The following is a 71,386-nucleotide window of genomic DNA, read 5'->3' as shown; positions in this document are numbered from 1 at the left end:
CCGTGTGGGAGGGTTTCTCACCACTCGGTAGGATTTTTCAAACTTAGGCGAGTGCTAGACTGCAGCTAAGCCCCCGAGTGGGAGGGTTTCTCACCACTCGGTAGGATTTTTTCAAACTTAGGCGAGTACTGGACTGCAGCTAAGCCCCCGAGTGAGAGACTTGCTCACCACTCGGTAGGATTTTTTCACACTTAGGCGAGTACTGGACTGCAGCTAAGCCCCCGAGTGAGAGGCTTGCTCACCACTCGGTAGGATTTTTCAAAGTTAGGCGAGTACTAGACTGGAGCTAAGGCCCCGAGTGGTAGGGTTGCTCACCACTCTGTAGGATTTTTCAAACTTAGGCGAGTACTGGAATGCAGCTAAGCCCACAAGTGAGAGGCTTGCTCACCACTCGGTTGGATTTTTTCACACTTAGGCGAGTACTGGACTGCAGCTAAGCCCCCGAGTGGGAGGGTTTCTCACCACTCGGTAGGATTTTTCAAACTTAGGCGAGTGCTAGAATATAGCTAAGCCCCCGAGTGGGAGGGTTGCTCACCACTCGGTAGGATTTTTTCACACTTAGGCGAGTACTGCACTGCAGCTAAGCCCCCGAGTGAGAGACTTGCTCACCACTCGGTAGGATTTTTTCACACTTAGCCGAGTACGGGACTGCAGCTAAGCCCCCGAGTGAGAGGCTTGCTCACCACTCGGTAGGATTTTTTAAACTTAGGCGAGTACTGGACTGCAGCTAAGCCCACGAGTGAGAGGCTTGCTCACCACTCGGTAGGATTTTTGAAACGTAGGCGAGTACTGGACTGCAGCTAAGCCCCCGTGTGGGAGGGTTGCTCACCACTCGGTAGGATTTTTCAAACTTAGGCGAGTGCTAGACTGCAGCTAAGCCCCCGAGTGGGAGGGTTTCTCACCACTCGGTAGGATTTTTTCAAACTTAGGCGAGTACTGGACTGCAGCTAAGCCCCCGAGTGAGAGACTTGCTCACCACTCGGTAGGATTTTTTCACACTTAGGCGAGTACTAGACTGCAGCTAAGCCCCCGAGTGAGAGGCTTGCTCACCACTCGGTAGGATTTTTCAAACTTAGGCGAGTACTGGACTGCAGGTAAGCCCCCGAGTCGGAGGGATCGGTACGATTTTTCAAACTTAGGCGAGTACTGCACTGCAGCTAAGCCCCCGAGTGAGAGGCTTGCTCACCACTCGGTAGGATTTTTCAAACTTAGGCGAGGACTGGACTGCAGCTAAGCCACCGAGTGGGAGGGTTTCTCACCACTCGGTAGGATTTTTCAAACTTAGGCGAGTGCTAGACTGTAGCTAAGCCCCCGAGTGGGAGGGTTGCTCACCACTCGGTAGGATTTTTTCACACTTCGGCGAGTACTGGACTACAACTAAGCCCCCGAGTGAGAGACTTGCTCACCACTCGGTAGGATTTTTTCACACATAGCCAAGTACTGGACTGCAGCTAAGCCCCCGAGTGAGAGGCTTGCTCACCACTCGGTAGGATTTTTCAAACTTAGGCGACTACTGGACTGCAGCTAAGCCCCCGAGCGGGAGGGTTGCTCACCACTCGGTAGGATTTTTCAAACTTAGGCGAGTACTGGACTGCAGCTAAGCCCACGAGTGAGAGGCTTGCTCACCACTCGGTAGGATTTTTTCACACTTAGGCGAGTACTGGACTGCAGCTAAGCCCCCGAGTGGGAGGGTTGCTCATCACTTGGTAGGATTTTTCAAACATAGGCGAGTACTGGACTGCAGCTAAGCCTCCGAGTGGGAGGGTTGCTCACCACTCGGTAGGATTTTTCAAACTTAGGCGAGTACTGGACTGCAGCTAAGCCCCCGAGTGGGAGGGTTGCTCACCACTTGGTAGGATTTCAAACATAGGCGAGTACTTGACTGCAGCTAAGCCCCCGAGTGGGAGGGTTGCTCACCACTCGGTAGGATTTTTCAAACTTAGGCGAGTGCTGGACTGCAGCTAAGCCCCCGAGTGGGATGGCTGCTCACCACTCGGTAGGATTTTCCAAACATAGGCGAGTACTGGACTCCAGCTAATCCCCCGAGTGGGAGGGTTGCTCACCACTCGGTAGGATTTTTCAAACTTAGGCGAGTACTGGACTGCAGCTGAGCCCCCGAGTGGGAGGGTTGCTCACCACTCGGTAGGATTTTTCAAACTTAGGCGAGTACTGGACTGCAGCTAAGCCCCCGAGTGGAGGGTTGCTCACCACTCGGTAAGATTTTTTCACACTTAGGCGAGTACTGGACTGCAGCTAAGCCCCCGAGTGGGAGGGTTGCTCATCACTCGGTAGGATTTTTCAAACATAGGCGAGTACTGGACTGCAGCTAAGCCCACGAGTGAGAGGCTTGCTCACCACTCGGTAGGATTTTTGAAACGTAGGCGAGTACTGGACTGCAGCTAAGCCCCCGTGTGGGAGGGTTGCTCACCACTCGGTAGGATTTTTCAAACTTAGGCGAGTGCTAGACTGCAGCTAAGCCCCCGAGTGGGAGGGTTTCTCACCACTCGGTAGGATTTTTTCAAACTTAGGCGAGTACTGGACTGCAGCTAAGCCCCCGAGTGAGAGACTTGCTCACCACTCGGTAGGATTTTTTCACACTTAGGCGAGTACTAGACTGCAGCTAAGCCCCCGAGTGAGAGGCTTGCTCACCACTCGGTAGGATTTTTCAAACTTAGGCGAGTACTGGACTGCAGGTAAGCCCCCGAGTCGGAGGGATCGGTACGATTTTTCAAACTTAGGCGAGTACTGCACTGCAGCTAAGCCCCCGAGTGAGAGGCTTGCTCACCACTCGGTAGGATTTTTCAAACTTAGGCGAGGACTGGACTGCAGCTAAGCCACCGAGTGGGAGGGTTTCTCACCACTCGGTAGGATTTTTCAAACTTAGGCGAGTGCTAGACTGTAGCTAAGCCCCCGAGTGGGAGGGTTGCTCACCACTCGGTAGGATTTTTTCACACTTCGGCGAGTACTGGACTACAACTAAGCCCCCGAGTGAGAGACTTGCTCACCACTCGGTAGGATTTTTTCACACATAGCCAAGTACTGGACTGCAGCTAAGCCCCCGAGTGAGAGGCTTGCTCACCACTCGGTAGGATTTTTCAAACTTAGGCGACTACTGGACTGCAGCTAAGCCCCCGAGCGGGAGGGTTGCTCACCACTCGGTAGGATTTTTCAAACTTAGGCGAGTACTGGACTGCAGCTAAGCCCACGAGTGAGAGGCTTGCTCACCACTCGGTAGGATTTTTTCACACTTAGGCGAGTACTGGACTGCAGCTAAGCCCCCGAGTGGGAGGGTTGCTCATCACTTGGTAGGATTTTTCAAACATAGGCGAGTACTGGACTGCAGCTAAGCCTCCGAGTGGGAGGGTTGCTCACCACTCGGTAGGATTTTTCAAACTTAGGCGAGTACTGGACTGCAGCTAAGCCCCCGAGTGGGAGGGTTGCTCACCACTTGGTAGGATTTCAAACATAGGCGAGTACTTGACTGCAGCTAAGCCCCCGAGTGGGAGGGTTGCTCACCACTCGGTAGGATTTTTCAAACTTAGGCGAGTGCTGGACTGCAGCTAAGCCCCCGAGTGGGATGGCTGCTCACCACTCGGTAGGATTTTCCAAACATAGGCGAGTACTGGACTCCAGCTAATCCCCCGAGTGGGAGGGTTGCTCACCACTCGGTAGGATTTTTCAAACTTAGGCGAGTACTGGACTGCAGCTGAGCCCCCGAGTGGGAGGGTTGCTCACCACTCGGTAGGATTTTTCAAACTTAGGCGAGTACTGGACTGCAGCTAAGCCCCCGAGTGGAGGGTTGCTCACCACTCGGTAAGATTTTTTCACACTTAGGCGAGTACTGGACTGCAGCTAAGCCACCGAGTGGGAGGGTTGCTCATCACTCGGTAGGATTTTTCAAACATAGGCGAGTACTGGACTGCAGCTAAGCCTCCGAGTGGGAGGGTTGCTCACCACTCGGTAGGATTTTTCAAACTTAGGCGAGTACTGGACTGCAGCTAAGCCCCCGAGCGGGAGGGTTGCTCACCACTCGGTAGGATTTTTCAAACTTAGGCGACTACTGGACTGCAGCTAAGCCCCCGAGCGGGAGGGTTGCTCACCACTCGGTAGGATTTTTCAAACTTAGGCGAGTACTGGACTGCAGCTAAGCCCACGAGTGAGAGGCTTGCTCACCACTCGGTAGGATTTTTTCACACTTAGGCGAGTACTGGACTGCAGCTAAGCCCCCGAGTGGGAGGGTTGCTCATCACTTGGTAGGATTTTTCAAACATAGGCGAGTACTGGACTGCAGCTAAGCCTCCGAGTGGGAGGGTTGCTCACCACTCGGTAGGATTTTTCAAACTTAGGCGAGTGCTGGACTGCAGCTAAGCCCCTGAGTGGGATGGCTGCTCAACACTCGGTAGGATTTTCCAAACATAGGCGAGTACTGGACTGCAGCTAAGCCCCCGAGTGGGAGGGTTGCTCACCACTCGGTAGGATTTTTCAAACTTAGGCGAGTACTGGACTGCAGCTAAGCCCCCGAGTGGGAGGGTTGCTCATCACTCGGTAGGATTTTTCAAACATAGGCGAGTACTGGACTGCAGCTAAGCCTCCGAGTGGGAGGGTTGCTCACCACTCGGTAGGATTTTTCAAACTTACGCGAGTACTGGACTGCAGCTAAGCCCCCGAGTGGGAGGGTTGCTCACCACTCGGTAGGATTTTTCAAACTTAGGCGAGTACTGGACTGCAGCTAAGCCCCCGAGTGAGAGACTTGCTCACCACTCGGTAGGATTTTTTCACACTTAGGCGAGTACTGGACTGCAGCTAAGCCCCCGAGTGAGAGGCTTGCTCACCACTCGGTAGGATTTTTTAAAGTTAGGTGAGTACTGGACTGGAGCTAAGCCCCCGAGTGGTAGGGTTGCTCACCACTCGGTAGGATTTTTGAAACTTAGGCGAGTACTGGAATGCAGCTAAGCCCACGAGTGAGAGGCTTGCTCACCACTCGGTTGGATTTTTTTCACACTTAGGCGAGTACTGGACTGCAGCTAAGCCCCCGAGTGGGAGGGTTTCTCACCACTCGGTAGGATTTTTCAAACTTTGGCGAGTGCTAGACTGTAGCTAAGCCCCCGAGTGGGAGGGTTGCTCAGCACTCGGTAGGATTTTTTCACACTTAGGGGAGTACTGGACTGCAGCTAAGCCCCTGAGTGGGAGGGTTGCTCACCACTCGGTAGGATTTTTCAAACTTAGGCGAGTACTGGACTGCAGCTAAGCCCACGAGTGAGAGGCTTGCTCACCACTCGGTAGGATTTTTTCACACTTAGGCGAGTACTGGACTGCAGCTAAGCCCCCGAGTGGGATGGCTGCTCACCACTCGGTAGGATTTTCCAAACATAGGCGAGTATTGGACTCCAGCTAAGCCCCCGAGTGGGAGGGTTGCTCACCACTCGGTAGGATTTTTCAAACTTAGGCGAGTACTGGACTGCAGCTGAGCCCCCGAGTGGGAGGGTTGCTCACCACTCGGTAGGATTTTTCAAACTTAGGCGAGTACTGGACTGCAGCTAAGCCCCCGAGTGGAGGGTTGCTCACCACTCGGTAGGATTTTTTCACACTTAGGCGAGTACTGGACTGCAGCTAAGCCCCCGAGTGGGAGGGTTGCTCATCACTCGGTAGGATTTTTCAAACATAGGCGAGTACTGGACTGCAGCTAAGCCTCCGAGTGGGAGGGTTGCTCACCACTCGGTAGGATTTTTCAAACTTAGGCGAGTACTGGACTGCAGCTAAGCCCCCGAGTGGGAGGGTTGCTCACCACTCGGTAGGATTTTTCAAACATAGGCGAGTACTTGACTGCAGCTAAGCCCCCGAGTGGGAGGGTTTCTCACCACTCGGTAGGATTTTTCAAACTTAGGCGAGTGCTGGACTGCAGCTAAGCCCCTGAGTGGCATGGCTGCTCACCACTCGGTAGGATTTTCCAAACATAGGCGAGTACTGGACTGCAGCTAAGCCCCCGAGTGGGAGGGTTGCTCACCACTCGGTAGGATTTTTCAAACTTAGGCGAGTACTGGACTGCAGCTAAGCCCCCGAGTGGGAGGGTTGCTCATCACTCGGTAGGATTTTTCAAACATAGGCGAGTACTGGACTGCAGCTAAGCCTCCGAGTGGGAGGGTTGCTCACCAGTCGGTAGGATTTTTCAAACTTAGGCGAGTACTGGACTGCAGCTAAGCCCCCGAGTGGGAGGGTTGCTCACCACTCGGTAGGATTTTTCAAACTTAGGCGAGTACTGGACTGCAGCTAAGCCCCCGAGTGAGAGACTTGCTCACCACTCGGTAGGATTTTTTCACACTTAGGCGAGTACTGGACTGCAGCTAAGCCCCCGAGTGAGAGGCTTGCTCACCACTCGGTAGGATTTTTCAAAGTTAGGTGAGTACTGGACTGGAGCTAAGCCCCCGAGTGGTAGGGTTGCTCACCACTCGGTAGGATTTTTGAAACTTAGGCGAGTACTGGAATGCAGCTAAGCCCACGAGTGAGAGGCTTGCTCACCACTCGGTTGGATTTTTTTCACACTTAGGCGAGTACTGGACTGCAGCTAAGCCCCCGAGTGGGAGGGTTTCTCACCACTCGGTAGGATTTTTCAAACTTTGGCGAGTGCTAGACTATAGCTAAGCCCACGAGTGGGAGGGTTGCTCAGCACTCGGTAGGATTTTTTCACACTTAGGGGAGTACTGGACTGCAGCTAAGCCCCTGAGTGGGAGGGTTGCTCACCACTCGGTAGGATTTTTCAAACTTAGGCGAGTACTGGACTGCAGCTAAGCCCACGAGTGAGAGGCTTGCTCACCACTCGGTAGGATTTTTTCACACTTAGGCGAGTACTGGACTGCAGCTAAGCCCCCGAGTGGGATGGCTGCTCACCACTCGGTAGGATTTTCCAAACATAGGCGAGTACTGGACTCCAGCTAAGCCCCCGAGTGGGAGGGTTGCTCACCACTCGGTAGGATTTTTCAAACTTAGGCGAGTACTGGACTGCAGCTGAGCCCCCGAGTGGGAGGGTTGCTCACCACTCGGTAGGATTTTTCAAACTTAGGCGAGCACTGGACTGCAGCTAAGCCCCCGAGTGGAGGGTTGCTCACCACTCGGTAGGATTTTTTCACACTTAGGCGAGTACTGGACTGCAGCTAAGCCCCCGAGTGGGAGGGTTGCTCATCACTCGGTAGGATTTTTCAAACATAGGCGAGTACTGGACTGCAGCTAAGCCTCCGAGTGGGAGGGTTGCTCACCACTCGGTAGGATTTTTCAAACTTAGGCGAGTACTGGACTGCAGCTAAGCCCCCGAGTGGGAGGGTTGCTCACCACTCGGTAGGATTTTTCAAACATAGGCGAGTACTTGACTGCAGCTAAGCCCCCGAGTGGGAGGGTTGCTCACCACTCGGTAGGATTTTTCAAACTTAGGCGAGTGCTGGACTGCAGCTAAGCCCCTGAGTGGGATGGCTGCTCACCACTCGGTAGGATTTTCCAAACATAGGCGAGTACTGGACTGCAGCTAAGCCCCCGAGTGGGAGGGTTGCTCACCACTCGGTAGGATTTTTCAAACTTAGGCGAGTACTGGACTGCAGCTAAGCCCCCGAGTGGGAGGGTTGCTCATCACTCGGTAGAATTTTTCAAACATAGGCGAGTACTGGACTGCAGCTAAGCCTCCGAGTGGGAGGGTTGCTCACCACTCGGTAGGATTTTTCAAACTTAGGCGAGTACTGGACTGCAGCTAAGCCCCCGAGTGGGAGGGTTGCTCACCACTCGGTAGGATTTTTCAAACTTAGGCGAGTACTGGACTGCAGCTAAGCCCCCGAGTGAGAGACTTGCTCACCACTCGGTAGGATTTTTTCACACTTAGGCGAGTACTGGACTGCAGCTAAGCCCCCGAGTGAGAGGCTTGCTCACCACTCGGTAGGATTTTTCAAAGTTAGGTGAGTACTGGACTGGAGCTAAGCCCCCGAGTGGTAGGGTTGCTCACCACTCGGTAGGATTTTTGAAACTTAGGCGAGTACTGGAATGCAGCTAAGCCCACGAGTGAGAGGCTTGCTCACCACTCGGTTGGATTTTTTTCACACTTAGGCGAGTACTGGACTGCAGCTAAGCCCCCGAGTGGGAGGGTTTCTCACCACTCGGTAGGATTTTTCAAACTTTGGCGAGTGCTAGACTGTAGCTAAGCCCCCGAGTGGGAGGGTTGCTCACCACTCGGTAGGATTTTTTCACACTTAGGGGAGTACTGGACTGCAGCTAAGCCCCTGAGTGGGAGGGTTGCTCACCACTCGGTAGGATTTTTCAAACTTAGGCGAGTACTGGACTGCAGCTAAGCCCACGAGTGAGAGGCTTGCTCACCACTCGGTAGGATTTTTTCACACTTAGGCGAGTACTGGACTGCAGCTAAGCCCCCGAGTGGGAGCCTTGCTCATCACTCGGTAGGATTTTTCAAACATAGGCGAGTACTGTACTGCAGCTAAGCCTCCGAGTGGGAGGGTTGCTCACCACTCGGTAGGTTTTTTCAAACTTAGGCGAGTACTGGACTGCAGCTAAGCCCCCGAGTTGGAGGGTTGCTCACCACTCGGTAGGATTTTTCAAACATAGGCGAGTGCTTGACTGCAGCTAAGCCCCCGAGTGGGAGGGTTGCTCAGCACTCGGTAGGATTTTTCACACTTAGGGGAGTACTGGACTGCAGCTAAGCCCCCGAGTGAGAGGCTTGCTCACCACTCGGTAGGATTTTTCAAACTTAGCCGAGTACTGGACTGCAGCTAAGCCCCCGAGTGGGAGGGTTTCTCACAACTCGGTAGGATTTTTCAAACTTAGGCGAGTGCTAGACTGTAGCTAAGCCCCCGAGTGGGAGGGTTGCTCACCACTCGGTAGGATATTTTCACACTTCGGCGAGTACTGGACTGCAGCTAAGCCCCCGAGTGAGAGACTTGCTCACCACTCGGTAGGATTATTTCACACTTAGCCGAGTACGGGATTGCAGCTAAGCCCCCGAGTGAGAGGCTTGCTCACCACTCGGTAGGATTTTTCAAACCTAGGAGAGTACTGGACTGCAGCTAAGCCCCCGAGTGGGAGGGTTGCTCACCACTCGGTAGGATTTTTCAAACTTAGGCGAGTGCTGGACTGCAGGTAAGCCCCCGACTGGGAGGGTTCCTCACCACTCGGTAGGATTTTTCAAACTTAGGCGAGTACTGGACTGCAGCTAAGCCTCCGAGTGGGAGGGTTGCTCACCACTCGGTAGGATTTTTCAAACTTAGGCGAGTACTGGACTGCAGCTATGCCCCCGAATGGGAGGGTTTCACACCACTCGATAGGATTTTTCAAACTTAGGAGAGTACTGGACTGCAGCTAAGCCCCCGAGTGGGAGGGTTGCTCACCACTCGGTAGGATTTTTTCACACTTAGGCGAGTACTGGACTGCAGCTAAGCCCCCGAGTGAGAAGCTTGCTCACCACTCGGTAGGATTTTTCAAACTTAGGCGAGTACTGGACTGCAGGTAAGCCCCCGAGTGGGAGGGATTGGTAGGATTTTTCAAACTTAGGCGAGTACTGGACTGCAGCTAAGCCCCCGAGTGAGAGGCTTGCTCAACACTCGGTAGGATTTTTCAAACTTAGGCGAGTACTGGACTGCAGCTAAGCCCCCGAGTGGGAGGGTTTCTCACCACTCGGTAGGATTTTTCAAACTTAGGCGAGTGCTAGACTGTAGCTAAGCCCCCGAGTGGGAGGGTTGCTCACCACTCGGTAGGATTTTTTCACACTTAGGCGAGTACTGGACTACAGCTATGCCCCCGAGTGAGAGACTTGCTCACCACTCGGTAGGATTTTTTCACACATAGCCAAGTACTGGACTGCAGCTAAGCCCCCGAGTGAGAGGCTTGCTCACCACTCGGTAGGATTTTTCAAACTTAGGCGACTACTGGACTGCAGCTAAGCCCCCGAGTGGGAGGGTTGCTCACCACTCGGTAGGATTTTTCAAACTTAGGCGAGTACTGGACTGCAGCTAAGCCCACGAGTGAGAGGCTTGCTCACCACTCGGTAGGATTTTTTCACACTTAGGCGAGTACTGGACTGCAGCTAAGCCCCCGAGTGGGAGGGTTGCTCATCACTTGGTAGGATTTTTCAAACATAGGCGAGTACTGGACTGCAGCTAAGCCTCCGAGTGGGAGGGTTTCTCACCACTCGGTAGGTTTTTTCAAACTTAGGCGAGTACTGGACTGCAGCTAAGCCCCCGAGTGGGAGGGTTGCTCACCACTCGGTAGGATTTTTCAAACATAGGCGAGTGCTTGACTGCAGCTAAGCCCCCGAGTGGGAGGGTTGCTCAGCACTCGGTAGGATTTTTCACACTTAGGCGAGTACTGGACTGCAGCTAAGCCCCCGAGTGAGAAGCTTGCTCACCACTCGGTAGGATTTTTCAAACTTAGCCGAGTACTGGACTGCAGCTAAGCCCCCGAGTGGGAGGGTTTCTCACCACTCGGTAGGATTTTTCAAACTTTGGCGAGTGCTAGACTGTAGCTAAGCCCCCGAGTGGAGGGTTGCTCACCACTCGGTAGGATTTTTTCACACTTAGGGGAGTACTGGACTGCAGCTAAGCCCCTGAGTGGGAGGGTTGCTCACCACTCGGTAGGATTTTTCAAACTTAGGCGAGTACTGGACTGCAGCTAAGCCCACGAGTGAGAGGCTTGCTCACCACTCGGTAGGATTTTTTCACACTTAGGCGAGTACTGGACTGCAGCTAAGCCCCCGAGTGGGAGCCTTGCTCATCACTCGGTAGGATTTTTCAAACATAGGCGAGTACTGGACTGCAGCTAAGCCTCCGAGTGGGAGGGTTGCTCACCACTCGGTAGGTTTTTTCAAACTTAGGCGAGTACTGGACTGCAGCTAAGCCCCCGAGTGGGAGGGTTGCTCACCACTCGGTAGGATTTTTCAAACTTAGGCGAGTACTGGACTGCAGCTAAGCCCACGAGTGAGAGGCTTGCTCACCACTCGGTAGGATTTTTTCACACTTAGGCGAGTACTGGACTGCAGCTAAGCCCCCGAGTGGGAGCCTTGTTCATCACTCGGTAGGATTTTTCAAACATAGGCGAGTACTGGACTGCAGCTAAGCCTCCGAGTGGGAGGGTTGCTCACCACTCGGTAGGTTTTTTCAAACTTAGGCGAGTACTGGACTGCAGCTAAGCCCCCGAGTGGGAGGGTTGCTCACCACTCGGTAGGATTTTTCAAACATAGGCGAGTGCTTGACTGCAGCTAAGCCCCCGAGTGGGAGGGTTGCTCAGCACTCGGTAGGATTTTTCACACTTAGGCGAGTCCTGGACTGCAGCTAAGCCCCCGAGTGAGAGGCTTGCTCACCACTCGGTAGGATTTTTCAAACTTAGCCGAGTACTGGACTGCAGCTAAGCCCCCGAGTGGGAGGGTTTCTCACCACTCGGTAGGATTTTTCAAACTTAGGCGAGTGCTAGACTGTAGCTAAGCCCCCGAGTGGGAGTGTTGCTCACCACTCGGTAGGATTTTTTCACACTTAGGCGAGTACTGGACTGCAGCTAAGCCCCCGAGTGAGAGACTTGCTCACCACTCGGTAGGATTATTTCACACTTAGCCGTGTACGGGATTGCAGCTAAGCCCCCGAGTGAGAGGCTTGCTCACCACTCGGTAGGATTTTTCAAACTTAGGAGAGTACTGGACTGCAGCTAAGCCCCCGAGTGGGAGGGTTGCTCACCACTCGGTAGGATTTTTCAAACTTAGGCGAGTGCTGGACTGCAGGTAAGCCCCCGACTGGGAGGGTTCCTCACCACTCGGTAGGATTTTTCAAACTTAGGCGAGTACTGGACTGCAGCTAAGCCTCCGAGTGGGAGGGTTGCTCACCACTCGGTAGGATTTTTCAAACTTAGGCGAGTACTGGACTGCAGCTATGCCCCCGAATGGGAGGGTTTCACACCACTCGATAGGATTTTTCAAACTTAGGAGAGTACTGGACTGCAGCTAAGCCCCCGAGTGGGAGGGTTGCTCACCACTCGGTAGGATTTTTTCACACTTAGGCGAGTACTGGACTGCAGCTAAGCCCCCGAGTGAGAAGCTTGCTCACCACTCGGTAGGATTTTTCAAACTTAGGCGAGTACTGGACTGCAGGTAAGCCCCCGAGTGGGAGGGTTGCTCACCACTCGGTAGGATTTTTCAAACATAGGCGAGTGCTGGACTGCAGCTAAGCCCCTGAGTGGGATGGCTGCTCACCACTCGGTAGGATTTTCCAAACATAGGCGAGTACTGGACTGCAGCTAAGCCCCCGAGTGGGAGGGTTGCTCACCACTCGGTAGGATTTTTCAACCTTAGGCGAGTACTGGACTGCAGCTAAGCCCCCGAGTGGGAGGGTTGCTCACCACTCGGTAGGATTTTTCAAACTTAGGCGAGTACTGGACTGCAGCTAAGCCCCCGAGTAGGAGGGTTGCTCACCACTCGGTAGGATTTTTTCACACTTAGGCGAGTACTGGACTGCAGCTAAGCCCCCGAGTGAGAGGCTTGCTCACCACTCGGTAGGATTTTTCAAACATAGGCGAGTACTTGACTGCAGCTAAGCAACCGAGTGGTAGGGTTGCTCACCACTCGGTAGGATTTTTTCACAATTAGGCGAGTACTGGACTGCAGCTAAGCCCCCGAGTGAGAGGCTTGCTCACCACTCGGTAGGATTTTTAAACTTAGGCGAGTACTGGACTGCAGCTAAGCCCCCGAGTGGGAGGGTTTCTCACCACTCGGTAGGATTTTTCAACCTTAGGCGAGTGCTAGACTGCAGCTAAGCCCCCGAGTGGGAGGGTTGCTCACCACTCGGTAGGATTTTTCAAACTTAGGCGAGTACTGGACTGCAGCTAAGCCCCCGAGAGAGAGACTGGCTCACCACTCGGTAGGATTTTTTCACACCTTGGCGAGTACTGGACTGCAGCTAAGCCCCCGAGTGAGAGGCTTGCTCACCACTCAGTAGGATTTTTCAAAGTTAGGCGAGTACTGGACTGGAGCTAAGCCCCCGAGTGGTAGGGTTTCTCACCACTCGGTAGGATTTTTCAAACTTAGGCGAGTACTGGAATGCAGCTAAGCCCACGAGTGAGAGGCTTGCTCACCACTCGGTTGGATTCTTTTCACACTTAGGCGAGTACTGGACTGCAGCTAAGCCCCCGAGTGGGAGGGTTTCTCACCACTCGGTAGGATTTTTCAAACTTAGGCGAGTGCTAGACTGTAGCTAAGCCCCCGAGTGGGAGGGTTGCTCACCACTCGGTAGGATTTTTTCACACTTAGGCGAGTACTGGACTACAGCTAAGCCCCCGAGTGGGAGGGTTGCTCACCACTCGGTAGGATTTTTCAAACTTAGGCGAGTACTGGACTGCAGCTAAGCCCACAAGTGAGAGGCTTGCTCCCCACTCGGTAGGAATTTTTCACACTTAGGCGAGTACTGGACTGCAGCTAAGCCCCCGAGTGGGAGCCTTGCTCATCACTTGATAGGATTTTTCAAACATAGGCGAGTACTGGAGTGCAGCTAAGCCTCCGAGTGGGAGGGTTGCTCACCACTCGGTAGGTTTTTTCAAACTTAGGCGAGTACTGGACTGCAGCTAAGCCCCCGAGTGGGAGGGTTGCTCACCACTCGGTAGGATTTTTCAAACATACGCGAGTACTTGACTGCAGCTAAGCCCCCGAGTGGGAGGGTTGCTCACCACTCGGCAGGATTTTTCACACTTAGGCGAGTACTGGACTGCAGCTAAGCCCCCGAGTGAGAGGCTTGCTCACCACTCGGTAGGATTTTTCAAACTTAGCCGAGTACTGGACTGCAGCTAAGCCCCCGAGTGGGAGGGTTTCTCACCACTCGGTAGGATTTTTCAAACTTAGGCGAGTGCTAGACTGTAGCTAAGCCCCCGAGTGGGAGGGTTGCTCACCACTCGGTAGGATTTTTTCACACTTAGGCGAGTACTGGACTGCAGCTAAGCCCCCGAGTGAGAGACTTGCTCACCACTCGGTAGGATTTTTTTCACACTTAGCCGAGTACGGGACTGCAGCTAAGCCCCCGAGTGAGAGGCTTGCTCACCACTCGGTAGGATTTTTCAAACTTAGGAGAGTACTGGACTGCAGCTAAGCCCCCGAGTGGGAGGGTTGCTCACCACTCGGTAGGATTTTTCAAACTTAGGCGAGTGCTGGACTGCAGCTAAGCCCCCGACTGGGAGGGTTGCTCACCACTCGGTACGATTTTTCAAACTTAGACGAGTACTGGACTGCAGCTAAGCCTCCGAGTGGGAGGGTTGCTCAACACTCGGTAGGATTTTTCAAACTTAGGCGAGTACTGGACTGCAGCTATGCCCCCGAGTGGGAGGGTTTCACACCACTCGGTAGGATTTTTCAAACTTAGGCGAGTACTGGACTGCAGCTAGGCCCCCGAGTGGGAGGGTTGCTCACCACTCGGTAGGATTTTGTCACAATTAGGCGAGTACTGGACTGCAGCTAAGCCCCCGAGTGAGAGGCTTGCTCACCACTCGGTAGGATTTTTAAACTTAGGCGAGTACTGGACTGCAGCTAAGCCCCCGAGTGGGAGGGTTTCTCACCACTCGGTAGGATTTTTCAACCTTAGGCGAGTGCTAGACTGCAGCTAAGCCCCCGAGTGGGAGGGTTGCTCACCACTCGGTAGGATTTTTCAAACTTAGGCGAGTACTGGACTGCAGCTAAGCCCCCGAGAGAGAGACTTGCTCACCACTCGGTAGGATTTTTTCACACTTTGGCGAGTACTGGACTGCAGCTAAGCCCCCGAGTGAGAGGCTTGCTCACCACTCAGTAGGATTTTTCAAAGTTAGGCGTGTACTGGACTGGAGCTAAGCCCCCGAGTGGTAGGGTTGCTCACCACTCGGTAGGATTTTTCAAACTTAGGCGAGTACTGGAATGCAGCTAAGCCCACGAGTGAGAGGCTTGCTCACCACTCGGTTGGATTCTTTTCACACTTAGGCGAGTACTGGACTGCAGCTAAGCCCCCGAGTGGGAGGGTTTCTCACCACTCGGTAGGATTTTTCAAACTTAGGCGAGTGCTAGACTGTAGCTAAGCCCCCGAGTGGGAGGGTTGCTCACCACTCGGTAGGACTTTTTCACACTTAGGCGAGTACTGGACTGCAGCTAAGGCCCCGAGTGGGAGCCTTGCTCATCACTTGATAGGATTTTTCAAACATAGGCGAGTACTGGACTGCAGCTAAGCCTCCAAGTGGGAGGGTTGCTCACCACTCGGTAGGTTTTTTCAAACTTAGGCGAGTACTGGACTGCAGCTAAGCCCCCGAGTGGGAGGGTTGCTCACCACTCGGTAGGATTTTTCAAACATACGCGAGTACTTGACTGCAGCTAAGCCCCTGAGTGGGAGGGTTGCTCACCACTCGGTAGGATTTTTCACACTTAGGCGAGTACTGGACTGCAGCTAAGCCCCCGAGTGAGAGGCTTGCTCACCACTCGGTAGGATTTTTCAAACTTAGCCGAGTACTGGACTGCAGCTAAGCCCCCGAGTGGGAGGGTTTCTCACCACTCGGTAGGATTTCTCAAACTTAGGCGAGTGCTAGACTGTAGCTAAGCCCCCGAGTGGGAGGGTTGCTCACCACTCGGTAGGATTTTTTCACACTTAGGCGAGTACTGGACTGCAGCTAAGCCCCCGAGTGAGAGACTTGCTCACCACTCGGTAGGATTTTTTCACACTTAGCCGAGTACGGGACTGCAGCTAAGCCCCCGAGTGAGAGGCTTGCTCACCACTCGGTAGGAATTTTCAAACTTAGGAGAGTACTGGACTGTAGCTAAGCCCCCGAGTGGGAGGGTTGCTCACCACTCGGTACGATTTTTCAAACTTAGGCGAGTGCTGGACTGCAGCTAAGCCCCCGACTGGGAGGGTTGCTCACCACTCGGTACGATTTTTCAAACTTAGGCGAGTACTGGACTGCAGCTAAGCCTCCGAGTGGGAGGGTTGCTCAACACTCGGTAGGATTTTTCAAACGTAGGCGAGTACTGGACTGCAGCTATGCCCCGGAGTGGGAGGGTTTCACACCACTCGGTAGGATTTTTCAAACTTAGGCGAGTACTGGACTGGAGCTAAGCCCCCGAGTGGTAGGGTTGCTCACCACTCGGTAGGATTTTTCAAACTTAGGCGAGTACTGGAATGCAGCTAAGCCCACGAGTGAGAGGCTTGCTCACCGCTCGGTTGGATTCTTTTCACACTTAGGCGAGTACTGGACTGCAGCTAAGCCCCCGAGTGGGAGGGTTTCTCACCACTCGGTAGGATTTTTCAAACTTAGGCGAGTGCTAGACTGTAGCTAAGCCCCCGAGTGGGAGGGTTGCTCACCACTCGGTAGGACTTTTTCACACTTAGGCGAGTACTGGACTGCAGCTAAGGCCCCGAGTGGGAGCCTTGCTCATCACTTGATAGGATTTTTCAAACATAGGCGAGTACTGGACTGCAGCTAAGCCTCCAAGTGGGAGGGTTGCTCACCACTCGGTAGGTTTTTTCAAACTTAGGCGAGTACTTGACTGCAGCTAAGCCCCCGAGTGGGAGGGTTGCTCACCACTCGGTAGGATTTTTCAAACATACGCGAGTACTTGACTTCAGCTAAGCCCCTGAGTGGGAGGGTTGCTCACCACTCGGTAGGATTTTTCACACTTAGGCGAGTACTGGACTGCAGCTAAGCCCCCGAGTGAGAGGCTTGCTCACCACTCGGTAGGATTTTTCAAACTTAGCCGAGTACTGGACTGCAGCTAAGCCCCCGAGTGGGAGGGTTTCTCACCACTCGGTAGGATTTTTCAAACTTAGGCGAGTGCTAGACTGTAGCTAAGCCCCCGAGTGGGAGGGTTGCTCACCACTCGGTAGGATTTTTTCACACTTAGGCGAGTACTGGACTGCAGCTAAGCCCCCGAGTGAGAGACTTGCTCACCACTCGGTAGGATTTTTTCACACTTAGCCGAGTACGGGACTGCAGCTAAGCCCCCGAGTGAGAGGCTTGCTCACCACTCGGTAGGAATTTTCAAACTTAGGAGAGTACTGGACTGTAGCTAAGCCCCCGAGTGGGAGGGTTGCTCACCACTCGGTACGATTTTTCAAACTTAGGCGAGTGCTGGACTGCAGCTAAGCCCCCGACTGGGAGGGTTGCTCACCACTCGGTACGATTTTTCAAACTTAGGCGAGTACTGGACTGCAGCTAAGACTCCGAGTGGGAGGGTTGCTCAACACTCGGTAGGATTTTTCAAACGTAGGCGAGTACTGGACTGCAGCTATGCCCCCGAGTGGGAGGGTTTCACACCACTCGGTAGGATTTTTCAAACTTAGGCGAGTACTGGACTGCAGCTAAGCCCCCGAGTGGGAGGGTTGCTCACCACTCGGTAGGATTTTTTCACACTTAGGCGAGTACTGGACTGCAGCTAAGCCCCCGAGTGAGAGGCTTGCTCACCACTCGGTAGGATTTTTCAAACTTAGGCGAGTACTGGACTGCAGGTAAGCCCCCGAGTGGCAGGGATCGGTATGATTTTTCAAACATAGGCGAGTACTGGACTGCAGCTAAGCCCCCGAGTGAGAGGCTTGCTGACCACTCGGTAGGATTTTTCGAACTTAGGCGAGTACTGGACTACAGCTAAGCCCCCGAGTGGGAGGGTTTCTCACCACTCGGTAGGATTTTTCAAACTTAGGCGAGTGCTAGACTGTAGCTAAGCCCCCGAGTGGGAGGGTTGCTCACCAATCGGTAAGATTTTTTCACACTTAGGCGAGTACTGGTCTGCAGCTAAGCCCCCGAGTGAGAGACTTGCTCACCACTCGGTAGGATTTTTTCACACTTAGCCGAGTACGGGACTGCAGCTAAGCCCCCGAGTGAGTGGCTTGCTCACCACTCGGTAGGATTTTTCAAACTTAGGAGAGTACTGGACTATAGCTAAGCCCCCGAGTGGGAGGGTTGCTCACCACTCGGTAGGATTTTTCAAACTTAGGCGAGTGCTGGACTGCAGCTAAGCCCCCGACTGGGAGGGTTGCTCACCACTCGGTACGATTTTTCAAACTTAGGCGAGTACTGGACTGCAGCTAAGCCTCCGAGTGGGAGGGTTGCTCAACACTCGGTAGGATTTTTCAAACTTAGGCGAGTACTGGACTGCAGCTATGCCCCCGAGTGGGAGGGTTTCACACCACTCGGTAGGATTTTTCAAACTTAGGCGAGTACTGGACTGCAGCTAAGCCCCCGAGTGGGAGGGTTGCTCACCACTCGGTAGGATTTTTTCACACTTAGGCGAGTACTGGACTGCAGCTAAGCCCCCGAGTGAGAGGCTTGCTCACCACTCGGTAGGATTTTTCAAACTTAGGCGAGTACTGGACTGCAGGTAAGCCCCCGAGTGGGAGGGATCGGTATGATTTTTCAAACTTAGGCGAGTACTGGACTGCAACTAAGCCCCCGAGTGAGAGGCTTGCTCACCACTCGGTAGGATTTTTCGAACTTAGGCGAGTACTGGACTACAGCTAAGCCCCCGAGTGGGAGGGTTTCTCACCACTCGGTAGGATTTTTCAAACTTAGGCGAGTGCTAGACTGTAGCTAAGCCCCCGAGTGGGACGGTTGCTCACCACTCAGTATGATTTTTTCACACTTAGGCGAGTACTGGACTGCAGCTAAGCCCCCGAGTGAGAGACTTGCTCACCACTCGGTAGGATTTTTTCACACATAGCCAAGTACTGGACTGCAGCTAAGCCCCCGAGTGAGAGGCTTGCTCAGCCCTCGGTAGGATTTTTCAAACTTAGGCGACTACTGGACTGCAGCTAAGCCCCCGAGTCGGAGGGTTGCTCACCACTCGGTATGATTTTTCAAACTTAGGCGAGTACTGGACTGCAGCTAAGCCCACGAGTGAGAGGCTTGCTCACCACTCAGTAGGATTTTTTCACACTTAGGCGAGTACTGGACTGCAGCTAAGCCCCCGAGGGGGAGGGTTGCTCATCAGTCGGTAGGATTTTTCAAACATAGGCGAGTACTGGACTGCAGCTAAGCCTCCGAGTGGGAGGGTTGCTCACCACTCGGTAGGATTTTTCAAACATAGGCGAGTACTGGACTGCAGCTAAGCCCCCGAGTGGGAGGGTTGCTCACCACTCGGTAGGATTTTTCAAACATAGGTGAGTACTTGACTGCAGCTAAGCCCCCGAGTGGGAGGGTTGCTCACCACTCGGTAGGATTTTTCAAACTTAGGCGAGTGCTGGACTGCAGCTAAGCCCCCGAGTGGGATGGCTGCTCACCACTCGGTAGGATTTTCCAAACATAGGCGAGTACTGGACTTGTCGTGGAATTGTCACGGCAGATGTCCTCGGGTTAGGACTTAGTCGTGGAGCCATCGCAATTGGGAAGCTTGAAGGGGTTAAGTGGGACAAGGAACACGAGGGTTTATACTGGTTCGGCCCCTTACGGTGAAGGTAAAAGCCTACGTCCAGTTGAGGTGGTATTAATCAGGGTTTCGATAACCAGGGAGCTAAACAGCTATGCCCGGCTCTCGATCAGATTGTTGTCGCCCCTAAACCGCTGCCGGGTCGTCCCTTTATATAGGGAGGTTGACACCCAGCGGCCCTTAGAGTCCCGGCCGGCTCATTAGAGTGTCCGGCTCGGACTCTAAACAATACTTGCCTTATACTACAAGTTCTCCTATAACAATAAAGATTGTACTACGGGCTTTAAGCCATATCCGGGTCTCAGCCCATCTCTGGCCCATTATCTTGGAACTTGGCTCCGGGCTTCTGGCAATGACCCTACAAGTAACCCGGCCCTCCTTGCGGGTGACTCCAAGGTCTATATCCTCAACATTAGGCCCCAGATTGACTTGAGCCGGCTCGTGTCAATCTTCAACTCTGCCGACAGAAAAAATCTCCGGCTTACCGTTCGTGTGAAGGCCATAACCCCGTGTGACGTCATTCTCCGGACTCCGGATAATCCGCCGTGACGTCATCCTCCATTAAGTCTGTTTTTTACTCCGCCAGATCCGCAACGGATCTCTGCTGTCACTGTCTTTCCGAAAATCGAGGCGCCGTGAGGGGGAGATAACCACGCCGTGGTCTCCTTGAATATCGCGCCCACTTATGACTTGCCTTATAAATAGGCCGGCCCAGCACTTTCTCCTCATGCTCTCCCTCTTCCTCCTTGCGCTGTTGCTCCTTTGCTCGAGCTCCGCCACTGCCGCCGCCGTCGCGCCCCTGGTCTTCATCAACCCGGCCGCTGCATCACCCTGATTCGGACCAGACTCACGGCGGCGACCTCCGCTCCTTCCAACTCCGGTGAGTCTCCTCTGCCTTGCTAGAACAGATCTGCGGTAGGGTTCTTTCAGTTCTTCGTGTTCATCACCATTGCCCACAGACTCGGTAGTTCTTGTTGCCACTGTAGTTAGTTGATCTTTAACCTCGCGTAGAACCACTGCGGTAGAGGTTTGAGACCCATTTCATCTATAAGAAAACCCTCTTTTTACTGCATAAGAACTGTGTTCAACCTCAAGAACTTCTTCTGCCTCTGTTGTTTAGGTCTAGAAAATTTTCACCTCGCCCGACCATTTTGATCTGAAAAAGTTCCTGCAATATGTGAAATCCGTTTTACCATACTTAGTAAAAACTGCAACCCTTGAATCTTGGCGGCTTATGCTTCCGACTTAAAGAAAACACGCGTCGTAGAACTTTCCGGTTTAAAGAGAACCATGCTCCGTAGAATCCTCCGACTTAACTGCAGTAAGCCGTAGATGACCAACTTATCCTGAAAACTCCGACGGCTTAGATAACTCATCGTATCAATATATATCATTAGTTCCCTTCATAAGTCGTCACTGTAGTTTGAATGATAATCCCCGGCTTATAATTAACCCAGACACTTTTCTCTTCCTCATAGACCACCAACCGTCACCATGCCTCCCAAGACTCCCATCACTTGCAACTGGATGAAATCCAACGTCACTGATGAGACCTTGGCCAACTTTGTTAAGTCCGGATATCTGCCCAAGAAGGAAGTGATGTCCTACCGTGCCCCTGATCCGTCAGAAGAAAGACCACAGCCAAGGGACGGGGAGGTAGTGATCTTTGCAGACCATATGAGCCGGGGCTTCGCACCGCCCGGCTCAAAATTCTTCCGGGACGTGCTCAACTTCTTTGACCTTCGGCCTCAGGATATAGGACCCAATTCCATATCCAACATCTGCAACTTCCAAGTTTTTTGTGAAGTATATCTTGGAGAACAGCCGAGTCTGCTTCTCTTCAGAGAGCTGTTTTATTTGAACCGCCAAAATGAGTGCGCAAACGGTCCAAGTCTAGAGCTAGGCGGCATCTCCATCCAACGGCGCAGGGACTGTCTATTTCCTTACGCAGAACCCCCAAGTCACCCCAAGGACTGGAACATGACTTGGTTCTACTGCCAAGACACGTCCCCGGCTGATGAGAGCCCGCTGCCCGGCTTTCGCCCAACGCGCCTGGAGCGAACTCATCCATTATCCGACAAACTGACTGCCGCAGAACGCCAGCCTCTGCTTCCAACGATCAACAAGATCAAGGCCCTGGTAGGCAACGGTCTGAACGGAATAGACCTGGTCCGGGTCTGGATCTCATGGCGGGTGATCCCATTGAGCCGCCGCCCCGGCTTAATGTGTGAGTACACCGGGCGAAAGGATGACCCGCAGAGACACAGTCGCAATGATCTTCCAAAAGACGTTGCGGAAGAAGAGACCAAGGCTCTGTTAAACGAGAGCCTGGCAGACTGTGGAAGGACCGGGCTAGCCCCGTTCTGCAAGACCAATCCGGCCCCTGCGGTAAACCGCTGACCTTTAACCTTTCAACTTCTTTTACATGCCATCTTGCTAAGAATTCATTACTGTATTTCTCAGGCTGATGATAAATTCTGGCGGGTCAAGTATGACCATGAGGCGGCCAAGAAGGCCAGGAAGGCGAAGAAAGCCGCCATGAGAGCCGCCCCTCGCAAAAAGGGAAGCAGACCCACTGCTTCGGAGCTGCTGCAATTAAGCGATAGCTCCGAGTCAGAGGTAACCCTTAAACCTTTAAACTCTTGCCATATTTGTTGTTTGCTGCTCTCCACTTTACCATCATTTTGTTTATTGACAGGATGACACCGGCGCCAGTAACCCGGTGATTGAAGAGGTAACATTACTCTCCTCCGACTGGGAGCCTTTGCCACAGCTGAAAGTCCGAAGGGTAACCCGGAAAGTAAGCTTTTCTCATCCATTAGCTCATCAAGACCCTCAATTTCTTTTGAAGCACCAGGTTCACGAAAGCCGGCGTCTCACCCGGGCCCGCAAGGACACCGACCTCTCCGCCGGGTTACCCGACGCGACAAGGAAGCGTCGCACCGAGGTCTTTTCTCACTTGTACCCTTTTCATCCGTTGGCGGGTGTTATCCGTCAACCACTTAATTCTTCTGACTCCAATTACCAGGAGACCTCCCCCTCTTCGGGTGACTCCATGCAGTCAAGTCTACCGGCCTTCAAGACTGCACCCGGGTAATAACAATCACCTTACATTATCTGTCTGTATTTACTCTTTGTATGCCTAACACTTCTGTCTTTTCAGTGCCCAGGCAAAGCTCACCAAAAGAGCAAAGAAGACCAGGTCAGCCGGAGTGCCGGACTTGCCTGAGCCGGAAACGACGGCTCAAGATCCGCCAGCCGCCTCCGAGGCCACCATTCCCATGGATACGGCGCCTGAAGCCCCTGCCCCGACCACCAAGACAACGACCGAAGCGTCAGCTAATCCGGAGGCCTCCGGCTCAACCCCACCGGCTAACGACCCGGACGTGGTAATTACCCGGACGGAGTATGTTGAGCCGGGGAGGCCGACCGCACTGGCCCAATGCTCCGCGAAGGGGGAGCTGCTGCAACCCCACCGAGTGAATCTGGATCTCTCGGGCTACACCGATTTGAGCATTGGAGAGCTCGTTTCTAGCTACATCAGCCAGGTTCACAAGAGCCGGGACGCCGAGATCGCCATGGTCAACCAGATCCATCAAAAGTCTGAGGTAACCTTCTGCTGTCTTCTTACTTTCCGCATAGTGATCCTTGTCACGCTAGCCCCCAAGTCTATGACTTATACTTGGAATATGTTGTAGACTTAGAGTCCGGCTTACTTAATTGAACCGGCAGTACGTAGACACGTTCAACATGCATTAGCCCCCAAGTGCCAAGTGTCTTTGCTTGGAAAGTGCTTGGGACTTATATAATGACTGTTTAATAACCCGGAAATATATGCAGGCTACTGGCAAGAAATTTGAGTCGGACCTTGCGGGTCTCAAGAACCGGTTAAAAACTCAAGAGATGGAGACCCGGGAGGCGAACGCCATGTTTGTCTCCAGCATCGCTGCTCAGGAGAAATTGAAGACTGAATTCGACGCTGAGCGGAAGGCCTGGGCTGAGGTGAAAGCCGCACTGGTGACCCGGGCAGAACAGGCGGAGAAGGCCCTCAATGAAAAAACTGCTGAGCTCTCCAGCCTAAAGCGCCAGGTTTCCCAGATGGTGGCTGCTATCTTTGGTAAGTCACCTCGCTGGCTTTCATCAAGTCTGTATATGTTATAATTCATCCTTGTCACCGGCTTACCTGATCTTTACTTAAACAGGTCCCAGGAGTGCCAACCTGAACCAGAGCGTGGTCACCAAGTTAAAGGCCGTGTACACCCTGGTGGAACAACTCTACACCGGGTCACAACGCGCCTTAGCTGTGGTGGCCCTATCCAATGAGGTGCCAACCCATCTGGCCGAAGTCCTGCGCCGGCTTGCTGTTCTGCCACAACGGATCCAGGAGCTACGCCGAGCCTCCGCAAGATCCGGAGCAATTGCCGCGCTGAGCCGGGCCAAGGCATTCCTGCCGGAGCTAGACCCGGCAGACATCGCCCTGGGTTACCCGAGCCTGAAGGAAGACGGCTCAGCCTTCGACCAGAAGGATTTCGCGGCATGTGTGAAGGCTGTACGCCCGGTGGCCACCATCATCGGGAACGACACCGACTTAACCAAGTATCAGCCGGGGTACAACGCGGAGAATCAGAGAATTCCAACCCCTCGCTATGAAGCTCTTAGTCTGATTCCTCCGGCTCGCCAACACACCTACGCCCCCGAGATTGACCCGGCCGGGTTAATTGACGAAGAAGCTCAGTTCGAAGCTCTCAGCGGCATCAACTGGAAATCGTCGACCTTCGAAGCCTTGGGATCAGCCGGAGCAGAAGATGAGCCGGGGACTTTGACTCAGCAGGCGTCATAAACCGGCTAGCGGCTCACCAAACAACGCTCCACCCTTGAAACTTTGAAAGATTTTTTTAATAGAATAAGTGCAACAATTTATCTCTGCCGTGCCATCGTGTACGTAATGAATGCTGAAATCCTTTGAAGACATTCTTTTGATGCTCCTCCGGGTCATAATTATCCTTCGTGCTTCTCAACCTTTAAAAAAGTACCTTCAAGCATCTGCATAGAAAGGTAAATCACAAGTCTCAAGACGGCTTACCACCCTCCGGATTAAATGACCCGGGTAGCATGGTTGGTATCTTAACTCTAATGGACTTGTCTTGATGACATCCAGGATGTTCAATTAACAAGATAACTCCAAAATTAAGCCGGTCAAGCGAAACCCGGCCATGCACACGTTGTCATAATCAGAGTAGACTTTGCGATAAATCGGAACTTAGGGGCTTCCAGTTCGAATACGACCAGAGACCCGGCCCGAAAGGGGTTTAAGCCAAGATTCGGATACGATCATATAGCCCCCAATGGGTGTGGCGATGCCAATCAAGAGGGCACCGACAGCTATGTTCTCTTGGGTTCGTATACGACCCATGTTTGAACAGGAAGCCCCCAAGTGATTCTGAAAATTGTTTAACGACGCTGATTCGAATACGATCCACGTCGGTTCTCAGAGGGGTTACACTATGATTCAAATATGACCAAAGGCAACCTCCCAATGAGCTCGGCATTTTGCCAATCAAATGGGTATCGACAGCTATGTTCTCTTTGGTTCGAATACGACCCATGTTTGAACAGGAAGCCCCCAAGTGATCTTACTGCTTACGGCTAGACTCGAATGCGATCATAAGCCGGATCCTCCTTTCAAATTAGTATGACACGTATATTTGGAGGAGAAAAAAGGACAGAGGTCATGCTTTATTGCTTATCATAATACATATATGTCTGAGATAAATATGTACACCACAAGAGCCGGTAGCTCAAGTGTAATAAGGCCGAAGCTGAGCGATATTCCACGGCCGACGGGTCTCCTCCTCAGATTTACGCGAATCTTTACGCTCCCGAACATCAATGAGGTAATATGACCCGTTGTGCAAGTTCTTACTGACCACAAAGGGCCCTTCCCAAGGTGGGGATAATTTGTGTGCATCTGTTTGATCCTGGATGAGCCGGAGCACAAGGTCGCCTTCCTGGAAGACCCGGGATTTGACCCGGCGGCTATGATAACGGTGCAGGTCTTGTTGGTAAATCGCTGGACGGGCTGCTGCCACATCACGCTGTTCATCCAACAAGTCCAGAGCAACTTGGCGCGCCTGTTCATTGTTCGTTTCAACATAAACCGCCACACGAGGTGAATCGTGACGGATGTCGCTAGGGAGGACCGCTTCTGCCCCATAAACCATGAAGAAAGGCGTGAAGCCAGTAGACCTGTTAGGAGTAGTGTTGATGCTCCATAAGACGGAGGGCAACTCCTCCACCCAACAACCCGGCGTCCGTTGCAAAGGGACCAAAAGCCGGGGTTTGATGCCCTTCAGAATCTCCTGGTTAGCTCTCTCAGCTTGACCATTGGACTGGGGATGAGCCACTGAAGAAACATCAAGCCGGATATGCTCTCGTTGACAAAACTCCTCCATAGCGCCTTTGGACAGATTAGTGCCATTGTCTGTTATGATGCTGTGCGGAAAGCCGAAGCGGAAGATCACCTTTTTCATAAATTGAACCGCCGTGGCTGTATCACACTTGCTAACTGGCTCAGCTTCCACCCACTTCGTGAATTTGTCCACTGCCACCAAGAGGTGGGTCTTCTTATCCTTGGACCGTTTAAAAAGCCCGACCATATCAAGCCCCCAGACCGCAAAGGGCCAAGTGATCGGGATCATCCTCAATTCCTGAGCCGGCACATGAGCCCGTCAGGAGAACCTCTGACAACCATCACACTTACTGACCAAGTCCTCCGCATCAGCGTGAGCCGTCAACCAATAAAAACCATGACGGAATGCCTTGGCCACAAGGGATTTCGAGCCGGCATGATGGCCGCAATCCCCTTCATGGATCTCGCGCAAGATCTCTTGACCTTCCTCAGGGGAAATACAACGCTGAAATACCCCTGAAACACTGCGATGATGCAACTCACCGTTGATAACAATCATTGACTTGGCCCGCCGGATTATTTGCCTGGCCAAAGTTTCATCCTGTACACAACGCTGGTAAGTCGCCTGCGCACACTTGAGCCCAAAGGGCATAGAGACATAGCAGAAGGCTCCAAAGGGAGTGATGAACGCCGTCTTCTCCTGGTCCTTAACTGCCATCTTAATCTGATGATACCCGGAATAGGCATCCAAGAAACTTAAGCGTGCACAACCTGCCGTAGCATCAATGATTTGATCAATACGGGGGAGAGCAAAAGGATCAGCCGGACACGCCTTGTTCAAGTCCGTGTAGTCCACACACATCCGCCAGGTGCCGTTCTTCTTAAGTACGAGCACCGGGTTAGCCAACCACTCTGGGTGAAAAACCTCAACAATGAACCCGGCCGCCAAGAGCCGGGCCACTTCTTCACCAATATCTTTCCGCCTCTCTTCGTTAAACCGTCGAAGGAACTGTCTGACCGGCTTAAATTTTGGATCAACATTGAGAGTGTGCTCAGCGAGTTCTCTAGGTACACCTGGCATGTCAGAAGATTTCCATGCGAAGATGTCCCTATTCTCACGGATGAACTCGATGAGCGTGCTTTCCTATTTCGGGTCCAGATTTGCACTGATGCTGAACTGCTGAGACGAGTCACCTGGAACAAAATCAACAAGTTTAGTCTCATCAGCCGATTTAAACTTCATTGCTGGTTCATTCTCCGTGGTTGGCTTTTTCAGAGAGGTCATATCTGTTGGGTCAACATTGTCTTTATAAGATTTCAACTCTTCTGTGGCACAAACAGACTCCGCATAAGCTGCGTCACCTTCCTCACACTCCAGAGCCACTTTCCGGCTGCCGTGAACCGTAATGGTCCCGTTGTGACCCGGCATCTTGAGCTGTAAGTACACATAACACGGCCGTGCCATGAACTTGGCGTAAGCCGGCCGTCCAAATATGGCGTGGTATGGACTTCTTATCTTGACCACCTCAAAGGTCAACTTCTCCACCCTGTAGTTGTTCTCGTCACCAAAAGCCACTTCCAGTTCGATCTTGCCGACTTGATAAGCCGATTTACCGGGTACCACACCATGGAAGATAGTATTTCACTGGCTGAGGTTCTTATCGACTAGCACCATACGACGGAAACTCTCATAATAAAGGATGTTGATGCTGCTGCCTCCATCCATGAGTACCTTTGTGAACTTATAGCCTCCCACTTGAGGAGCCACCACTAAGGCCAGGTGGCCCGGGTTATCCACCCGGGGAGGGTGATCCTCCCTACTCCACACTATGGGGTGCTCCGACCACCGTAAGTAGCATGGAACCGCCGGCTCAACAGCATTAACATCCCTCTTGTGAAGCTTCTCGTCTCGTTTGCACAAACTAGTGGTGAACACGTGATACTGTCCACCGCTAAGCTGCTTTGGGTTGGTCTGATAGCCCCCCTGTTGCTGTTGATGACCCTGACCAGACTGTTGATTAAAGCCCCCTTGACCGTTCTGAGGACCGGAATTTGACCCGCCGCCCGGGCCATGAAAGCCGCCGGCGCCTGAGCCGCCACCCGGACCATTGTAGTTTTTAAAGGCCTTCATGATAGCACAATCCTTCCACAGATGAGTCGCCGGCTTCTCTCTAGAACCGTGTCTCGGACAAGGTTCATTCAACAGCTGTTCCAGAGAAGGTCCTGACCCGCCGCCTCAGGGAGGGGGCCTCTCCTTGCGTCGCTGGTTATTACCTTGAGAGTTGGTGTTGGCTACAAACTCTAGGCTGCCATCGGCCTTGCGCTTGCCTCCTCCTTGGTTCGCCGGGCTAAACTGAGGACCCTTGCCGTTGCCGTTCTTCTTTCCCTTCCCTGCCCTTTCATCATCTGAAGGGGGATCCTTGGTACCATCGGAATCGGCGTACTTGACAAGAGCTGCAATCAGTGTACCCATATCAGTACAGTCACGCTTAAGCCGCCCGAGTTTCATCTTTAGGGGCACAAAGCGACGGTTTTGTTCCAACATTAAGACTGCAGAGCCAGCATCCATCTTATCCGATGAATGTATGATCTCCTTGACCCGGCGAACCCAATGGGTCGTGGATTCACCCTCCTGCTGCTTACAGTTAGTCAGATCCACGATTGACATAGATTGCCTGCAGGTATCTTTGAAGTTTTGAATGAACCGGGCTTTCAGCTCAGCCCAAGACCCAATGGAGTTCGGCGGTAACCCTTTCAACCACGTGCAGGCAGTTCCATCTAACATCATGGTGAAATATTTGGCCATGGCCGCCTCACTGACTTCCAGTAATTCCATAGCCATCTCATAACTCTCAATCCAGGCTGCAGGCTGTAAGTCTGCTGTATAGTTAGGCACCTTCCTAGGTCCTTTGAAGTCCTTGGGTAGACGTTCATTACGGATAGCTGGCACCAAACAAGGGACACCCCCGGTTCTGGTAGGGATACCCGCATCAACGGACATCGTCGGATAAGCCGGGGGGGTCTGGTAAGCCGTCAATTGAGGCGCCTGCTCCGCCTCCTGGCATGCTTGGTCTGCTACGTAGAAGGCTCCCTTATGAGCCGGGCCATGACCAGGGGGCGGGTCATGGCGTCGGACATTACTTGAGCCGGTCGCCGAGACCATGTGCCGGCTCTAACTCGGGCTCTGCCCTGGACGAGGGGTTGAGTGGATCCTATCCCGGCTGTAGGAGTACGCCTCTTGTTGCGCCAGTGCTGTATGAAGGAGTTCTCTGACTCGGCGGGTCTCAATAGCCGTCGGAGAGTCGCCATCAACGGGCAGAGCCGCCAGCCGTGCCGCCGCGGCGACCATGTTCTCCAGCGGGTTATTATAATGGCCCGGGGGTATTGGCACATATTGAGGCGGGGCAGGGGGCCCCTGGGGAGGCCCCATCACTCGTGGTTGAATAAGGGGTCCAGACCCGGGTGCTACGACCCCTGGCGGGTGACTAGACCCTGCACCTGGCGAGTTGAAGAGGTTGCGCGGATCGTAGACCGGCGGGAGTCGAGATTGAGCCTTTTGATGCCTCCTTCTCATGACCTCATTGGCCGCGTTCTGATCCATCGTGAGTTGGAAGGACTGCGCCTGAATCAGCTGGGTCTGGGCATCGAGAGCCGCCCGCTCCGCAGCCAGCCTGATCCCTTCCGCTGCAAGGTCCTCTTTAGCTTTTATCAGATCCAATTTTAGCTGTGCCACCGCCGCATCATGCTGAACTTGATCCGCCGGGTCGACCGTGGCGGTTAACAGGGCCGTCATCTTATCCGTGAGATCCATCAACACCTGAGCCGGGGAAGGCACCGGGTTTTCCGATCCGGCAGCGGGGTTCTGAACAGGCTGCGCACCAGCCATAAAAACTCCGACCTGACTTGGCGGCTCAAAAAGGTCTGGAATACTGTTGCCATCGGAATAACTCATGAGCCTGCCATCTTGAAGTTGGTACAACGAGTTTGACTCATCAGCGGCCGACTCGCCGTCAGAGCCGGCGGCCGCCTCATCACCAGACCCGGATGGATCAGAGGGCCCTCCGTGGATGCATCCCACAAAAGCGCGCCTTAAGGCAGGCCGGGCCCGGGCGGGTCGTGCGCGCTGAGCCGTTTCGATGGGATCGGCGCGGGGATCCGGCTCGGGGCCCGGCTCACCAATCTTGCCGATGAAGACATGAATTCCACCGAAGGGGACCCGGTACCCGTACTCCACTGAGCCGGCGTCGGGGCCCCAGTCCGCATCGTCGATGTAGAGCTTGCCGCGACGACTGTTGGTCATCCGGCCCACAGCGTATCCCTTGAGCCCTTCGAAGCTGCCCTTCAAGAACTCAAATCCACCGTGCGCCAGCCCCACGGTGGGCGCCAACTGTCGTGGAATTGTCACGACAGATGTCCTCGGGTTAGGACTTAGTCGTGGAGCCATCGCAATTGGGAAGCTTGAAGGGGTTAAGTGGGACAAGGAACACGAGGGTTTATACTGGTTCGGCCCCTTACGGTGAAGGTAAAAGCCTACATCCAGTTGAGGTGGTATTAATCAGGGTTTCGATAACCAGGGAGCTAAACAGCTATGCCCGGCTCTCGATCAGATTGTTGTCGCCCCTAAACCGCTGCCGGGTCGTCCCTTTATATAGGGAGGTTGACACCCAGCGGCCCTTAGAGTCCCGGCCAGCTCATAAGAGTGTCCGGCTCGGACTCTAAACAATACTTGCCTTATACTACAAGTTCTCCTATAACAATAAAGATTGTACTACGGGCTTTAAGCCATATCCGGGTCTCAGCCCATCTCTGGCCCATTATCTTGGAACTTGGCTCCGGGCTTCTGGCAATGACCCTACAAGTAACCCGGCCCTCCTTGCAGGTGACTCCAAGGTCTATATCCTCAACATTAGGCCCCAGATTGACTTGAGCCGGCTCGTGTCAATCTTCAACTCTGCCGACAAAAAAAATCTCCGGCTTACCGTTCGTGTGAAGGCCATAACCCGGTGTGACGTCATTCTCCGGACTCCGGATAATCCGCCGTGACGTCATCCTCCATTAAGTCTGTTTTTTACTCCGCCAGATCCGCAACGGATCTCTGCTGTTACTGTCTTTCCGAAAATCGAGGCGCCGTGAGGGGGAGATAACCACGCCGTGGTCTCCTTGAATATCGCGCCCACTTATGACTTGCCTTATAAATAGGCCGGCCCAGCACTTTCTCCTCACGCTCTCCCTCTTCCTCCTCGCGCTGTTGCTCCTTTGCTCGAGCTCCGCCACTGCCGCCGCCGTCGCGCCCCTGGTCTTCATCAACCCGGCCGCTGCATCACCCTGATTCGGACCAGACTCACGGCGGCGACCTCCGCTCCTTCCAACTCCGGTGAGTCTCCTCTGCCTTGCTAGAACAGATCTGCGGTAGGGTTCTTTCAGTTCTTCGTGTTCATCACCATTGCCCACAGACTCGGTAGTTCTTGTTGCCACTGTAGTTAGTTGATCTTTAACCTCGCGTAGAACCACTGCGGTAGAGGTTTGAGACCCATTTCATCTATAAGAAAACCCTCTTTTTACTGCATAAGAACTGTGTTCAACCTCAAGAACTTCTTCTGCCTCTGTTGTTTAGGTCTAGAAAATTTTCACCTCGCCCGACCATTTTGATCCGAAAAAGTTACTGCAATATGTGAAATCCGTTTTACCATACTTAGTAAAAACTGCAACCCTTGAGTCTTGGCGGCTTATGCTTCCGACTTAAAGAAAACACGCGTCGTAGAACTTTCCGGTTTAAAGAGAACCATGCTCCGTAGAATCCTCCGACTTAACTGCAGTAAGCCGTAGATGACCAACTTATCCTGAAAACTCCGACGGCTTAGATAACTCATCGTATCAATATATATCATTAGTTCCCTTCATAAGTCGTCACTGTAGTTTGAATGATAATCCCCGGCTTATAATTAACCCAGACACTTTTCTCTTCCTCATAGACCACCAACCGTCACCATGCCTCCCAAGACTCCCATCACTTGCAACTGGATGAAATCCAACGTCACTGATGAGACCCTGGCCAACTTTGTTAAGTCCGGATATCTGCCCAAGAAGGAAGTGATGTCCTACCGTGCCCCTGATCCGTCAGAAGAAAGACCACAGCCAAGGGACGGGGAGGTAGTGATCTTTGCAGACCATATGAGCCGGGGCTTCGCACCGCCCGGCTCAAAATTCTTCCGGGACGTGCTCAACTTCTTTGACCTTCGGCCTTAGGATATAGGACCCAATTCCATATCCAACATCTGCAACTTCCAAGTTTTTTGTGAAGTATATCTTGGAGAAGAGCCGAGTCTGCTGCTCTTCAGAGAGCTGTTTTACTTGAACCGCCAAAATGAGTGCGCAAACGTTCCAAGTCTAGAGCTAGGCGGCATCTCCATCCAACGGCGCAGGGACTGTCTATTTCCTTACGCAGAACCCCCAAGTCACCCCAAGGACTGGAACATGACTTGGTTCTACTGCCAAGACACGTCCCCGGCTGATGAGAGCCCGCTGCCCGGCTTTCGCCCAACGCGCCTGGAGCGAACTCATCCATTATCCGACAAACTGACTGCCGCAGAACGCCAGCCTCTGCTTCCAACGATCAACAAGATCAAGGCCCTGGTAGGCAACGGTCTGAACGGAATAGACCTGGTCCGGGTCTGGATCTCATGGCGGGTGATCCCATTGAGCCGCCGCCCCGGCTTAATGTGTGAGTACACCGGGCGAAAGGATGACCCGCAGGGACACAGTCGCAATGATCTTCCAGAAGACGTTGCGGAAGAAGAGACCAAGGCTCTGTTAAACGAGAGCCTGGCAGACTGTGGAAGGACCGGGCTAGCCCCGTTCTGCAAGACCAATCCGGCCCCTGCGGTAAACCGCTGACCTTTAACCTTTCAACTTCTTTTACATGCCATCTTGCTAAGAATTCATTACTGTATTTCTCAGGCTGATGATAAATTCTGGCGGGTCAAGTATGACCATGGGGCGGCCATGAAGGCCAGGAAGGCGAAGAAAGCCGCCAAGAGAGCCGCCCCTCGCAAAAAGGGAAGCAGACCCACTGCTTCGGAGCTGCTGCAATTAAGCGATAGCTCCGAGTCAGAGGTAACCCTTAAACCTTTAAACTCTTGCCATATTTGTTGTTTGCTGCTGTCCACTTTACCATCATCTTGTTTATTGACAGGATGACACCGGCGCCAGTAACCCGGTGATTGAAGAGGTAACATTACTCTCCTCCGACTGGGAGCCTTTGCCACAGCTGAAAGTCCGAAGGGTAACCCGGAAAGTAAGCTTTTCTCATCCATTAGCTCATCAAGACCCTCAATTTCTTTTGAAGCAGCAGGTTCACGAAAGCCGGCGTCTCACCCGGGCCCGCAAGGACACCGACCTCTCCGCCGGATTACCCGACGCGACAAGGAAGCGTCGCACCGAGGTCTTTTCTCACTTGTACCCTTTTCATCCGTTGGCGGGTGTTATCCGTCAACCACTTAATTCTTCTGACTCCAATTACCAGGAGACCTCCCCCTCTTCGGGTGACTCCATGCAGTCAAGTCTGCCGGCCTTCAAGACTGCACCCGGGTAATAACAATCACCTTACATTATCTGTCTGTATTTACTCTTTGTATGCCTAACACGTCTGTCTTTTCAGTGCCCAGGCAAAGCTCACCAAAAGAGCAAAGAAAACCAGGTCAGCCGGAGTGCCGGACTTGCCTGAGCCGGAGACGACGGCTCATGATCTGCCAGCCGCCTCCGAGGCCACCATTCCCATGGATATGGCGCCTGAAGCCCCTGCCCCAACCACCAAGACAACGACCGAAGCGTCAGCTAATCCGGAGGCCTCCGGCTCAACCCCACCGGCTAACGACCCGGACGTGGTAATTACCCGGACGGAGTATGTTGAGCCGGGGAGGCCGACCGCACTGGCCCAATGCTCCGCGAAGGGGGAGCTGCTGCAACCCCACCGGGTGAATCTGGATCTCTCGGGCTACACCGATTTGAGCATTGGAGAGCTCGTTTCTAGCTACATCAGCCAGGTTCACAAGAGCCGGGACGCCGAGATCGCCATGGTCAACCAGATCCATCAAAAGTCTGAGGTAACCTTCTGCTGTCTTCTTACTTTCCGCATAGTGATCCTTGTCACGCTAGCCCCCAAGTCTATGACTTATACTTGGAATATGTTGTAGACTTAGAGTCCGGCTTACTTAATTGAACCGGCAGTACGTAGACACGTTCAACATGCATTAGCCCCCAAGTGCCAAGTGTCTTTGCTTGGAAAGTGCTTGGGACTTATATAATGACTGTTTAATAACCCGGAAATATATGCAGGCTACTGGCAATGACCCTACAAGTAACCCGGCCCTCCTGGCGGGTGACTCCAAGGTCTATATCCTCAACAGGACTGCAGCTAACCCTCCGAGTGGGAGGGTTGCTCACCACTCGGTAGGATTTTTCAAACATAGGCGAGTACTGGACTGCAGCTAAGCCCCCGAGTGGGAGGGTTGCTCACCACTCGGTAGGATTTTTCAAACTTAGGCGACTACTGGACTGCAGCTAAGCCCCCGAGTAGGAGGTTTGCTCACCACTCGGTAGGATTTTTTCACACTTAGGCGAGTACTGGACTGCAGCTAAGCCCCCGAGTGAGAGGCTTGCTCACCACTCGGTAGGATTTTTCAAACATCGGCGAGTACTTGACTGCAGCTAAGCCCCCAAGTGGTAGGGTTGCTCACCACTCGGTAGGATTTTTTCACACTTAGGCGAGTACTGGACTGCAGCTAAGCCCCCGAGTAAGAGGCTTGCTCACCACTCGGTAGGATTTTTCAAACTTAGGCGAGTGCTAGACTGTAGCTAAGCCCCCGAGTGGGAGGGTTGCTCACCACTCGGTAGGATTTTTCAAACTTAGGCGAGTCCTGGACTGCAGCTAAGCCCACGAGTGAGAGGGTTGCTCACCACTCTGTTGGATTTTTTCACACTTAGGCGAGTACTGGACTGCAGCTAAGCCCCCGAGTGGGAGGGTTGCTCACCACTCGGTAGGATTTTTTCACACTTATGCGAGTACTGGACTGCAGCTAAGCCCCCGAGTGAGAGGCTTGCTCACCACTCGGTAGGATTTTTCAAAGTTTGGCGAGTACTGGACTGGAGCTAAGCCCCCGAGTGGTAGGGTTGCTCACCACTCGGTAGGATTTTTCAAACTTAGGCGAGTCCTGGAATGCAGCTCAGCCCACGAGTGAGAGGCTTGCTCACCACTCTGTTGGGTTTTTTCACACTTAGGCGAGTACTGGACTGCAGCTAAGACCCCGAGTGGGAGGGTTTCTCACCACTCGGTAGGATTTTTTCACACTTAGGCGAGTACTGGACTGCAGCTAAGCCCCCGAGTGAGAGGCTTGCTCACCACTCGGTAGGATTTTTCAAACTTACGCGAGTACTGGACTGCAGCTAAGCCCCCGACTGGGAGGGTTGCTCACCACTCGGTAGGATTTTTCAAACTTAGGCAAGTACTGGACTGCAGCTCAGCCTCCGAGTGGGAGGGTTGCTCACCACTCGGTAGGATTTTTCAAACTTAGGCGAGTGCTATACTGTAGCTAAGCCCCCGAGTGGGAGGGTTGCTCACCACTCGGTAGGATTTTTCAAACATAGGCGAGTACTGGACTGCAGCTAAGCCCCCGAGTGGGAGGGTTGCTCACCACTCGGTAGGATTTTTCAAACATAGGCGAGTACTGGACTGCAGCTAAGCCCCCGAGTGGGAGGGTAGCTCACCACTCGGTAGGATTTTTTCACACTTAGGCGAGTACTGGACTGCAGCTAAGCCCCCGAGTGAGAGGCTTGCTCACCACTCGATAGGATTTTTCAAACTTAGGCGAGTACTGGACTGCAGGTAAGCCCCCGAGTGGGAGGGATCGGTAGGATTTTTCAAACTTAGGCGAGTACTGGACTGCAGCTAAGCCCCCGAGTGAGAGGCTTACTCACCACTCGGTAGGATTTTTCAAACTTAGGCGAGTACTGGACTGCAGCTAAGCCCCCGAGTGGGAGGGTTTCTCACCACACGGTAGGATTTTTCAAACTTAGGCGAGTGCTAGATTGTAGCTAAGCCCCCGAGTGGGCGTGTTGCTCACCACTCGGTAGGATTTTTTAACACTTAGGCGAGTACTGGACTACAACTAAGCCCCCGAGTGAGAGACTTGCTCACCACTCGGTAGGATTTTTTCACACATAGCCAAGTACAGGACTGCAGCTAAGCCCCCGAGTGAGAGGCTTGCTCACCACTCGGTAGGATTTTTCTAACTTAGGCGACTACTGGACTGCAGCTAAGCCCCCGAGTGGGAGGGTTGCTCACCACTCGGTAGGATTTTTCAAACTTAGGCGAGTACTGGACTGCAGCTAAGCCCCCGAGTGAGAGGCTTACTCACCACTCGGTAGGATTTTTCAAACTTAGGCGAGTACTGGACTGCAGCTAAGCCCCCGAGTGGGAGGGTTTCTCACCACTCGGTAGGATTTTTCAAACTTAGGCGAGTGCTAGATTGTAGCTAAGCCCCCGAGTGGGCGGGTTGCTCACCACTCGGTAGGATTTTTTAACACTTAGGCGAGTACTGGACTACAACTAAGCCCCCGAGTGAGAGACTTGCTCACCACTCGGTAGGATTTTTTCACACATAGCCAAGTACTGGACTGCAGCTAAGCCCCCGAGTGAGAGGCTTGCTCACCACTCGGTAGGATTTTTCTAACTTAGGCGACTACTGGACTGCAGCTAAGCCCCCGAGTGGGAGGGTTGCTCACCACTCGGTAGGATTTTTCAAACTTAGGCGAGTACTGGACTGCAGCTAAGCCCACGAGTGAGAGGCTTGCTCACCACTCGGTAGGATTTTTTCACACTTAGGCGAGTACTGGACTACAGCTAAGCCCCCGAGTGGGAGGCTTGCTCACCACTCGGTAAGATTTCTCTAACTTAGGCGAGTACTGGAATGCAGCTAAGCCCACGAGTGGGAGGGTTGCTCACCACTCGGTAGGATTTTTCAAACTTAGGCGAGTACTGGACTGCAGCTAAGCCCCCGAGTGGGAGGGTTGCTCACCACTCGGTAGGATTTTTTCACACTTAGGCGAGTACTGGACTGCAGCTAAGCCCCCGAGTGAGAGGCTTGCTCACCACTCGGTAGGATTTTTCAAACTTAGGCGAGTACTGGACTGCAGGTAAGCCCCCGAGTGGGAGGGATCGGTAGGATTTTTCAAACTTAGGCGAGTAGTGGACTGCAGCTAAGCCCCCGAGTGAGAGGCTTGCTCACCACTCGGTAGGATTTTTCAAACTTAGGCGAGTACTGGACTGCAGCTAAGCCCCCGAGTGGGAGGGTTTCTCACCACTCGGTAGGATTTTTCAAACTTAGGCGAGTGCTAGATTGTAGCTAAGCCCCCGAGTGGGCGGGTTGCTCACCACTCGGTAGGATTTTTTAACACTTAGGCGAGTACTGGACTACAACTAAGCCCCCGAGTGAGAGACTTGCTCACCACTCGGTAGGATTTTTTCACACATAGCCAAGTACTGGACTGCAGCTAAGCCCCCGAGTGAGAGGCTTGCTCACCACTCGGTAGGATTTTTCTAACTTAGGCGACTACTGGACTGCAGCTAAGCCCCCGAGTGGGAGGGTTGCTCACCACTCGGTAGGATTTTTCAAACTTAGGCGAGTACTGGACTGCAGCTAAGCCCACGAGTGAGAGGCTTGCTCACCACTCGGTAGGATTTTTTCACACTTAGGCGAGTACTGGACTACAGCTAAGCCCCCGAGTGGGAGGCTTGCTCACCACTCGGTAAGATTTCTCTAACTTAGGCGAGTACTGGAATGCAGCTAAGCCCACGAGTGGGAGGGTTGCTCACCACTCGGTAGGATTTTTCAAACTTAGGCGAGTACTGGACTGCAGCTAAGCCCCCGAGTGGGAGGGTTGCTCACCACTCGGTAGGATTTTTTCACACTTAGGCGAGTACTGGACTGCAGCTAAGCCCCCGAGTGAGAGGCTTGCTCACCACTCGGTAGGATTTTTCAAACTTAGGCGAGTACTGGACTGCAGGTAAGCCCCCGAGTGGGAGGGATCGGTAGGATTTTTCAAACTTAGGCGAGTAGTGGACTGCAGCTAAGCCCCCGAGTGAGAGGCTTGCTCACCACTCGGTAGGATTTTTCAAACTTAGGCGAGTACTGGACTGCAGCTAAGCCCCCGAGTGGGAGGGTTTCTCACCACTCGGCAGGATTTTTCAAACTTAGGCGAGTGCTAGATTGTAGCTAAGCCCCCGAGTGGGAGGGTTGCTCACTACTCGGTAGGATTTTTTCACACGTAGGCGAGTACTGGACTACAACTAAGCCCCCGAGTGAGAGACATGCTCACCACTCGGTAGGATTTTTTCACACATAGCCAAGTACTGGACTGCAGCTAAGCCCCCGAGTGAGAGGCTTGCTCACCACTCGGTAGGATTTTTCAAACTTAGGCGACTACTGGACTGCAGCTAAGCCCCCGAGTGGGAGGGTTGCTCACCACTCGGTAGGATTTTTCAAACATAGGCGAGTACTGGACTGCAGCTAAGCCCCCGAGTGGGAGGGTAGCTCACCACTCGGTAGGATTTTTTCACACTTAGGCGAGTACTGGACTGCAGCTAAGCCCCCGAGTGAGAGGCTTGCTCACCACTCGATAGGATTTTTCAAACTTAGGCGAGTACTGGACTGCAGGTAAGCCCCCGAGTGGGAGGGATCGGTAGGATTTTTCAAACTTAGGCGAGTACTGGACTGCAGCTAAGCCCCCGAGTGAGAGGCTTACTCACCACTCGGTAGGATTTTTCAAACTTAGGCGAGTACTGGACTGCAGCTAAGCCCCCGAGTGGGAGGGTTTCTCACCACTCGGTAGGATTTTTCAAACTTAGGCGAGTGCTAGATTGTAGCTAAGCCCCCGAGTGGGCGGGTTGCTCACCACTCGGTAGGATTTTTTAACACTTAGGCGAGTACTGGACTACAACTAAGCCCCCGAGTGAGAGACTTGCTCACCACTCGGTAGGATTCTTTCACACATAGCCAAGTACTGGACTGCAGCTAAGCCCCCGAGTGAGAGGCTTGCTCACCACTCGGTAGGATTTTTCTAACTTAGGCGACTACTGGACTGCAGCTAACCCCCCGAGTGGGAGGGTTGCTCACCACTCGGTAGGATTTTTCAAACTTAGGCGAGTACTGGACTGCAGCTAAGCCCACGAGTGAGAGGCTTGCTCACCACTCGGTAGGATTTTTTCACACTTAGGCGAGTACTGGACTACAGCTAAGCCCCCGAGTGGGAGGCTTGCTCACCACTCGGTAGGATTTCTCTAACTTAGGCGAGTACTGGAATGCAGCTAAGCCCACGAGTGGGAGGGTTGCTCACCACTCGGTAGGATTTTTCAAACTTAGGCGAGTACTGGACTGCAGCTAAGCCCCCGAGTGGGAGGGTTGCTCACCACTCAGTAGGATTTTTTCACACTTAGGCGAGTACTGGACTGCAGCTAAGCCTCCGAGTGAGAGGCTTGCTCACCACTCGGTAGGATTTTTCAAACTTAGGCGAGTACTGGACTGCAGGTAAGCCCCCGAGTGGGAGGGATCGGTAGGATTTTTCAAACTTAGGCGAGTACTGGACTGCAGCTAAGCCCCCGAGTGGGAGGGTTTCTCACCACTCGGCAGGAATTTTCAAACTTAGGCGAGTGCTAGATTGTAGCTAAGCCCCCGAGTGGGAGGGTTGCTCACTACTCGGTAGGATTTTTTCACACGTAGGCGAGTACTGGACTACAACTAAGCCCCCGAGTGAGAGACATGCTCACCACTCGGTAGGATTTTTTCACACATAGCCAAGTACTGGACTGCAGCTAAGCCCCCGAGTGAGAGGCTTGCTCACCACTCGGTAGGATTTTTCAAACTTAGGCGACTACTGGACTGCAGCTAAGCCCCCGAGTGGGAGGGTTGCTCACCACTCGGTAGGATTTTTCAAACTTAGGCGAGTACTGGACTGCAGCTAAGCCCACGAGTGAGAGGCTTGCTCACCACTCGGTAGGATTTTTTCACACTTAGGCGAGTACTGGACTACAGCTAAGCCCCCGAGTGGGAGGCTTGCTCACCACTCGGTAGGTTTTTTCTAACTTAGGCGAGTACTGGAATGCAGCTAAGCCCACGAGTGGGAGGGTTGCTCACCACTCGGTAGGATTTTTCAAACTTAGGTGAGTACTGGACTGCAGCTAAGCCCCCGAGTGGGTGGCTTGCTCACCACTCGGTAGGATTTTTCAAACATAGGCGAGTACTTGACTGCAGCTAAGCCCCCGAGTGGGAGGGTTGCTCACCACTCGGTAGGATTTTTCAAACTTAGGCGAGTGCTGGACTGCAGCTAAGCCCCCGAGTGGGATGGCTGCTCACCACTCGGTAGGATTTTCCAAACATAGGCGAGTACTGGACTGCAGCTAAGCCTCCAAGTGGGATGGTTGCTCACCACTCGGTAGGATTTTTCAAACTTAGGCGAGTACTGGACTGCAGCTAAGCCCCCGAGTGGGAGGGTTGCTCACCACTCGGTAGGATTTTTCAAACTTAGGTGAGTACTGGACTGCAGCTAAGCCCCCGAGTGGGAGGCTTGCTCACCACTCGGTAGGATTTTTCAAACCTAGGCGAGTACTTGACTGCAGCTAAGCCCCTGAGTGGTAGGGTTGCTCACCACTCGATAGGATTTTTTCACACTTAGGCGAGTACTGGACTGCAGCTAAGCCCCCGAGTGAGAGGCTTGCTCACCACTCGGTAGGATTTTTCAAACTTAGGCGAGTACTGGACTGCAGCTAAGCCCCCGAGTGGGAGGGTTTCTCACCACTCGGTAGGATTTTTCAAACTTAGGCGAGTCCTAGACTGCAGCTAAGCCCCCGAGTGGGAGGGTTGCTCACCACTCGGTAGGATTTTTTCACACTTAGGCGAGTACTGGACTGCAGCTAAGCCCCCGAGTGGGAGGGTTGCTCACCACTCGGTAGGATTTTTTCACACTTAGGCGAGTACTGGACTGCAGCTAAGCCCCCGAGTGAGAGGCTTGCTCACCACTCGGTAGGATTTTTCAAAGTTAGGCGAGTACTGGACTGGAGCTAAGCCCCCGAGTGGTAGGGTTGCTCACCACTCGGTAGGATTTTTCAAACTTAGGCGAGTCCTGGAATGCAGCTAAGCCCACGAGTGAGAGGCTTGCTCACCACTCTGTTGGATTTTTTCACACTTAGGCGAGTACTGGACTGCAGCTAAGCCCCCGAGTGGGAGGGTTTCTCACCACTCGATAGGATTTTTTCACACTTAGGCGAGTACTGGACTGCAGCTAAGCCCCCGAGTGAGAGGCTTGCTCACCACTTGGTAGGATTTTTCAAACTTAGGCGAGTACTGGACTGCAGCTAAACCCCCGAGTGGGAGGGTTGCTCACCACTCGGTAGGATTTTTTCACACATAGCCAAGTACTGGACTGCAGCTAAGCCCCCGAGTGAGAGGCTTGCTCACCACTCGGTAGGATTTTTCAAACTTAGGCGACTACTGGACTGCAGCTAAGCCCCCGAGTGGGAGGGTTGCTCACCACTCGGTAGGATTTTTCAAACTTAGGCGAGTACTGGACTGCAGCTAAGCCCACGAGTGAGAGGCTTGCTCACCACTCGGTAGGATTTTTTCACACTTAGGTGAGTACTGGACTACAGCTAAGCCCCCGAGTGGGAGGCTTGCTCACCACTCGGTAGGTTTTTTCTAACTTAGGCGAGTACTGGAATGTAGCTAAGCCCACGAGTGGGAGGGTTGCTCACCACTCGGTAGGATTTTTCAAACTTAGGTGAGTACTGGACTGCAGCTAAGCCCCCGAGTGGGTGGCTTGCTCACCACTCGGTAGGATTTTTCAAACATAGGCGAGTACTTGACTGCAGCTAAGCCCCCGAGTGGGAGGGTTGCTCACCACTCGGTTGGATTTTTCAAACTTAGGCGAGTGCTGGACTGCAGCTAAGCCCCCGAGTGGGATGGCTGCTCACCACTCGGTAGGATTTTCCAAACATAGGCGAGTACTGGACTGCAGCTAAGCCTCCAAGTGGGATGGTTGCTCACCACTCGGTAGGATTTTTCAAACTTAGGCGAGTACTGGACTGCAGCTAAGCCCCCGAGTGGGAGGGTTGCTCACCACTCGGTAGGATTTTTCAAACTTAGGTGAGTACTGGACTGCAGCTAAGCCCCCGAGTGGGAGGGTTGCTCGCCACTCGGTAGGATTTTTTCACACTTAGGCGAGTACTGGACTGCAGCTAAGCCCCCGAGTGAGAGGCTTGCTCACCACTCGGTAGGATTTTTCAAACCTAGGCGAGTACTTGACTGCAGCTAAGCCCCTGAGTGGTAGGGTTGCTCACCACTCGGTAGGATTTTTTCACACTTAGGCGAGTACTGGACTGCAGCTAAGCCCCCGAGTGAGAGGCTTGCTCACCACTCGGTAGGATTTTTCAAACTTAGGCGAGTCCTTGACTGCAGCTAAGCCCCCGAGTGGGAGGGTTTCTCACCACTCGGTAGGATTTTTTCACACTTAGGCGAGTACTGGACTGCAGCTAAGCCCCCGAGTGAGAGGCTTGCTCACCACTCGGTAGGATTTTTCAAACTTAGGCGAGTCCTAGACTGCAGCTAAGCCCCCGAGTGGGAGGGTTGCTCACCACTCGGTAGGATATTTTCACACTTAGGCAAGTACTGGACTGCAGCTAAGCCCCCGAGTGAGAGACTTGCTCACCACTCGGTAGGATTTTTTCACACTTAGGCGAGTACTGGACTGCAGCTAAGCCCCCGAGTGAGAGGCTTGCTCACCACTCGGTAGGATTTTTCAAAGTTAGGCGAGTACTGGACTGGAGCTAAGCCCCCGAGTGGTAGGGTTGCTCACCACTCGGTAGGGTTTTTCAAACTTAGGCGAGTCCTGGAATGCAGCTAAGCCCACGAGTGAGAGGCTTGCTCACCACTCTGTTGGATTTTTTCACACTTAGGCGAGTACTGGACTGCAGCTAAGCCCCCGAGTGGGAGGGTTTCTCACCACTCGATAGGATTTTTTTCACACTTAGGCGAGTACTGGACTGCAGCTAAGCCCCCGAGTGAGAGGCTTGCTCACCACTTGGTAGGATTTTTCAAACTTAGGCGAGTACTGGACTGCTGCTAAACCCCCGAGTGGGAGGGTTGCTCACCACTCGGTAGGATTTTTTCACACATAGCCAAGTACTGGACTGCAGCTAAGCCCCCGAGTGAGAGGCTTGCTCACCACTCGGTAGGATTTTTCAAACTTAGGCGACTACTGGACTGCAGCTAAGCCCCCGAGTGGGAGGGTTGCTCACCACTCGGTAGGATTTTCCAAACTTAGGCGAGTACTGGACGGCAGCTAAGCCCACGAGTGAGAGGCTTGCTCACCACTCGGTAGGATTTTTTCACACTTAGGCGAGTACTGGACTACAGCTAAGCCCCCGAGTGGGAGGCTTGCTCACCACTCGGTAGGTTTTTTCTAACTTAGGCGAGTACTGGAATGCAGCTAAGCCCACGAGTGGGAGGGTTGCTCACCACTCGGTAGGATTTTTCAAACTTAGGGGAGTACTGGACTGCAGCTAAGCCCCCGAGTGGGTGGCTTGCTCACCACTCGGTAGGATTTTTCAAACATAGGCGAGTACTTGACTGCAGCTAAGCCCCCGAGTGGGAGGGTTGCTCACCACTCGGTAGGATTTTTCAAACTTAGGCGAGTGCTGGACTGCAGCTAAGCCCCCGAGTGGGATGGCTGCTCACCACTCGGTAGGATTTTCCAAACATAGGCGAGTACTGGACTGCAGCTAAGCCTCCAAGTGGGATGGTTGCTCACCACTCGGTAGGATTTTTCAAACTTAGGCGAGTACTAGACTGCAGCTAAGCCCCCGAGTGGGAGGGTTGCTCGCCACTCGGTAGGATTTTTTCACACTTAGGCGAGTACTGGACTGCAGCTAAGCCCCCGAGTGAGAGGCTTGCTCACCACTCGGTAGGATTTTTCAAACCTAGGCGAGTACTTGACTGCAGCTAAGCCCCTGAGTGGTAGGGTTGCTCACCACTCGGTAGGATTTTTTCACACTTAGGCGAGTACTGGACTGCAGCTAAGCCCCCGAGTGAGAGGCTTGCTCACCACTCGGTAGGATTTTTCAAACTTAGGCGAGTACTGGACTGCAGCTAAGCCCCCGAGTGGGAGGGTTTCTCACCACTCGGTAGGATTTTTCAAACTTAGGCGAGTCCTAGACTGCAGCTAAGCCCCCGAGTGGGAGGGTTGCTCACCACTCGGTAGGATTTTTTCACACTTAGGCGAGTACTGGACTGCAGCTAAGCCCCCGAGTGAGAGACTTGCTCACCACTCGGTAGGATTTTTTCACACTTAGGCGAGTACTGGACTGCAGCTAAGCCCCCGAGTGAGAGGCTTGCTCACCACTCGGTAGGATTTTTCAAAGTTAGGCGAGTACTGGACTGGAGCTAAGCCCCCGAGTGGTAGGGTTGCTCACCACTCGGTAGGATTTTTCAAACTTAGGCGAGTCCTGGAATGCAGCTAAGCCCACGAGTGAGAGGCTTGCTCACCACTCTGTTGGATTTTTTCACACTTAGGCGAGTACTGGACTGCAGCTAAGCCCCCGAGTGGGAGGGTTTCTCACCACTCGATAGGATTTTTTCACACTTAGGCGAGTACTGGACTGCAGCTAAGCCCCCGAGTGAGAGGCTTGCTCACCACTTGGTAGGATTTTTCAAACTTAGGCGAGTACTGGACTGCAGCTAAACCCCCGAGTGGGAGGGTTGCTCACCACTCGGTAGGATTTTTTCACACATAGCCAAGTACTGGACTGCAGCTAAGCCCCCGAGTGAGAGGCTTGCTCACCACTCGGTAGGATTTTTCAAACTTAGGCGACTACTGGACTGCAGCTAAGCCCCCGAGTGGGAGGGTTGCTCACCACTCGGTAGGATTTTCCAAACTTAGGCGAGTACTGGACTGCAGCTAAGCCCACGAGTGAGAGGCTTGCTCACCACTCGGTAGGATTTTTTCACACTTAGGCGAGTACTGGACTACAGCTAAGCCCCCGAGTGGGAGGCTTGCTCACCACTCGGTAGGTTTTTTCTAACTTAGGCGAGTACTGGAATGCAGCTAAGCCCACGAGTGGGAGGGTTGCTCACCACTCGGTAGGATTTTTCAAACTTAGGTGAGTACTGGACTGCAGCTAAGCCCCCGAGTGGGTGGCTTGCTCACCACTCGGTAGGATTTTTCAAACATAGGCGAGTACTTGACTGCAGCTAAGCCCCCGAGTGGGAGGGTTGCTCACCACTCGGTAGGATTTTTCAAACTTAGGCGAGTGCTGGACTGCAGCTAAGCCCCCGAGTGGGATGGCTGCTCACCACTCGGTAGGATTTTCCAAACATAGGCGAGTACTGGACTGCAGCTAAGCCTCCAAGTGGGATGGTTGCTCACCACTCGGTAGGATTTTTCAAACTTAGGCGAGTACTGGACTGCAGCTAAGCCCCCGAGTGGGAGGGTTGCTCACCACTCGGTACGATTTTTCAAACTTAGGTGAGTACTGGACTGCAGCTAAGCCCCCGAGTGGGAGGGTTGCTCACCACTCGGTAGGATTTTTTCACACTTAGGCGAGTACTGGACTGCAGCTAAGCCCCCGAGTGAGAGGCTTGCTCACCACTCGGTAGGATTTTTCAAACCTAGGCGAGTACTTGACTGCAGCTAAGCCCCTGAGTGGTAGGGTTGCTCACCACTCGGTAGGATTTTTTCACACTTAGGCGAGTACTGGACTGCAGCTAAGCCCCCGAGTGAGAGGCTTGCTCACCACTCGGTAGGATTTTTCAAACTTAGGCGAGTACTGGACTGCAGCTAAGCCCCCGAGTGGGAGGGTTTCTCACCACTCGGTAGGATTTTTCAAACTTAGGCGAGTCCTAGACTGCAGCTAAGCCCCCGAGTGGGAGGGTTGCTCACCACTCGGTAGGATTTTTTCACACTTAGGCGAGTACTGGACTGCAGCTAAGCCCCCGAGTGAGAGACTTGCTCACCACTCGGTAGGATTTTTTCACACTTAGGCGAGTACTGGACTGCAGCTAAGCCCCCGAGTGAGAGGCTTGCTCACCACTCGGTAGGATTTTTCAAAGTTAGGCGAGTACTGGACTGGAGCTAAGCCCCCGAGTGGTAGGGTTGCTCACCACTCGGTAGGATTTTTCAAACTTAGGCGAGTCCTGGAATGCAGCTAAGCCCACGAGTGAGAGGCTTGCTCACCACTCTGTTGGATTTTTTCACACTTAGGCGAGTACTGGACTGCAGCTAAGCCCCTGAGTGGGAGGGTTTCTCACCACTCGATAGGATTTTTTCACAATTAGGCGAGTACTGGACTGCAGCTAAGCCCCCGAGTGAGAGGCTTGCTCACCACTTGGTAGGATTTTTCAAACTTAGGAGAGTACTGGACTGCAGCTAAACCCCCGAGTGGGAGGGTTGCTCACCACTCGGTAGGATTTTTCAAACTTAGGCGAGTACTGGACTGCAGCTAAGCCCACGAGTGAGAGGCTTGCTCACCACTCGGTAGGATTTTTTCACACTAAGGCGAGTACTGGACTGCAGCTAAGCCCCCAAGTGGGAGCCTTGCTCATCATTCGGTAGGATTTTTCAAACATAGGCGAGTACTGGGCTGCAACTAAGCCTCCGAGTGGGAGGATTGCTCACCACTCGGTAGGATTTTTCAAACTTAGGCGAGTACTGGACTGCAGCTAAGCCCCCGAGTGGGAGGGTTGCTCACCACTCGGTAGGATTTTTCAAACATGGGCGAGTATTTGACTGCAGCTAAGCCCCCGAGTGGGAGGGTTGCTCACCAGTCGGTAGGATTTTTCACATTTAGGCGAGTACTGGACTGCAGCTAAGCCCCCAAGTGAGAGGCTTGCTCACCACTCGGTAGGATTTTTCAAACTTAGGCGAGTACTGGACTGCAGCTAAACCCCCGAGTGGGAGGGTTTCTCACCACTCGGTAGGATTTTTCAAACTTAGGCGAGTGCTAGACTGTAGCTAAGCCCCCGAGTGGGGGGGTTGCTCACCACTCGGTAGGATTTTTCAAACTTACGCGAGTACTGGACTGCAGCTAAGCCCCCGAGTGGGAGGGTTGCTCACCACTCGGTAAGATTTTTCAAACTTAGGCGAGTACTGGACTGCAGCTAAGCCCCCGAGTGGGAGGGTTGCTCACCACTCGGTAGGATTTTTTCACACTTAGGCGAGTACTGGACTGCAGCTAAGCCCCCGAGTGAGAGGCTTGCTTACCACTCGGTAGGATTTTTCAAACCTAGGCGAGTACTTGACTGCAGCTAAGCCCCTGAGTGGTAGGGTTGCTCACCACTCGGTAGGATGTTTTCACACTTAGGCGAGTACTGGACTGCAGCTAAGCCCCCGAGTGAGAGGCTTGCTCACCACTCGGTAGGATTTTTCAAACTTAGGCGAGTACTGGACTGCAGCTAAGCCCCCGAGTGGGAGGGTTTCTCACCACTCGGTAGGATTTTTCAAACTTAGGCGAGTCCTAGACTGCAGCTAAGCCCCCGAGTGGGAGGGTTGCTCACCACTCGGTAGGATTTTTTCACACTTAGGCGAGTACTGGACTGCAGCTAAGCCCCCGAGTGAGAGACTTGCTCACCACTCGGTAGGATTTTTTCACACTTAGGCGAGTACTGGACTGCAGCTAAGCCCCCGAGTGAGAGGCTTGCTCACCACTCGGTAGGATTTTTCAAACTTAGGCGAGAACTGGACTGGAGCTAAGCCCCCGAGTGGTAGGGTTGCTCACCACTCGGTAGGATTTTTCAAACTTAGGCGAGTCCTGGAATGCAGCTAAGCCCACGAGTGAGAGGCTTGCTCACCACTCTGTTGGATTTTTTCACACTTAGGCGAGTACTGGACTGCAACTAAGCCCCCGAGTGGGAGGGTTTCACACCACTCGATAGGATTTTTTCACACTTAGGCGACTACTGGACTGCAGCTAAGCCCCCGAGTGAGAGGCTTGCTCACCACTTGGTAGGATTTTTCAAACTTAGGCGAGTACTGGACTGCAGATAAACCCCCGAGTGGGAGGGTTGCTCACCACTCGGTAGGATTTTTCAAACTTAGGCGAGTACTGGACTGCAGCTAAGCCCACGAGTGAGAGGCTTGCTCACCACTCGGTAGGATTTTTTCACACTTAGGCGAGTACTGGACTGCAGCTAAGCCCCCAAGTGGGAGCCTTGCTCATCACTCGGTAGGATTTTTCAAACATAGGCGAGTACTGGGCTGCAACTAAGCCTCCGAGTGGGAGGATTGCTCACCACTCGGTAGGATTTTTCAAACTTAGGCGAGTACTGGACTGCAGCTAAGCCCCCGAGTGGGAGGGTTGCTCACCACTCGGTAGGATTTTTCAAACATGGGCGAGTATTTGACTGCAGCTAAGCCCCCGAGTGGGAGGGTTGCTCACCACTCGGTAGGAATTTTCACATTTAGGCGAGTACTGGACTGCAGCTAAGCCCCCAAGTGAGAGGCTTGCTCACCACTCGGTAGGATTTTTCAAACTTAGGCGAGTACTGGACTGCAGCTAAACCCCCGAGTGGGAGGGTTTCTCACCACTCGGTAGGATTTTTCAAACTTAGGCGAGTGCTAGACTGTAGCTAAGCCCCCGAGTGGGAGGGTTGCTCACCACTCGGTAGGATTTTTTCACACTTAGGCGAGTACTGGACTGCAGCTAAGGCCCCGAGTGAGAGACTTGCTCACCACTCGGTAGGATTTTTTCACACTTAGGCGAGTACTGGACTGCAGCTAAGCCCCCGAGTGAGAGGCTTGCTCACCACTCGGTAGGATTTTTCAAAGTTAGGCGAGAACTGGACTGGAGCTAAGCCCCCGAGTGGTAGGGTTGCTCACCACTCGGTAGGATTATTCAAACTTAGGCGAGTCCTGGAATGCAGCTAAGCCCACGAGTGAGAGGCTTGCTCACCACTCTGTTGGATTTTTTCACACTTAGGCGAGTACTGGACTGCAGCTAAGCCCCCGAGTGGGAGGGTTTCACACCACTCGATAGGATTTTTTCACACTTAGGCGACTACTGGACTGCAGCTAAGCCCCCGAGTGAGAGGCTTGCTCACCACTTGGTAGGATTTTTCAAACTTAGGCGAGTACTGGACTGCAGATAAACCCCCGAGTGGGAGGGTTGCTCACCACTCGGTAGGATTTTTCAAACATGGGCGAGTATTTGACTGCAGCTAAGCCCCCGAGTGGGAGGGTTGCTCACCACTCGGTAGGAATTTTCACATTTAGGCGAGTACTGGACTGCAGCTAAGCCCCCGAGTGAGAGGCTTGCTCACCACTCGGTAGGATTTTTCAAAGTTAGGCGAGTACTGGACTGGAGCTAAGCCCCCGAGTGGTAGGGTTGCTCACCACTCGGTAGGATTTTTCAAACTTAGGCGAGTCCTGGAATGCAGCTAAGCCCACGAGTGAGAGGCTTGCTCACCACTCTGTTGGATTTTTTCACACTTAGGCGAGTACTGGACTGCAGCTAAGCCCCCGAGTGGGAGGGTTTCTCACCACTCGATAGGATTTTTTCACAATTAGGCGAGTACTGGACTGCAGCTAAGCCCCCGAGTGAGAGGCTTGCTCACCACTTGGTAGGATTTTTCAAACTTAGGAGAGTACTGGACTGCAGCTAAACCCCCGAGTGGGAGGGTTGCTCACCACTCGGTAGGATTTTTCAAACTTAGGCGAGTACTGGACTGCAGCTAAGCCCACGAGTGAGAGGCTTGCTCACCACTCGGTAGGATTTTTTCACACTAAGGCGAGTACTGGACTGCAGCTAAGCCCCCAAGTGGGAGCCTTGCTCATCATTCGGTAGGATTTTTCAAACATAGGCGAGTACTGGGCTGCAACTAAGCCTCCGAGTGGGAGGATTGCTCACCACTCGGTAGGATTTTTCAAACTTAGGCGAGTGCTAGACTGTAGCTAAGCCCCCGAGTGGGAGGGTTGCTCACCACTCGGTAGGATTTTTTCACACTTAGGCGAGTACTGGACTGCAGCTAAGCCCCCGAGTGAGAGACTTGCTCACCACTCGGTAGGATTTTTTCACACTTAGGCGAGTACTGGACTGCAGCTAAGCCCCCGAGTGAGAGGCTTGCTCACCACTCGGTAGGATTTTTCAAAGTTAGGCGAGAACTGGACTGGAGCTAAGCCCCCGAGTGGTAGGGTTGCTCACCACTCGGTAGGATTATTCAAACTTAGGCGAGTCCTGGAATGCAGCTAAGCCCACGAGTGAGAGGCTTGCTCACCACTCTGTTGGATTTTTTCACACTTAGGCGAGTACTGGACTGCAGCTAAGCCCCCGAGTGGGAGGGTTTCACACCACTCGATAGGATTTTTTCACACTTAGGCGACTACTGGACTGCAGCTAAGCCCCCGAGTGAGAGGCTTGCTCACCACTTGGTAGGATTTTTCAAACTTAGGCGAGTACTGGACTGCAGATAAACCCCCGAGTGGGAGGGTTGCTCACCACTCGGTAGGATTTTTCAAACATGGGCGAGTATTTGACTGCAGCTAAGCCCCCGAGTGGGAGGGTTGCTCACCACTCGGTAGGAATTTTCACATTTAGGCGAGTACTGGACTGCAGCTAAGCCCCCAAGTGAGAGGCTTGCTCACCACTCGGTAGGATTTTTCAAACTTAGGCGAGTACTGGACTGCAGCTAAACCCCCGAGTGGGAGGGTTTCTCACCACTCGGTAGGATTTTTCAAACTTAGGCGAGTGCTAGACTGTAGCTAAGCCCCCGAGTGGGAGGGTTGCTCACCACTCGGTAGGATTTTTTCACACTTAGGCGAGTACTGGACTGCAGCTAAGCCCCCGAGTGAGAGACTTGCTCACCACTCGGTAGGATTTTTTCACACTTAGGCGAGTACTGGACTGCAGCTAAGCCCCCGAGTGAGAGGCTTGCTCACCACTCGATAGGATTTTTCAAAGTTAGGCGAGAACTGGACTGGAGCTAAGCCCCCGAGTGGTAGGGTTGCTCACCACTCGGTAGGATTATTCAAACTTAGGCGAGTCCTGGAATGCAGCTAAGCCCCCGAGTGAGAGGCTTGCTCACCACTTGGTAGGATTTTTCAAACTTAGGCGAGTACTGGACTGCAGATAAACCCCCGAGTGGGAGGGTTGCTCACCACTCGGTAGGATTTTTCAAACTTAGGCGAGTACTGGACTGCAGCTAAGCCCACGAGTGAGAGGCTTGCTCACCACTCGGTAGGATTTTTTCACACTTAGACGAGTACTGGACTGCAGCTAAGCCCCCAAGTGGGAGCCTTGCTCATCACTCGGTAGGATTTTTCAAACATAGGCGAGTACTGGGCTGCAACTAAGCCTCCGAGTGGGAGGATTGCTCACCACTCGGTAGGATTTTTCAAACTTAGGCGAGTACTGGACTGCAGCTAAGCCCCCGAGTGGGAGGGTTGCTCACCACTCGGTAGGATTTTTCAAACATGGGCGAGTATTTGACTGCAACTAAGCCCCCGAGTGGGAGGGTTGCTCACCACTCGGTAGGAATTTTCACATTTAGGCGAGTACTGGACTGCAGCTAAGCCCCCAAGTGAGAGGCTTGCTCACCACTCGGTAGGATTTTTCAAACTTAGGCGAGTACTGGACTGCAGCTAAACCCCCGAGTGGGAGGGTTTCTCACCACTCGGTAGGATTTTTCAAACTTAGGCGAGTGCTAGACTGTAGCTAAGCCCCCGAGTGGGAGGGTTGCTCACCACTCGGTAGGATTTTTTCACACTTAGGCGAGTACTGGACTGCAGCTAAGCCCCCGAGTGAGAGACTTGCTCACCACTCGGTAGGATTTTTTCACACTTAGGCGAGTACTGGACTGCAGCTAAGCCCCCGAGTGAGAGGCTTGCTCACCACTCGGTAGGATTTTTCAAAGTTAGGCGAGAACTGGACTGGAGCTAAGCCCCCGAGTGGTAGGGTTGCTCACCACTCGGTAGGATTTTTCAAACTTAGGCGAGTCCTGGAATGCAGCTAAGCCCACGAGTGAGAGGCTTGCTCACCACTCTGTTGGATTTTTTCACACTTAGGCGAGTACTGGACTGCAACTAAGCCCCCGAGTGGGAGGGTTTCACACCACTCGATAGGATTTTTTCACACTTAGGCGACTACTGGACTGCAGCTAAGCCCCCGAGTGAGAGGCTTGCTCACCACTTGGTAGGATTTTTCAAACTTAGGCGAGTACTGGACTGCAGATAAACCCCCGAGTGGGAGGGTTGCTCACCACTCGGTAGGATTTTTCAAACTTAGGCGAGTACTGGACTGCAGCTAAGCCCACGAGTGAGAGGCTTGCTCACCACTCGGTAGGATTTTTTCACACTTAGGCGAGTACTGGACTGCAGCTAAGCCCCCAAGTGGGAGCCTTGCTCATCACTCGGTAGGATTTTTCAAACATAGGCGAGTACTGGGCTGCAACTAAGCCTCCGAGTGGGAGGATTGCTCACCACTCGGTAGGATTTTTCAAACTTAGGCGAGTACTGGATTGCAGCTAAGCCCCCGAGTGGGAGGGTTGCTCACCACTCGGTAGGATTTTTCAAACATGGGCGAGTATTTGACTGCAGCTAAGCCCCCGAGTGGGAGGGTTGCTCACCACTCGGTAGGAATTTTCACATTTAGGCGAGTACTGGACTGCAGCTAAGCCCCCAAGTGAGAGGCTTGCTCACCACTCGGTAGGATTTTTCAAACTTAGGCGAGTACTGGACTGCAGCTAAACCCCCGAGTGGGAGGGTTTCTCAACACTCGGTAGGATTTTTCAAACTTAGGCGAGTGCTAGACTGTAGCTAAGCCCCCGAGTGGGAGGGTTGCTCACCACTCGGTAGGATTTTTTCACACTTAGGCGAGTACTGGACTGCAGCTAAGGCCCCGAGTGAGAGACTTGCTCACCACTCGGTAGGATTTTTTCACACTTAGGCGAGTACTGGACTGCAGCTAAGCCCCCGAGTGAGAGGCTTGCTCACCACTTGGTAGGATTTTTCAAACTTAGGCGAGTACTGGACTGCAGATAAACCCCCGAGTGGGAGGGTTGCTCACCACTCGGTAGGATTTTTCAAACATGGGCGAGTATTTGACTGCAGCTAAGCCCCCGAGTGGGAGGGTTGCTCACCACTCGGTAGGAATTTTCACATTTAGGCGAGTACTGGACTGCAGCTAAGCCCCCGAGTGAGAGGCTTGCTCACCACTCGGTAGGATTTTTCAAAGTTAGGCGAGTACTGGACTGGAGCTAAGCCCCCGAGTGGTAGGGTTGCTCACCACTCGGTAGGATTTTTCAAACTTAGGCGAGTCCTGGAATGCAGCTAAGCCCACGAGTGAGAGGCTTGCTCACCACTCTGTTGGATTTTTTCACACTTAGGCGAGTACTGGACTGCAGCTAAGCCCCCGAGTGGGAGGGTTTCTCACCACTCGATAGGATTTTTTCACAATTAGGCGAGTACTGGACTGCAGCTAAGCCCCCGAGTGAGAGGCTTGCTCACCACTTGGTAGGATTTTTCAAACTTAGGAGAGTACTGGACTGCAGCTAAACCCCCGAGTGGGAGGGTTGCTCACCACTCGGTAGGATTTTTCAAACTTAGGCGAGTACTGGACTGCAGCTAAGCCCACGAGTGAGAGGCTTGCTCACCACTCGGTAGGATTTTTTCACACTAAGGCGAGTACTGGACTGCAGCTAAGCCCCCAAGTGGGAGCCTTGCTCATCATTCGGTAGGATTTTTCAAACATAGGCGAGTACTGGGCTGCAACTAAGCCTCCGAGTGGGAGGATTGCTCACCACTCGGTAGGATTTTTCAAACTTAGGCGAGTGCTAGACTGTAGCTAAGCCCCCGAGTGGGAGGGTTGCTCACCACTCGGTAGGATTTTTTCACACTTAGGCGAGTACTGGACTGCAGCTAAGCCCCCGAGTGAGAGACTTGCTCACCACTCGGTAGGATTTTTTCACACTTAGGCGAGTACTGGACTGCAGCTAAGCCCCCGAGTGAGAGGCTTGCTCACCACTCGGTAGGATTTTTCAAAGTTAGGCGAGAACTGGACTGGAGCTAAGCCCCCGAGTGGTAGGGTTGCTCACCACTCGGTAGGATTATTCAAACTTAGGCGAGTCCTGGAATGCAGCTAAGCCCACGAGTGAGAGGCTTGCTCACCACTCTGTTGGATTTTTTCACACTTAGGCGAGTACTGGACTGCAGCTAAGCCCCCGAGTGGGAGGGTTTCACACCACTCGATAGGATTTTTTCACACTTAGGCGACTACTGGACTGCAGCTAAGCCCCCGAGTGAGAGGCTTGCTCACCACTTGGTAGGATTTTTCAAACTTAGGCGAGTACTGGACCGCAGATAAACCCCCGAGTGGGAGGGTTGCTCACCACTCGGTAGGATTTTTCAAACATGGGCGAGTATTTGACTGCAGCTAAGCCCCCGAGTGGGAGGGTTGCTCACCACTCGGTAGGAATTTTCACATTTAGGCGAGTACTGGACTGCAGCTAAGCCCCCAAGTGAGAGGCTTGCTCACCACTCGGTAGGATTTTTCAAACTTAGGCGAGTACTGGACTGCAGCTAAACCCCCGAGTGGGAGGGTTTCTCACCACTCGGTAGGATTTTTCAAACTTAGGCGAGTGCTAGACTGTAGCTAAGCCCCCGAGTGGGAGGGTTGCTCACCACTCGGTAGGATTTTTTCACACTTAGGCGAGTACTGGACTGCAGCTAAGCCCCCGAGTGAGAGACTTGCTCACCACTCGGTAGGATTTTTTCACACTTAGGCGAGTACTGGACTGCAGCTAAGCCCCCGAGTGAGAGGCTTGCTCACCACTCGATAGGATTTTTCAAAGTTAGGCGAGAACTGGACTGGAGCTAAGCCCCCGAGTGGTAGGGTTGCTCACCACTCGGTAGGATTATTCAAACTTAGGCGAGTCCTGGAATGCAGCTAAGCCCCCGAGTGAGAGGCTTGCTCACCACTTGGTAGGATTTTTCAAACTTAGGCGAGTACTGGACTGCAGATAAACCCCCGAGTGGGAGGGTTGCTCACCACTCGGTAGGATTTTTCAAACTTAGGCGAGTACTGGACTGCAGCTAAGCCCACGAGTGAGAGGCTTGCTCACCACTCGGTAGGATTTTTTCACACTTAGACGAGTACTGGACTGCAGCTAAGCCCCCAAGTGGGAGCCTTGCTCATCACTCGGTAGGATTTTTCAAACATAGGCGAGTACTGGGCTGCAACTAAGCCTCCGAGTGGGAGGATTGCTCACCACTCGGTAGGATTTTTCAAACTTAGGCGAGTACTGGACTGCAGCTAAGCCCCCGAGTGGGAGGGTTGCTCACCACTCGGTAGGATTTTTCAAACATGGGCGAGTATTTGACTGCAACTAAGCCCCCGAGTGGGAGGGTTGCTCACCACTCGGTAGGAATTTTCACATTTAGGCGAGTACTGGACTGCAGCTAAGCCCCCAAGTGAGAGGCTTGCTCACCACTCGGTAGGATTTTTCAAACATAGGCGAGTACTGGACTGCAGCTAAACCCCCGAGTGGGAGGGTTTCTCACCACTCGGTAGGATTTTTCAAACTTAGGCGAGTGCTAGACTGTAGCTAAGCCCCCGAGTGGGAGGGTTGCTCACCACTCGGTAGGATTTTTTCACACTTAGGCGAGTACTGGACTGCAGCTAAGCCCCCGAGTGAGAGACTTGCTCACCACTCGGTAGGATTTTTTCACACTTAGGCGAGTACTGGACTGCAGCTAAGCCCCCGAGTGAGAGGCTTGCTCACCACTCGGTAGGATTTTTCAAAGTTAGGCGAGAACTGGACTGGAGCTAAGCCCCCGAGTGGTAGGGTTGCTCACCACTCGGTAGGATTTTTCAAACTTAGGCGAGTCCTGGAATGCAGCTAAGCCCACGAGTGAGAGGCTTGCTCACCACTCTGTTGGATTTTTTCACACTTAGGCGAGTACTGGACTGCAGCTAAGCCCCCGAGTGGGAGGGTTTCTCACCACTCGATAGGATTTTTTCACACTTAGGCGAGTACTGGACTGCAGCTAAGCCCCCGAGTGAGAGGCTTGCTCACCACTTGGTAGGATTTTTCAAACTTAGGCGAGTACTGGACTGCAGCTAAACCCCCGAGTGGGAGGGTTGCTCACCACTCGGTAGGATTTTTCAAACTTAGGCGAGTACTGGACTGCAGCTAAGCCCACGAGTGAGAGGCTTGCTCACCACTCGGTATGATTTTTTCACACTTAGGCGAGTACTGGACTGCAGCTAAGCCCCCAAGTGGGAGCCTTGCTCATCACTCGGTAGGATTTTCCAAACATAGGCGAGTACTGGGCTGCAACAAAGCCTCCGAGTGGGAGGATTGCTCACCACTCGGTAGGATTTTTCAAACATGGGCGAGTATTTGACTGCAGCTAAGCCCCCGAGTGGGAGGGTTGCTCACCACTCGGTAGGATTTTTCACATTTAGGCGAGTACTGGACTGCAGCTAAGCCCCCACGTGAGAGGCTTGCTCACCACTCGGTAGGATTTTTCAAACTTAGGCGAGTACTGGACTGCAGCTAAACCCCCGAGTGGGAGGGTTTCTCACCACTCGGTAGGATTTTTCAAACTTAGGCGAGTGCTAGACTGTTGCTAAGCCCCCGAGTGGGAGGGTTGCTCACCACTCGGTAGGATTTTTTCACACTTAGGCGAGTACTGGACTGCAGTTAAGCCCCCGAGTGAGAGACTTGCTCACCACTCGGTAGGATTTTTTCACACTTAGCCGAGTACTGGACTGCAGCTAAGCCCCCGAGTGAGAGGCTTGCTCACCACTCGGTAGGATTTTTCAAACTTAGGCGAGTACTGGACTGCAGCTAAGCCCCCGAGTGGGAGGGTTGCTCACCACTCGGTAGGATTTTTCAAACATAGGCGAGTGCTGGACTGCAGCTAAGCCCCCGAGTGGGAGGGTTGCTCACCACTCGGTAGGATTTTTCAAACTTAGGCGAGTACTGGACTGCAGCTAAGCCTCCGAGTGGGAGGGTTGCTCATGACTCGGTAGGATTTTTCAAACTTAGGCGAGTACTGGACTGCAGCTAAGCCCCCGAGTGGGAGGGTTGCTCAACACTCGGTAGGATTTTTCAAACTTAGGCGAGTACTGGACTGCAGCTAAGCCCCCGAGTGGGAGGGTTTCTCACCACTCGGTAGGATTTTTCAAACTTAGGCGAGTGCTAGACTGCAGCTAAGCCACCGAGTGGGAGGGTTGCTCACCACTCGGTAGGATTTTTTCACACTTAGGCGAGTACTGGACTGAAGCTAAGCCCCCGAGTGCGAGACTTGCTAACCACTCGGTAGGATTTTTTCACACTTAGGCGAGTACTGGACTATAGCTAAGCCCTCGAGTGAGAGGCTTGCTCACCACTCGGTAGGATTTTTCAAACTTAGACGAATACTGGACTGCAGGTAAACCCCCGAGTGGGAGGGTTGCTCACCACTCGGTAGGATTTTTCAAACTTAGGCGAGTACTGGACTGCAGCTAAGCCCACGAGTGAGAGGCTTGCTCACCACTCGGTAGGATTTTTTCACACTTAGGCGAGTACTGGACTGCAGCTAAGCCCCCAAGTGGGAGCCTTGCTCATCACTCGGTAGGATTTTTCAAACATAGGCGAGTACTGGGCTGCAACTAAGCCTCCGAGTGGGAGGATTGCTCACCACTCGGTAGGATTTTTCAAACTTAGGCGAGTACTGGACTGCAGCTAAGCCCCCGAGTGGGAGGGTTGCTCATCACTCGGTAGGATTTTTCAAACATGGGCGAGTATTTGACTGCAGCTAAGCCCCCGAGTGGGAGGGTTGCTCACCACTCGGTAGGATTTTTCACATTTAGGCGAGTACTGGACTGCAGCTAAGCCCCCAAGTGAGAGGCTTGCTCACCACTCGGTAGGATTTTTCAAACTTAGGCGAGTACTGGACTGCAGCTAAACCCCCGAGTGGGAGGGTTTCTCACCACTCGGTAGGATTTTTCAAACTTAGGCGAGTGCTAGACTGTAGCTAAGCCCCCGAGTGGGAGGGTTGCTCACCACTCGGTAGGATTTTTTCACACTTAGGCGAGTACTGGACTGCAGCTAAGCCCCCGAGTGAGAGACTTGCTCACCACTCGGTAGGATTTTTTCACACTTAGCCGAGTACTGGACTGCAGCTAAGCCCCCGAGTGAGAGGCTTGCTCACCACTCGGTAGGATTTTTCAAACTTAGGCGAGTACTGGACTGCAGCTAAGCCCCCGAGTGGGAGGGTTGCTCACCACTCGGTAGGATTTTTCAAACATAGGCGAGTGCTGGACTGCAGCTAAGCCCCCGAGTGGGAGGGTTGCTCACCACTCGGTAGGATTTTTCAAACATAGGCGAGTGCTGGACTGCAGCTAAGCCCCCGAGTGGGAGGGTTGCTCACCACTCGGTAGGATTTTTCAAACTTAGGCGAGTACTGGACTGCAGCTAAGCCCCCGAGTGGGAGGGTTGCTCACCACTCGGTAGGATTTTTCAAACATGGGCGAGTATTTGACTGCAGCTAAGCCCCCGAGTGGGAGGGTTGCTCACCACTCGGTAGGAATTTTCACATTTAGGCGAGTACTGGACTGCAGCTAAGCCCCCAAGTGAGAGGCTTGCTCACCACTCGGTAGGATTTTTCAAACTTAGGCGAGTACTGGACTGCAGCTAAACCCCCGAGTGGGAGGGTTTCTCACCACTCGGTAGGATTTTTCAAACTTAGGCGAGTGCTAGACTGTAGCTAAGCCCCCGAGTGGGAGGGTTGCTCACCACTCGGTAGGATTTTTTCACACTTAGGCGAGTACTGGACAGCAGCTAAGCCCCCGAGTGAGAGACTTGCTCACCACTCGGTAGGATTTTTTCACACTTAGGCGAGTACTGGACTGCAGCTAAGCCCCCGAGTGAGAGGCTTGCTCACCACTCGGTAGGATTTTTCAAAGTTAGGCGAGAACTGGACTGGAGCTAAGCCCCCGAGTGGTAGGGTTGCTCACCACTCGGTAGGATTTTTCAAACTTAGGCGAGTCCTGGAATGCAGCTAAGCCCACGAGTGAGAGGCTTGCTCACCACTCTGTTGGATTTTTTCACACTTAGGCGAGTACTGGACTGCAGCTAAGCCCCCGAGTGGGAGGGTTTCTCACCACTCGATAGGATTTTTTCACACTTAGGCGAGTACTGGACTGCAGCTAAGCCCCCGAGTGAGAGGCTTGCTCACCACTTGGTAGGATTTTTCAAACTTAGGCGAGTACTGGACTGCAGCTAAACCCCCGAGTGGGAGGGTTGCTCACCACTCGGTAGGATTTTTCAAACTTAGGCGAGTACTGGACTGCAGCTAAGCCCACGAGTGAGAGGCTTGCTCACCACTCGGTATGATTTTTTCACACTTAGGCGAGTACTGGACTGCAGCTAAGCCCCCAAGTGGGAGCCTTGCTCATCACTCGGTAGGATTTTCCAAACATAGGCGAGTACTGGGCTGCAACAAAGCCTCCGAGTGGGAGGATTGCTCACCACTCGGTAGGATTTTTCAAACATGGGCGAGTATTTGACTGCAGCTAAGCCCCCGAGTGGGAGGGTTGCTCACCACTCGGTAGGATTTTTCACATTTAGGCGAGTACTGGACTGCAGCTAAGCCCCCAAGTGAGAGGCTTGCTCACCACTCGGTAGGATTTTTCAAACTTAGGCGAGTACTGGACTGCAGCTAAACCCCCGAGTGGGAGGGTTTCTCACCACTCGGTAGGATTTTTCAAACTTAGGCGAGTGCTAGACTGTTGCTAAGCCCCCGAGTGGGAGGGTTGCTCACCACTCGGTAGGATTTTTTCACACTTAGGCGAGTACTGGACTGCAGTTAAGCCCCCGAGTGAGAGACTTGCTCACCACTCGGTAGGATTTTTTCACACTTAGCCGAGTACTGGACTGCAGCTAAGCCCCCGAGTGAGAGGCTTGCTCACCACTCGGTAGGATTTTTCAAACTTAGGCGAGTACTGGACTGCAGCTAAGCCCCCGAGTGGGAGGGTTGCTCACCACTCGGTAGGATTTTTCAAACATAGGCGAGTGCTGGACTGCAGCTAAGCCCCCGAGTGGGAGGGTTGCTCACCACTCGGTAGGATTTTTCAAACTTAGGCGAGTACTGGACTGCAGCTAAGCCTCCGAGTGGGAGGGTTGCTCATGACTCGGTAGGATTTTTCAAACTTAGGCGAGTACTGGACTGCAGCTAAGCCCCCGAGTGGGAGGGTTGCTCAACACTCGGTAGGATTTTTCAAACTTAGGCGAGTACTGGACTGCAGCTAAGCCCCCGAGTGGGAGGGTTTCTCACCACTCGGTAGGATTTTTCAAACTTAGGCGAGTGCTAGACTGCAGCTAAGCCACCGAGTGGGAGGGTTGCTCACCACTCGGTAGGATTTTTTCACACTTAGGCGAGTACTGGACTGAAGCTAAGCCCCCGAGTGCGAGACTTGCTAACCACTCGGTAGGATTTTTTCACACTTAGGCGAGTACTGGACTATAGCTAAGCCCTCGAGTGAGAGGCTTGCTCACCACTCGGTAGGATTTTTCAAACTTAGACGAGTACTGGACTGCAGGTAAACCCCCGAGTGGGAGGATTGCTCACCACTCGGTAGGATTTTTCAAACTTAGGCGAGTACTGGACTGCAGCTAAGCCCACGAGTGAGAGGCTTGCTCACCACTCGGTAGGATTTTTTCACACTTAGGCGAGTACTGGACTGCAGCTAAGCCCCCAAGTGGGAGCCTTGCTCATCACTCGGTAGGATTTTTCAAACATAGGCGAGTACTGGGCTGCAACTAAGCCTCCGAGTGGGAGGATTGCTCACCACTCGGTAGGATTTTTCAAACTTAGGCGAGTACTGGACTGCAGCTAAGCCCCCGAGTGGGAGGGTTGCTCATCACTCGGTAGGATTTTTCAAACATGGGCGAGTATTTGACTGCAGCTAAGCCCCCGAGTGGGAGGGTTGCTCACCACTCGGTAGGATTTTTCACATTTAGGCGAGTACTGGACTGCAGCTAAGCCCCCAAGTGAGAGGCTTGCTCACCACTCGGTAGGATTTTTCAAACTTAGGCGAGTACTGGACTGCAGCTAAACCCCCGAGTGGGAGGGTTTCTCACCACTCGGTAGGATTTTTCAAACTTAGGCGAGTGCTAGACTGTAGCTAAGCCCCCGAGTGGGAGGGTTGCTCACCACTCGGTAGGATTTTTTCACACTTAGGCGAGTACTGGACTGCAGCTAAGCCCCCGAGTGAGAGACTTGCTCACCACTCGGTAGGATTTTTTCACACTTAGCCGAGTACTGGACTGCAGCTAAGCCCCCGAGTGAGAGGCTTGCTCACCACTCGGTAGGATTTTTCAAACTTAGGCGAGTACTGGACTGCAGCTAAGCCCCCGAGTGGGAGGGTTGCTCACCACTCGGTAGGATTTTTCAAACATAGGCGAGTGCTGGACTGCAGCTAAGCCCCCGAGTGGGAGGGTTGCTCACCACTCGGTAGGATTTTTCAAACATAGGCGAGTGCTGGACTGCAGCTAAGCCCCCGAGTGGGAGGGTTGCTCACCACTCGGTAGGATTTTTCAAACTTAGGCGAGTACTGGACTGCAGCTAAGCCTCCGAGTGGGAGGGTTGCTCACGACTCGGTAGGATTTTTCAAACTTAGGCGAGTACTGGACTGCAGCTAAGCCCCCGAGTGGGAGGGTTGCTCAACACTCGGTAGGATTTTTCAAACTTAGGCGAGTACTGGACTGCAGCTAAGCCCCCGAGTGGGAGGGTTTCTCACCACTCGGTAGGATTTTTCAAACTTAGGCGAGTGCTAGACTGCAGCTAAGCCACCGAGTGGGAGGGTTGCTCACCACTCGGTAGGATTTTTTCACACTTAGGCGAGTACTGGACTGAAGCTAAGCCCCCGAGTGCGAGACTTGCTCACCACTCGGTAGGATTTTTTCACACTTAGGCGAGTACTGGACTATAGCTAAGCCCCCGAGTGAGAGGCTTGCTCACCACTCGGTAGGATTTTTCAAACTTACACGAGTACTGGAATGCAGGTAAGCCCCCGAGTGGGAGGGATCGGTAGGATTTTTCAAACTTAGGCGAGTACTGGACTGCAGCTAAGCCTCCGAGTGGGAGGGTTGCTCACCACTCGGTAGGATTTTTCAAACTTAGGCGAGTACTGGACTACAGCTAAGCCCCCGAGTGGGAGCCTTGCTCATCACTCGGTAGGATTTTTCAAACATAGGCGAGTACTGGACTGCAGCTAAGCCTCCGAGTGGGAGGGTTGCTCACCACTCGGTAGGATTTTTCAAACTTAGGCGAGTACTGGACTGCAGCTAAGCCCCCGAGTGGGAGGGTTGCTCACCACTCGGTAGGATTTTTCAAACTTAGGCGAGTACTGGACTGCAGCTAAGCCCCCGAGTCGGAGGGTTGCTCACCACTCGGTAGGATTTTTTCACACATAGGCGAGTACTGGACTGCAGCTAAGCCCCCGAGTGGGAGGGTTTCTCACCACTCGGTAAGACTTTTCAAACTTAGGCGAGTGCTAGACTGCAGCTAAGCCACCGAGTGGGAGGGTTGCTCACCACTCGGTTGGATTTTTTCACACTTAGGCGAGTACTGGACTGAAGCTAAGCCCCCGAGTGAGAGACTTGCTCACCACTCGGTAGGATTTTTTCACACTTAGGCGAGTACTGGACTACAGCTAAGCCCCCGAGTGAGAGGCTTGCTCACCACTCGGTAGGATTTTTCAAACTTAGGCGAGTACTGGACTGCAGGTAAGCCCCCGAGTGGGAGGGATCGGTAGGATTTTTCAAACTTAGGCGAGTACTGGACTGCAGCTAAGCCTCCGAGTGGGAGGGTTGCTCACCACTCGGTAGGATTTTTCAAACTTAGGCGAGTACTGGACTACAGCTAAGCCCCCGAGTGGGAGCCTTGCTCATCACTCAGTAGGATTTTTCAAACATAGGCGAGTACTGGACTGCAGCTAAGCCTCCGAGTGGGAGGGTTGCTCACCACTCGGTAGGATTTTTCAAACTTAGGCGAGTACTGGACTGCAGCTAAGCCCCCGAGTGGGAGGGTTGCTCACCACTCGGTAGGATTTTTCAAACTTAGGCGAGTACTGGACTGCAGCTAAGCCCCCGAGTCGGAGGGTTGCTCACCACTCGGTAGGATTTTTTCACACTTAGGCGAGTACTGGACTGCAGCTAAGCCCCCGAGTGAGAGGCTTGCTCACCACTCGGTAGGATTTTTCAAACATAGGCGAGTACTTCACTGCAGCTAAGCCCCCGAGTGGTAGGGTTGCTCACCACTCGGTAGGATTTTCTCACACTTAGGAGAGTACTGGACTGCAGCTAAGCCCCCGAGTGGGAGGGTTTCTCACCACTCGGTAGGATTTGTCAAACTTAGGCGAGTGCTAGACTGCAGCTAAGCCACCGAGTGGGAGGGTTGCTCACCACTCGGTAGGATTTTTTCACACTTAGGCGAGTACTGGACTGAAGCTAAGCCCCCGAGTGCGAGACTTGCTCACCACTCGGTAGGATTTTTTCACACTTAGGCGAGTACTGGACTATAGCTAAGCCCCCGAGTGAGAGGCTTGCTCACCACTCGGTAGGATTTTTCAAACTTAGACGAGTACTGGACTGCAGGTAAGCCCCCGAGTGGGAGGGATCGATAGGATTTTTCAAACTTAGGCGAGTACTGGACTGCAGCTAAGCCTCCGAGTGGGAGGGTTGCTCAACACTCGGTAGGATTTTTCAAACTTAGGCGAGTACTGGACTACAGCTAAGCCCCCTAGTGGGAGCCTTGCTCATCACTCGGTAGGATTTTTCAAACATAGGCGAGTACTGGACTGCAGCTAAGCCTCCGAGTGGGAGGGTTGCTCACCACTCGGTAGGATTTTTCAAACTTAGGCGAGTACTGGACTGCAGCTAAGCCCCCGAGTGGGAGGGTTGCTCATCACTCGGTAGGATTTTTCAAACTTAGGCGAGTACTGGACTACAGCTAAGCCCCCGAGTCGGAGGGTTGCTCACCACTCGGTAGGATTTTTTCACACATAAGCGAGTACTGGACTGCAGCTAAGCCCCCGAGTGGGAGGGTTTCTCACCACTCGGTAGGATTTTTCAAACTTAGGCGAGTGCTAGACTGCAGCTAAGCCACCGAGTGGGAGGGTTGCTCACCACTCGGTAGGATTTTTTCACACTTAGGCGAGTACTGGACTGAAGCTAAGCCCCCGAGTGAGAGACTTGCTCACCACTCGGTAGGATTTTTTCACACTTAGGCGAGTACTGGACTACAGCTAAGCCCCCGAGTGAGAGGCTTGCTCACCACTCAGTAGGATTTTTCAAACTTAGGCGAGTACTGGTCTGCAGGTAAGCCCCCGAGTGGGAGGGATCGGTAGGATTTTTCAAACTTAGGCGAGTACTGGACTGCAGCTAAGCCCCCGAGTCGGAGGGTTGCTCACCACTCGGTAGGATTTTTTCACACTTAGGCGAGTACTGGACTGCAGCTAAGCCCCCGAGTGAGAGGCTTGCTCACCACTCGGTAGGATTTTTCAAACATAGGCGAGTACTTGACTGCAGCTAAGCCCCCGAGTGGTAGGGTTGCTCACCACTCGGTAGGATTTTTTCACACTTAGGAGAGTACTGGACTGCAGCTAAGCCCCCGAGTGGGAGGGTTTCTCACCACTCGGTAGGATTTTTCAAACTTAGGCGAGTGCTAGACTGCAGCTAAGCCACCGAGTGGGAGGGTTGCTCACCACTCGGTAGGATTTTTTCACACTTAGGCGAGTACTGGACTGAAGCTAAGCCCCCGAGTGCGAGACTTGCTCACCACTCGGTAGGATTTTTTCACACTTAGGCGAGTACTGGACTATAGCTAAGCCCCCGAGTGAGAGGCTTGCTCACCACTCGGTAGGATTTTTCAAACATAGACGAGTACTGGACTGCAGGTAAGCCCCCGAGTTTGAGGGATCGGTAAGATTTTTCAAACTTAGGAGAGTACTGGACTGCAGCTAAGCCTCCGAGTGGGAGGGTTGCTCACCACTCGGTAGGATTTTTCAAACTTAGGCGAGTACTGGACTACAGCTAAGCCCCCGAGTGGGAGCCTTGCTCATCACTCGGTAGGATTTTTCAAACATAGGCGAGTACTGGACTGCAGCTAAGCCTCCGAGTGGGAGGGTTGCTCACCACTCGGTAGGATTTTTCAAACTTAGGCGAGTACTGGACTGCAGCTAAGCCCTCGAGTGGGAGGGTTGCTCACCACTCGGTAGGATTTTTCAAACTTAGGCGAGTACTGGACTGCAGCTAAGCCCTCGAGTGGGAGGGTTGCTCACCACTCGGTAGGATTTTTTCACACTTAGGCGAGTACTGGACTGCAGCTAAGCCCCCGAGTGAGAGACTTGCTCACCACTCGGTAGGATTTTTTCACACTTAGCCGAGTACTGGACTGCAGCTAAGCCCCCGAGTGAGAGGCTTGCTCACCACTCGGTAGGATTTTTCAAACTTAGGCGAGTACTGGACTGCAGCTAAGCCCCCGAGTGGGAGGGTTGCTCACCACTCGGTAGGATTTTTCAAACATAGGCGAGTGCTGGACTGCAGCTAAGCCCCCGAGTGGGAGGGTTGCTCACCACTCGGTAGGATTTTTCAAACATAGGCGAGTGCTGGACTGCAGCTAAGCCCCCGAGTGGGAGGGTTGCTCACCACTCGGTAGGATTTTTCAAACTTAGGCGAGTACTGGACTGCAGCTAAGCCTCCGAGTGGGAGGGTTGCTCACGACTCGGTAGGATTTTTCAAACTTAGGCGAGTACTGGACTGCAGCTAAGCCCCCGAGTGGGAGGGTTGCTCAACACTCGGTAGGATTTTTCAAACTTAGGCGAGTACTGGACTGCAGCTAAGCCCCCGAGTGGGAGGGTTTCTCACCACTCGGTAGGATTTTTCAAACTTAGGCGAGTGCTAGACTGCAGCTAAGCCACCGAGTGGGAGGGTTGCTCACCACTCGGTAGGATTTTTTCACACTTAGGCGAGTACTGGACTGAAGCTAAGCCCCCGAGTGCGAGACTTGCTCACCACTCGGTAGGATTTTTTCACACTTAGGCGAGTACTGGACTATAGCTAAGCCCCCGAGTGAGAGGCTTGCTCACCACTCGGTAGGATTTTTCAAACTTAGACGAGTACTGGAATGCAGGTAAGCCCCCGAGTGGGAGGGATCGGTAGGATTTTTCAAACTTAGGCGAGTACTGGACTGCAGCTAAGCCTCCGAGTGGGAGGGTTGCTCACCACTCGGTAGGATTTTTCAAACTTAGGCGAGTACTGGACTACAGCTAAGCCCCCGAGTGGGAGCCTTGCTCATCACTCGGTAGGATTTTTCAAACATAGGCGAGTACTGGACTGCAGCTAAGCCTCCGAGTGGGAGGGTTGCTCACCACTCGGTAGGATTTTTCAAACTTAGGCGAGTACTGGACTGCAGCTAAGCCCCCGAGTGGGAGGGTTGCTCACCACTCGGTAGGATTTTTCAAACTTAGGCGAGTACTGGACTGCAGCTAAGCCCCCGAGTCGGAGGGTTGCTCACCACTCGGTAGGATTTTTTCACACATAGGCGAGTACTGGACTGCAGCTAAGCCCCCGAGTGGGAGGGTTTCTCACCACTCGGTAAGACTTTTCAAACTTAGGCGAGTGCTAGACTGCAGCTAAGCCACCGAGTGGGAGGGTTGCTCACCACTCGGTTGGATTTTTTCACACTTAGGCGAGTACTTGACTGAAGCTAAGCCCCCGAGTGAGAGACTTGCTCACCACTCGGTAGGATTTTTTCACACTTAGGCGAGTACTGGACTACAGCTAAGCCCCCGAGTGAGAGGCTTGCTCACCACTCGGTAGGATTTTTCAAACTTAGGCGAGTACTGGACTGCAGGTAAGCCCCCGAGTGGGAGGGATCGGTAGGATTTTTCAAACTTAGGCGAGTACTGGACTGCAGCTAAGCCTCCGAGTGGGAGGGTTGCTCACCACTCGGTAGGATTTTTCAAACTTAGGCGAGTACTGGACTACAGCTAAGCCCCTGAGTGGGAGCCTTGCTCATCACTCAGTAGGATTTTTCAAACATAGGCGAGTACTGGACTGCAGCTAAGCCTCCGAGTGGGAGGGTTGCTCACCACTCGGTAGGATTTTTCAAACTTAGGCGAGTACTGGACTGCAGCTAAGCCCCCGAGTGGGAGGGTTGCTCACCACTCGGTAGGATTTTTCAAACTTAGGCGAGTACTGGACTGCAGCTAAGCCCCCGAGTCGGAGGGTTGCTCACCACTCGGTAGGATTTTTTCACACTTAGGCGAGTACTGGACTGCAGCTAAGCCCCCGAGTGAGAGGCTTGCTCACCACTCGGTAGGATTTTTCAAACATAGGCGAGTACTTCACTGCAGCTAAGCCCCCGAGTGGTAGGGTTGCTCACCACTCGGTAGGATTTTCTCACACTTAGGAGAGTACTGGACTGCAGCTAAGCCCCCGAGTGGGAGGGTTTCTCACCACTCGGTAGGATTTTTCAAACTTAGGCGAGTGCTAGACTGCAGCTAAGCCACCGAGTGGGAGGGTTGCTCACCACTCGGTAGGATTTTTTCACACTTAGGCGAGTACTGGACTGAAGCTAAGCCCCCGAGTGCGAGACTTGCTCACCACTCGGTAGGATTTTTTCACACTTAGGCGAGTACTGGACTATAGCTAAGCCCCCGAGTGAGAGGCTTGCTCACCACTCGGTAGGATTTTTCAAACTTAGACGAGTACTGGACTGCAGGTAAGCCCCCGAGTGGGAGGGATCGATAGGATTTTTCAAACTTAGGCGAGTACTGGACTGCAGCTAAGCCTCCGAGTGGGAGGGTTGCTCACCACTCGGTAGGATTTTTCAAACTTAGGCGAGTACTGGACTACAGCTAAGCCCCCTAGTGGGAGCCTTGCTCATCACTCGGTAGGATTTTTCAAACATAGGCGAGTACTGGACTGCAGCTAAGCCTCCGAGTGGGAGGGTTGCTCACCACTCGGTAGGATTTTTCAAACTTAGGCGAGTACTGGACTGCAGCTAAGCCCCCGAGTGGGAGGGTTGCTCATCACTCGGTAGGATTTTTCAAACTTAGGCGAGTACTGGACTACAGCTAAGCCCCCGAGTCGGAGGGTTGCTCACCACTCGGTAGGATTTTTTCACACATAAGCGAGTACTGGACTGCAGCTAAGCCCCCGAGTGGGAGGGTTTCTCACCACTCGGTAGGATTTTTCAAACTTAGGCGAGTGCTAGACTGCAGCTAAGCCACCGAGTGGGAGGGTTGCTCACCACTCGGTAGGATTTTTTCACACTTAGGCGAGTACTGGACTGAAGCTAAGCCCCCGAGTGAGAGACTTGCTCACCACTCGGTAGGATTTTTTCACACTTAGGCGAGTACTGGACTACAGCTAAGCCCCCGAGTGAGAGGCTTGCTCACCACTCAGTAGGATTTTTCAAACTTAGGCGAGTACTGGTCTGCAGGTAAGCCCCCGAGTGGGAGGGATCGGTAGGATTTTTCAAACTTAGGCGAGTACTGGACTGCAGCTAAGCCCCCGAGTCGGAGGGTTGCTCACCACTCGGTAGGATTTTTTCACACTTAGGCGAGTACTGGACTGCAGCTAAGCCCCCGAGTGAGAGGCTTGCTCACCACTCGGTAGGATTTTTCAAACATAGGCGAGTACTTGACTGCAGCTAAGCCCCCGAGTGGTAGGGTTGCTCACCACTCGGTAGGATTTTTTCACACTTAGGAGAGTACTGGACTGCAGCTAAGCCCCCGAGTGGGAGGGTTTCTCACCACTCGGTAGGATTTTTCAAACTTAGGCGAGTGCTAGACTGCAGCTAAGCCACCGAGTGGGAGGGTTGCTCACCACTCGGTAGGATTTTTTCACACTTAGGCGAGTACTGGACTGAAGCTAAGCCCCCGAGTGCGAGACTTGCTCACCACTCGGTAGGATTTTTTCACACTTAGGCGAGTACTGGACTATAGCTAAGCCCCCGAGTGAGAGGCTTGCTCACCACTCGGTAGGATTTTTCAAACATAGACGAGTACTGGACTGCAGGTAAGCCCCCGAGTGGGAGGGATCGGTAAGATTTTTCAAACTTAGGAGAGTACTGGACTGCAGCTAAGCCTCCGAGTGGGAGGGTTGCTCACCACTCGGTAGGATTTTTCAAACTTAGGCGAGTACTGGACTACAGCTAAGCCCCCGAGTGGGAGCCTTGCTCATCACTCGGTAGGATTTTTCAAACATAGGCGAGTACTGGACTGCAGCTAAGCCTCCGAGTGGGAGGGTTGCTCACCACTCGGTAGGATTTTTCAAACTTAGGCGAGTACTGGACTGCAGCTAAGCCCTCGAGTGGGAGGGTTGCTCACCACTCGGTAGGATTTTTCAAACTTAGGCGAGTACTGGACTGCAGCTAAGCCCCCGAGTCGGAGGGTTGCTCACCACTCGGTAGGATTTTTTCACACATAGGCGAGTACTGGACTGCAGCTAAGCCCCCGAGTGGGAGGGTTTCTCACCACTCGGTAGGATTTTTGAAACTTAGGCGAGTGCTAGACTGCAGCTAAGCCACCGAGTGGGAGGGTTGCTCACCACTCGGTAGGATTTTTTCACACTTAGGCGAGTACTGGACTGAAGCTAAGCCCCCGAGTGAGAGACTTGCTCACCACTCGGTAGGATTTTTTCACACTTGGGCGAGTACTGGACTACAGCTAAGCCCCCGAGTGAGAGGCTTGCTCACCACTCGGTATGATTTTTCAAACTTAGGCGCGTACTGGACTGCAGGTAAGCCCCCGAGTGGGAGGGATCGGTAGGATTTTTCAAACTTAGGCGAGTGCTAGACTTCAGCTAAGCCACCGAGTGGTAGGGTTGCTCACCACTCGGTAGGATTTTTTCACACTTAGGAGAGTACTGGACTGCAGCTAAGCCCCCGAGTGAGAGGCTTGCTCACCACTCGGTAGGATTTTTCAAACTTAGGCGAGTACTGGACTGCAGCTAAGCCCCCGAGTGGGAGGGTTTCTCACCACTCGGTAGGATTTTTCAAACATAGGCGAGTGCTAGACTGCAGCTAAGCCCCCGAGTGGGAGGGTTGCTCACCACTCGGTAGGATTTTTCAAACTTAGGCGAGTACTGGTATGCAGCTAAGCCCCCGAGTGGGAGGGTTGCTCACCACTCGGTTGGATTTTTTCACACTTAGGCGAGTACTTGACTGAAGCTAAGCCCCCGAGTGAGAGACTTGCTCACCACTCGGTAGGATTTTTTCACACTTAGGCGAGTACTGGACTACAGCTAAGCCCCCGAGTGAGAGGCTTGCTCACCACTCGGTAGGATTTTTCAAACTTAGGCGAGTACTGGACTGCAGGTAAGCCCCCGAGTGGGAGGGATCGGTAGGATTTTTCAAACTTAGGCGAGTACTGGACTGCAGCTAAGCCTCCGAGTGGGAGGGTTGCTCACCACTCGGTAGGATTTTTCAAACTTAGGCGAGTACTGGACTACAGCTAAGCCCCCGAGTGGGAGCCTTGCTCATCACTCAGTAGGATTTTTCAAACATAGGCGAGTACTGGACTGCAGCTAAGCCTCCGAGTGGGAGGGTTGCTCACCACTCGGTAGGATTTTTCAAACTTAGGCGAGTACTGGACTGCAGCTAAGCCCCCGAGTGGGAGGGTTGCTCACCACTCGGTAGGATTTTTCAAACTTAGGCGAGTACTGGACTGCAGCTAAGCCCCCGAGTCGGAGGGTTGCTCACCACTCGGTAGGATTTTTTCACACTTAGGCGAGTACTGGACTGCAGCTAAGCCCCCGAGTGAGAGGCTTGCTCACCACTCGGTAGGATTTTTCAAACATAGGCGAGTACTTCACTGCAGCTAAGCCCCCGAGTGGTAGGGTTGCTCACCACTCGGTAGGATTTTCTCACACTTAGGAGAGTACTGGACTGCAGCTAAGCCCCCGAGTGGGAGGGTTTCTCACCACTCGGTAGGATTTTTCAAACTTAGGCGAGTGCTAGACTGCAGCTAAGCCACCGAGTGGGAGGGTTGCTCACCACTCGGTAGGATTTTTTCACACTTAGGCGAGTACTGGACTGAAGCTAAGCCCCCGAGTGCGAGACTTGCTCACCACTCGGTAGGATTTTTTCACACTTAGGCGAGTACTGGACTATAGCTAAGCCCCCGAGTGAGAGGCTTGCTCACCACTCGGTAGGATTTTTCAAACTTAGACGAGTACTGGACTGCAGGTAAGCCCCCGAGTGGGAGGGATCGATAGGATTTTTCAAACTTAGGCGAGTACTGGACTGCAGCTAAGCCTCCGAGTGGGAGGGTTGCTCACCACTCGGTAGGATTTTTCAAACTTAGGCGAGTACTGGACTACAGCTAAGCCCCCTAGTGGGAGCCTTGCTCATCACTCGGTAGGATTTTTCAAACATAGGCGAGTACTGGACTGCAGCTAAGCCTCCGAGTGGGAGGGTTGCTCACCACTCGGTAGGATTTTTCAAACTTAGGCGAGTACTGGACTGCAGCTAAGCCCCCGAGTGGGAGGGTTGCTCATCACTCGGTAGGA

Source organism: Aegilops tauschii, chromosome 6 (genome assembly GCF_002575655.3).
Source record: "Aegilops tauschii subsp. strangulata cultivar AL8/78 chromosome 6, Aet v6.0, whole genome shotgun sequence".
In the NCBI taxonomy this organism is placed as follows: Eukaryota; Viridiplantae; Streptophyta; class Magnoliopsida; order Poales; family Poaceae; genus Aegilops; species Aegilops tauschii.
This window is presented reverse-complemented; position numbering follows the sequence as displayed.